The sequence below is a fragment of the Ctenopharyngodon idella genome, chromosome 8, assembly GCF_019924925.1.
Source record: "Ctenopharyngodon idella isolate HZGC_01 chromosome 8, HZGC01, whole genome shotgun sequence".
Taxonomy (NCBI): domain Eukaryota; kingdom Metazoa; phylum Chordata; class Actinopteri; order Cypriniformes; family Xenocyprididae; genus Ctenopharyngodon; species Ctenopharyngodon idella.
In genome coordinates, this window is record NC_067227.1 from 13017586 (window position 1) to 13089674 (window position 72089).

Below are 72089 nucleotides of genomic sequence, written 5' to 3' on the forward strand. Positions count from 1 at the left end.
AAGCCGTTGTAAAATAGGTTGTTTGCACATGACGTCATTGCTGCACGCGAAATGCGTCTGGAGGGCAAGGAGTTATTTTTCTATATAGGAATCCTATCACAAACTCAAAATTCCTGTTTTGCGTCGTTTATGGTTGCTCAAATCTATCAAACCGAGAAACTACAATGAGCTTTTATCGTTTACGTAACTTATATCGTTTTTTAGCTTTAAAAGTTGTCACCTTTTATAGCGTTTTGCGTCTGCTGATACTGAAATTAATATGGATACCTGCTTACCTTTTTTTGTTTTTGACTTGGTTAAATATTCACGTTCTTCATGGTAACGTTTGCAGGGAAAAGAAGTTATTATATCCCCATTGCATGATCATTTGGTGTTTTCACTTCAGTTTTGTAGAAATCCGTTCACAATGTTGATCTTACCGTGAAAACAGTGTCACGCGCTGCTGCTTCAGCCATCATGTAACTGTAGTTTTAATGTTTTCTTTGTAAATATTCATATGACCACGGAGGAGAATCGGAGGGGCATTCAGCGGACAGACACCCTTTTACGGTCTATGACACACTGTATATATATATATATATATATATATATATTTTTTTTTTTTTTTTTTTTAACAAATGACAACCAAAATCAAACCCATAGTGAACAGTTTTGAAGTAGCTGCGTGCAAGTTATGCTCATTCACAAGCCGAGTGAGAGTCATATTCGCAAATGTAATGTTAATTATTAAACCAAATAAAATACAACTTTCGAAAACACTCAAGCTATGAGATTATTTTATTGTGTGATAGGGAGTGGGTTCAATCAGTGACATTATTGTATTTGCTATACGGCGTCTTCCCGTCACCTCCTCAACCTGCTTCCCGTGTGTTACGCGTAGAAAAGGCGAAAATTGTATTACACCGTCCATTTTTCCCCTGAACGATGATGTGAGCTCCTGTTGCAATTCTCGATTCAGCATAAATGACCTACAATGGCGACATTTTTCACAATCACGACATAAAATCAAAAATACTGCCCTTAACTTCACTAGCAGAAAGGCAGCGCGATATAAACAAACCATACTACAACTTGTGACGGCAGCTTCACATTCTCTATATCTACATCCTCGATGGCAATAAGTCTTTCAATTCAGTAGAAAAATCGCTCCTCTTCATAACACAAGGTTCACGTCCAAAATATGTTGTGATTTTCTGTTTATACTTCTAAACCAGCACAGTGCGGACTTTTCTCCATCTCTTCCAGTCTAATTTTCACAGCTTGCCCTCCACATTAATTTCGCGCATCAACAGAACCACGTGATTGCAAACAACCAAAAACATACAGCTGACCGCATTACATAAGTATCGCTGTGCCACTTAATGTGTATGTTGCTGCGTCAGTCTTAGCAACCGCTCTTAGCAACGTAAACATGTTTGTTCTCCATTGATTTTGCTAATTGAAGCTGCATTATGTAGAAGAGTATTGTGAGATAGATATAGTGTATTACCTGCATTCAAATTTAGCATTTTCCTTCAGATCAGTCCTATGTTCATAATAAAAATCCGTTTGAATGTCCGCTGCAATCTTGTCCTTTTAACAGTTAATGGGTTTCCCCGTGCCCGGCTGACACTGACAGCGCTAGCAAAGAGCTATTCTTTGGCGCTAGTCAAAGCATTTGTCATTTGCGTCTTGTTCCGTGTTCACAACAAGTTTCAATATAAAAGTCTTTGCGACTGAGTGCCTCGCTCATAAAGACATCTTTGCCGCCATCTATAGGTGTAATAATGTAACTTTCGTTACTGTTCATAGTCAGGGACTATTTTTTTTCCAGCGGAAGGAAGCCTTATGATTTTTCATCATGAAAGTTGCATTGATACATATTTTGTATCATTTTGTATTTTTTTGTTTTTTGGCGTATTGTATTTGTATTGTGTGGTAACCGTTTTATAAAAGCATTAAGCCCTGTGAAGCTGTGGTATACAGTGAATTTATAACAGCTAAGGGGGTTTTAGGCACTCCGCTCCGCATTGTGCCTAACAACACCTCTTATCTGTTAAAAATTTACTGTAAACCAAGCTTCTTGGGGCTTATTGCTTTATTTGAACGCAACTCAACCAATCAGAATCAAGTACTGGAATTATCAGTTTTATAAACGTCTTTTAATGTGATTGTACAAAGTCATCATATATCAAAGTTCACATTTACAGGCACATATCAATCATAACATTCTATATTAAACATTTGTGTGGTGAAAAATTTGTTTTATACAGCCACACAACTTATACTGCATTGACTAGAAGGAATTTAACACATTCTAATCCAAAATAAAAGGAAAAATCAAACCTTAACAATGAAAACTATTGTAAATAATGACAATAAAATAAAATACATAACAGTACGGCAATTGTGCAAACTAAGCACCTGCAATAAAAATGTGCAATCTGCAACTCCCTATTCTTATGTTCATACACACAAACTCGCACGTACCCAAAGACTTTAACCCAGAAATGTGCTGCTCTCTGGCCAATACTGCTGCATAAGGGAAATCTCTCTCACTCACACACACACGCACTCATTCACTGGTGCAGAGTTCACTATGGTCAAAGGGGATATTTGGAGGAAAAACAAGGACCTAGCCTCTTAACATTTATTATATCTTCCATGTATTAATTAGCATAGCTATCAGCAATAAAATAAACGTCCTAAACACATAAGTCTATAAAGATAAACCTGTAAAGACTGAAAGACTTTATGGGATATATGGTGATTTCCTTGTTTCAGCAAATGAAAAAACACAGAGCCCTCTGCCATCTAGTGGACATTTGACGTGTTGTGCCATGGCTTCGCTACACCTACATGATGCTCTCTGGAAATATCTTATAATCAAGTAAACTATTCATAAGTAGCTCAAGAGCTGTTATTTTCTATATATACACACATAACATACACAAAATTATTCAGTTTTATGACTGAATTCCACATTATCAAGACCATTTTCCAAAATGTAACTCCCCCTATAACATCTGGTGATCAGCCAAACAGACAGATGAAGAACCTGATGGATGATTTATGAAAGACAGCAGACATTGATCTGTTGATGACTATGTAAAACTGTGAAACAGAAGCATCTACTTCCCTCAAAACGATCCCTCAATTAGTGTGCGTTAAGACTAAACAGTTCATAAGGGTGCTGATACATAGCAGGAGAAGATCTGACCTAAGGTCAGTAACTCAGAATTTCTGGCAGACAGGAGGACGTCTCGTCCAGGTCAGCACGTAAGAGTCCTCTGTTCACGAGCCTTCAAACTTGTTCTTTTTTTCCTCCTAACAGAGACAATGAGACAAAACAAACATTTGTTATTAAAATACTATGTATTTATATTAATACTTATTTGTATTTACAGTGAATCCAAAACTGATTTACTTTAATACAATTCTTTTTTTTTTTTTTTTTTTTTTTATTATATCAGTATAACATCTTGAATGAAAAGTTGAACTGAAAAATTATCATGAATTTCAAATTGTCAAAATTTGATTTGACTCCCTTTTTTAATGAGAACAACAAAGTTTTTGAATGAATGTCACATTCATTTGATGTTATGTTTATTTGTTTTACTTTTGATCCACACAAACTGCAGAACAAAATAAAATGCAACAAAAACACAAAACAAAACATTACACTTGCACCATTGTGAAAGGCCGCCCTCCCCCCCTGAACAGGAGGGTTCTGCACGCGGCCTATGAGCAGCCGCGCCGTCCTCCCCCGAGTGGAGCGAGACCCGTGTGTAGAAAGCCTGCGCGTCAATGTTCTCCGTCCTTCGGCTACCGTGTTGGTGCGTATAAACCATATGCTTGTCTCATTAAATCTCATTAAATCAGGCAAGGCAGCTCGGCCCTGCCGGGGCTCCTCGAGGGCCCTGGCTGAGCTCCGCAAAGACGATCCGGCATGCCTCGGGCACTCCCAAATACTATATGCTTGTCGGATGGATCGCCCAGCAGTTTTTGAATGAAAATGTCACATTCATTTGATGTTATAACGTTTATTTGTTTCACTTTTGAACCCCACAAACTGCAAAACAAAATAAAACCAAATGCAACAAAAACACAACAAAACGTAACAAAACACAGTATTGCACATGCACCATTGTGAAAGGTTTGTTTGGTTCATACATTATCGGTCGGGGCACTTTTGGACCCCACAATATGCAAAACAAAACAAAAGACAAAATAAAATGCTAAACAAAATGCAACAAAACAAAACAAAACAAAACAAAAAAAAGTAAAATTCTAAACAAAATACAGCATTGCACTTGCACCTTGTGAAGGGTCCGTGTATATTTTGGTCACTCGTTTTTTTTTTTTTTTTTTTAATTTAATATAGAAATCGGAAAAATGAAAACGGAACCTTCGTTTTTCTTTTTTTTTTTCAAACAAAACGAAATTCGGCTTGATTTTTCGTTTATCGTTCAGGGGTAGAAAATGAATAGACAACTTGAATATTTGATCTCTACATGTGGGCGGGAATGAAACACCCCTTTCCGCTGATTGGTCAACCAGACATTAAACCGTGCTGTCTTCAGTTCTTCCACAATTTCGCGCAGCAGAATAATAGTCCTCCACTGCGATGGATTCTTAACGCATTTATTGCAACTACATTTAATCTCTTTCTCATCAAACAGCCAGACTAACGAATGGCTTGACACATACCGCACCGAGGCAGAGCAACAAGGCTTTCTTCTGTGTGTCCATAAATTCGGCAACCTACGCGTGTTTATCTCAGAAATAGTATTATTATACTAGTTTATCTCAGAAATAATAATTTACTTCCCACCTGCACTCACAACTACCCAATAGCCACCTATCAAAACCTGTGTGGCAATGCTGCACGACTCACTGGACAGAGATATGGTAGTGAAGCCCAGACCAGTATCAATTTAAGTCATCATACACAGAAGTCATAACTTTTGTTTTAGGCAATACCTTCCTTAACACAATGACTTACCGCCAACTAGTGGCGATATTACTTTCATAATCCAAGTATCATTTAATTTTGTCATTTCATATTTCTGTATTAAAAATGTTGTTTAAAATATTAATCTCGTTATATTATACAGTTGTAATTGCTGTGTAAATGTAATTTCTGTAAGTACATCTGAGAGCAACTTCATGCAGTTGGTTGATATTGATTTAATTGGTAACAGCATAGTATCATTTTATTCTAATTTATTTGACTAAATGTAACAATTTAACATTAAAGATGCATATTTAATAAGATTAGGAAAGAAATTCTATATAAAAAGGTAAAAAAAAAACAACAACCTGAAAATCATTTGTTTCATATGGAAAAGTTAATTTCTGACACTGGTAGATGGCATTAAAAATGAAAACCCTTCATCTCTGGTTTATTGTTCAAAGTCTTATTTCAGAGTTCTATTAATCTCAGCATATTGCCTAAAACAAAAGTTATGACTTCTGTGTATGATGACTTAAATTGATACTGGTCCGGGCTTCACTACCATATCTCTGTGCTGTCCCGTGAGTCACGCAGCATTGCCACACAGATTTTGATAGGTGGTCAATAATAATAAAACAGGCAGTGTGCCAAAGGTGTTGGCTATTGGGTTATTGTGAGTGCAGGTGTGAAGTAAATTATTATTTCTGAGATAAACTGGTATAATAATAATATTTCTGAGATAAGCACGCATAGGTTGCCGAATTTATGGACACACAGAAGAAAGCCTTGTCTAGGCTCTGCCTCGGTGCGGTATGTGTCAAGCCATTCGTTAGTCTGGCTGTTTGATGAGAAAGAGATTAAATGTAGTTGCAATAAACGTTAAGAATCCATCACAGTGGAGGACTATTATTCTGCTGCGCGAAACTGCGGAAGAACTGAAGACGGCACGGTTTAATGTTTGGTTGACCAATCAGTGGTAAGGGGTGTTTCATTCCTGCCCACATGTAGAGATCAAATATTCAAGTTGTTTATCATTTTTTTACCCCTGAACAAAAAAACGAAAAATCAAGCCGCATTCTTGTTTTTTGTCTTGTTACGAAAAAGGTGCCGTTTTTCATTTTTCCGATTTCTATATTAAATAAAAAAACAAATGACCAAAAGATACACAGACCATGAAGGGTTTGTTTGGTTCATTCCTTTTTGGTTGCAAACATATGCAAACAATATGCAAAACAAAACAAAAAAGTAGAATGCTAAATAAATTGCAACAAAACACATCATTGTACTTGCACCTTGTGAAAGGTTTGTTTTATCCATTCCTTTTCGGTTGCAAAAATATGCAAAACAAAACAAAAAGTAAAACGCTAAACAAAACAAAAAAGTAGAATGCTAAACAAAATGCTAAACAAAGCAAAACACAAAATGCTAAACAAAGCAAAACACAAAATGCTAAACAAAATGCAAGTAAACAAAACAAAAAATAAAACGCTAAACAAAAAGCAAGAAAAAACAACAAAACAAAAAAGTAAAATGCTAAATAAAATGCAACAAAACAAAAATTAAAAAAGTAAAGCGCTAAACAAGAAGCAACAAAAACACAACACAAAGAAGTAAAATGCTAAACAAAATGCAACAAAACATCATTGCACTTGCACCTTGTGAAGGGTTTGTTTGATTCATTCCTTTTCGGTTGCAAAAATATGCAAACAATATGTAAAACAAAGCAAAAAAGTAGAACGCTAAACAAAATGCTAAACAAAACAAAACAAAAAACTAAATGCTAAACAAAATGCAACTAACCAAAACAAATGAAAACAAAGTAAAACGCTAAACAAAAAGCAAGAAAAAAAAAAAAAAAAAAAAAAAAAAGAAAAGTAAAATGCTAAACAAAATGCAACAAAACATCAAAACACAGCACTTTCACCTTGTGAAGGGTTTGTTTGGTTCATTTCTTTTCGGTTGCAAAAAAAATATGCAAAACAAAACATTTTAATGCTAAATAAAATGCTAAACAAAACAAAACAACAAAATGCTAAACAAAGTGCAACTCTACAAAACAAATGAAAACAAAAAGTAAAATGCTAAACAAAAAGCAAAACAAAACAAAAACAAAACACAGCATTTCACTTGCACCTTGTTTAAGGTTTGTTTGATTCATACCTATTCGGTTGCAAAATCGACATACAAACAATATGTGAAACAAAACAAAAGTAAAATGCTTAACAAAATGCAAGAAAACATAACAAAACAAAACACAGCTTTGCACTTGCAACTTGTGAAAGATTTGTCTGGTTCATACCTTTTCGGTTGCGTAACCATGCATTTCCAAAGAACAGCATAGAGGGCTAACAGAAAGCCTATGAACACTGCTGCAGCAATCGCACCTGCAAACACACCAAACACCTGTTACACCGCTGTCTGTAGTCTTGAAAACATTTGTCTAAAGAGGCACATAATCTGTATCTTCTACACAGAGATGAGATAACACTGATACACAGCGTGACAGAATGAGAGGTCGCAGTTTCATTGTCTGCAATCCAAAATCACTGGTCTTTCTAGTGAAAAATGCAACTTGCACATGTTGGTACTGTTAGTAAAAATCTCCATATCATTTAGTCAGTTTATGAAACATCCCAGCTGCTTTATATACTGATCTTAGGCCTGTAAAGGGTCAAAGGTCTCACTAAATGGGAAAGAACAGTCAGTGCTTTTCATTTCAAAATCAAGACATTTAAAGACATAAACTCTGTGTGTTTAAAGAGATATATGAGGAAGCGGGGGGGGGGAGGAAAATTCCAGTGATGACATGGAAACCTGTTTAAGCCTGTGAGTGGAGAAGCTAAGAAAGGAAAATCAGCCCTGAGCAATGATTTAACACTACATATTCACTTTCTTTTCCACACCCTGATTTTTAAATTTAAAAAGTATTTCCTGAAAACAAAGAAAATCTAATTTTATAATATATATCTTGACTTTTTTTTTTTTTTTGGCCGGGCAGTGTATAACTACATATGCTTTTACTCTGCTAGAACACCTGAACTCACTTCATTTATGTCTACACATTACACCAGCCCCATTGACACCAGCTGGTAAACAGAAAACTCAGAAGTCATAGTAGTTCTAGAAAAGCTCTAGCAACATTTCCATCCAGCTTAGTTGAATTAATATCTTTTATGCAATGCAATGAAATATAGAAATGTTTAAGTCTGACTTAGGAGTATGTGTATGTGTAGTCAATTAATGATATTTTCATAAACATTTTGCAAACAAATGAGGTTATATCCTCATTTCAAATGATCAGCTTAGCCTCTGACACTCTGCCCTTATCCAGAAATTCCAAGTGTTCTCTAGAATGCTCTGTATACATTCAGTATGGTGTTTTTTGAGAATTTATTGAGTTTGATATTTCTACACAAGAAAATAACCCCTTGTTATATCTTCCAGGCAAAAAGTCACACAAGTTTTGATATCAAATTATTAATTTCATACTCGATTTCCACTCTTCAGAACATGACGAGAAAAACAAAAACGTCATCTACAGGAAAAACAGCACTTAGAAAGGTGAGATCACAGATTAATCATGTTCCCAAAGTTTTCGTTTTGACAGGACTTGTTTTGGAGGCATAAGCCATATGATAGTCACACACAAAACACAGGTTTAAGTCATAAAAACCAGTTTCATCAGAGTGATTATTGTCTAATTTAAAGGAAAGACATTACAAAGACAAATTCATAAATTTAGTACTTAAATTTGTAAACAAACAGATAATGAACAAGGGAGGACTGATGAGAACTGGCTAAAGACTGACTGAATGAGAGTGAGGAAGACAACAGCCATAAAAGAGGAAGAGCAGGTCAATTTCAACTGGACAAGCTCTCAGCATGTCATTTTTTTCTGTATGTTGTGATGTTGTGGTTCATCTCAGAGCTGGATAGTTTGGTTCATGGCATAAAATGTTTCATTAAGCATTTTTGTAAATGCCAATGGAGAAAATGAATGGAGCAACGGAATTAAAGGGTTAGTTCACAAAACAGAAAGGGGCACAAAACTCTCATTTTTCATTAAAAATATCTTAATTTGTGTTCTGAAGATGAACGAAGGTCTTACGGGTGTGGAACGACATGAGGATGAGTAATTAATGACATTTTTTTTCATTTTTGGGTAAACTATCCCTTTAACACTGCCATTCAAAGGCTTGAGGTAGATAAGATTTATGTTTTTGAAAGAAGTCTCTTATGCTCACCAAGTCTGCATTTATGTGATTAAAAAAATACAGTGAAAATAGTAACACTGAGATATACTATTACAATTTAACAGTGTTGGGGAAAGTTACTTTTAAAAGTAATGTGTTACAATATTGCGTTACTCCCTAAAAAGTAACTAATTGCGTTACTTAGTTACTTTTTATGGAAAGTAATGTGTTACATTAGCGTTACTTTTTGTCACCTGAGCTGGGCTTGCATGTTTTTTTAATAACAAAAAATAAAAAATAAAAGTTCTATTTTTGGTAAAACGAAAGGCCCTTTCACAGCAAAAGTGAAATGAACAAACCTCAGGCTGAAGAAAATGCAAATTCACCTGTACAGTAGAGGGCACAACAATAAAAACAAAAATGAAACAAATGTGATGTTCAGCTAAAGTCATTTTTGCTTATTGGTGTGGTTGATTAGATCATTGAAGGTCAGCAGCAAAGACATTGGTTAATAAAGTGAGATTAAATACATAAAGTATATTTGTGTAATTTAACATATTTAATTAATTACTGCAGGTTTGCGGAATATTCTGAGATTGCATTTCACTGCTTTTATTCATTTTGAGGAATACTGAATCTGTTCTGGTGAGATGAATAAATGCATGCTCACATTTAGTCTAGAACTACAATAACCATCATGTTCACACACAACACCTCTGCACTTACTCCTGATTTCTCTCAACATGGGTACAGGAGAGCTGTCAATCAATACATGGGAAAACAAAGTAACTTGCATTACTTATTTGAAAAGTAACTCATATATTTTGTTGTAAAACGTATATATTTTGTATTTAAAAGTAATGCGTTACTTTAATAGTTACTTGAAAAAAGTAATTTGATTATGTAACTTGCATTATGCGTTACCCTTAACACTGCAATTTAACTGTTTTCTATTTGAATATATTTCAAAATTTAATTTATTCCTGTGATGGCAAAGCTGAATTTTCAGCATCATTACTCCAATCTTCAATGTCACATGACCCTTCAGAAATCATTCTAATATGCTGATTTGCTGCTCAAGAAACATTTCTTATTATTATCAAGGTTGAAAACAGCGTGCTGCTTAATATTTTTGTTGAAACAGTGATACTTTTTTTTCTCCAGGATTCTTCAATGTATCAGGAAAAAAAAAACAACAACATTATTTTTTTTGTAACATTAAAAATGTCTTTTGATCAATTTGATGTATCCTTGCAAAATAAAAAAAGTAAAAAAAAAACTGACTCCAAAACATTTTGAATGGTAGCTGAAAAGGCAGTCACTTTTGCACTCTATTGTGACCAAAAGAAATCAGAGTGAAACTACCTGGTATGATTCCACTCTCTCTATTCATGGGGGTCTCAGCAAGAGGGGGTGGACTGGCAGTTACTGAGCCTTTAGAGACAATGAAGATTATGTTAAAGCATGAATGTACTAACCATCATTAGCATGATATCATTAATGCTGTTTAATATATTACCATTTCTATCAGAGCTGGAGGGGAGCCAGGAAGACACTGGGGAAACTATCTGGAGAGAGGAAACAGCAGGTTATTCAGTGAGAAAATAATGGGTGGGGCTTGATTTTATCTTTCAAGAATTGGCTGAATTGAGAAAAGTGGTGTTAAATACCATAACAGAAAAATGGGTTAAATAAATAAGCATAAGGTGACATTACATTGAAAAAGAAAGTTGTTTTGACACCTATCTATGTGGTTGCAGCATCACACCAAGCAGGTTTTCAAATAAAGATGCCACTGTCGATATTACCTACTCACAAGTATATTTCTCAGCCATAATTAATTTATTCTGTAAGAGAAAGTGTCTGGTAATAGAGATAACGCGTGTAGTATTTGGCTAATCATGTTATTCCACAGTGGCAGCTCCCATGAGGGTGGACCTGTCCCATGTAGTATAAAACGGTTTTTTCTAGGACACTGATATAGCTGGAGTATTCATCAAAGACAAGTGTACATCATTTTAAACATACTTGTCAAAAGTAACTTCAGAGCCTATCCAAGCACTGATATGTGCTTAAAGTCAGCATGAAACAGAAGTTATGATAGCCTTTTCTTCCCTATTGCAATGTATCCGAGTGAAAGGGCTTTTCGAACAAGAAAAAAAAACGTAGGATGGGACTTGATTTTGTCCATCAGGAATTGAATGGATTATTAGTTATGTTTCCATCCACCTATTTTTATGTGCATTATTTTGGGATATCGCATTAAAAAAAAATATGCTGGATGGAAATGCCAATATGCGCATAAATTCTAAAAATGTGCATAAAAAAACGTATGTGCTCAACTGAGTCACATATTTTTTTATGCGATACAAAAACAAGCGCATAATCTACAATGGAAACACTTTTACCGAATAAATTCCTTGATGCTCATCAAAAAAGACATGCAACTTTTTGCGACGGGACGGCTTAACTGGACCAACCAACCGACTGACCGATCTTGCCGTTTTGGTTGTTCTGTAATGCCTGAGCAAAGTCTGACTTTAAAATGGTTCGTTGCGTTCACAAACACCAGGCATCTGTATGTAAGATTTTTGCATTTCAGCGTTTTTTGCGTTTCGTCTGCATGCTCTGAGGTGCAAGTCATTTATTAGATACGAAAATTATTATATACAGTGGCTTCTAGTCTCAAGTCTACTTTATTTATAGAGCCCTTTCCACTACAAAGTAGACCAAAGGACTGTACAGCAACACAACAAACAAAAACAAAAGTTTACAATAACAGAAAAACATTTAAAACAATATACATCATCCAAAAGTCAACAGTTAAAAGCCATAGAAAACAGGTATGTTTTCACATGAAATTTAAAAACATCAACTGAGGGTGCAGATCTGATGTCAGGTGGAAGGATATTCCAGAGCCTTGGGCCGGCAACCGAAAATGCACGACCCCCTTTTGTTTTTTTTTTAGACGAGTTTTCGGAACTGAGAGCAATAAATGATCTTTGAGATCTACCAGAGTTCATATGAATCAGGCCCGAAATATATTCTGGGGCCATCTCATGGACAGCTTTAAAAACGTACTGCAACAACCTCCATTTTTCTTAGTTATATTTAGCACCAGTTTATCAGGAAGTGACAATTTTGTTCTCATTGACTGACTGGATAAAAAACAGTGCTTTATTCGCAAATGTTTTATGTGATATTCCAAATTTGTGCACATTAGAATCTTTGGATGGAAACATAGCTATTTTCATTTGCCATTGCTGCAATCTCAGTGACAGGTTGTCCCACCCTTGCACTGAAAACGCATAATCAGAGATGTCATTCCATTTGGGAGCAGGGAAGTTATTTTGGGTAAATATAACAAGGGCATGTGAATTTAAAAAAAAAAAAAAAAAAAAAAAGTGCATGGACAAATTATTTATAATTTGCAAATACTGCAACATTCTGAAGAAAGAAAAAAAAAAAAAAGAAGAAGAAGTAGTTTTTTTCCCCATTTTGATTTCATGGTGACTTTAAACGACAAGGGGGGAGGGGGCATGTCCCAGCACTGTTTAACAAAGATAAGAACTATGCCATGACTGAAAGTTTCCAAAACATGCTGGAAGACAGGAAATGAAAGAGAGAGAGGGAGCAAGAGAGATTTACTGTTTCCCAAGAAGTACTCTTGCTCCTCAAAACAACAGTTGATCTGTGCTGTAAACGCAGTAGGCTAATCTGTCTTGCAAAATGTAACTTTTTTATTTTACTGAATAGTAACAAAAAAGAAACAAAGTGCTATTCTGATACATTGACCTATTTTGTATATTTTCAATAAAACAGTACTTTCCTCATCTTAAAAAGATCCTGTCTTTACAAAGCCTTTAAACAGGTGGAGCATTTATAACAGAGGTAGGCTATTGCAAAAAAAGAGTTTAGTATTGCATTGCATTGTTTCTCATGCGTTTGCTTGTACCTGTGTGAGATTGTGGTCCTGTGGTTCTTCATGAAGAGAGCTGTTGTTGTTTTTCACTTTCGTCCACATGTTTCAGGGTGTGTTTGTGTGTCTTCCTGTGATCATCACGAGGCGCCCAGTGTGAAGAGAGCGAATGAGACTCAAAAAAAAACAATGTAAAACACCTCTTAGTTTGCTCTTAAAGTGGCCGGGGTATGTAATTCTAGTGGGCGGGGCAACAATCCGCCTCTACAGTTAAAACTCATCTATAGTCTCCACCTTATTTTGCAACGCGAAGCTATCATCTGTGAATGTCTGATTCATTAGCCGCTATAGGCAACTAAAAGAATAAGAAAATGCAGTAAACTGTAAAACTGTTTGCTCTATAAACCAGTGTGTTTATGACTATGAAAATAAATGAAAATGATATGATCACAAACACCAGTTTGCAATATCAAGAAGCCTAACGGACTGTTTATATATATATATATATATATATATATATATATATATATATATATACACACAGCGAAAATAACTTAAAAATAACTTGAAGCGTCGACGCCGGAAACCTCGCACATTAAAGTTACAAAATGGCCGAACCCGCTGTTACTTTGAAAAATATGGTGGGTAATTAGGGCCGTTTCTTGTTTAAAGAAACTTTTTCATAATACTTTTCAGAATATGTCTTGGCAGATGTAAGCTGTAGATAAATAGGCTAAATAAATACATTTGAAAAACGAATATGTGGAACAAAGAATGACATTTGAAAGGTGCTGTTCATCACAAAAATCTATTTTGTGGTTTTTGTTATGACTTTTTTTAACCTTGTTTTGGGCTTGACAGACATGGTTTCTGAACTAATACTGAACTGCATGAAAAGTCTTAAATTCCTCTTTTGTGTTCTAAAGAATGACATGAGGGTGCACAAGTATATAATGGCAGACTTTTCTATTCCCGAAAGCACAGTAAATACTCTGTGATACAATTATAATGGTTTATATGTGTTACACTGCCATCTAGTATCAGGAACCCTCTGTTGCATATTGTAAAAATCTGTTGTACTTAGCTCTTTAATAAAAAAATAAAAAAATCTATAGCCAAAGCTAACATTAAATGCTACAGTTATTAACAAAATATTGATATATTAAATAAATATATTATAAATAATTTATGATAGATTACAAAGCCATTGATGTACAGAGGCATATTACATTTTATTTCATTTTATATAGGCTATTATAATGTAGAGGGACAATGAAACAATTACCTGTAATTTAACTTACATTTTTTTGTTTAATACTTTCTCCCCATAATAATTAGTTTGAGATAAACAAATAAACAATAATTAACCCCCTGCAGTATGAGTATGGACCCCCTTCTGATTTTTTTTTTTTCTTTTTTTTTTTCCTTGACACTATAACATCATTTTGATTCTGCAATTTGATACAAAAATGATTCATAGGGACCTCAAACAAATTATTATGACACACTGTCTACACCATCATGCAGAGGATGATTTATTTTTGCAAGTGGCCCATTACATCAATTTACTTCATAATCACAGTTCTGCTTTTGATGGTCTGACATCAGAGAAAAGCAGAAATGGAAGAGTGAGCAACGGCCCATGGCCACAGGCTTTCCACTTTCAGTAGCGTAATTATGCACATATAGCAATGTTATGTAAAGTCAAAATTACCGGTTCTCCCTGCTGAAGATTGCAATTTGCATTGATAAATGAAGAGCAGCCTGCCTGCACTTGTATGTCTTGGGCAACAAGCATGTTAACATGGAAGCTTCTTTTCCCATTTGTTCAGATGTTAAGCACTGTATCATAAAAATGAAAGAAGTGGTTAAAGCTCACAAAATGTACAGAGTAATGCACAGTGAGATGGTAAGTGTATGTGCCAGAGGAATGTTTCTGAATGGGTCGATATTTTAAAATCTGGAACAACTAGTCTGAAGCTTGAACAGGCGTCCATCAATCACATCTGTTGATTGTGTCTCTTCTCTAGCAAAAGAAGTGCAGTGGAATAGTGTTTTTACCATGGCTGATATGATTTTCATAATATAGTTCTGCCTTTTCAGCAGTAGATGACAACCTAGAATAAAATAAAATTATATAGCTTCACTTGTTCCAAAACATTTTAAGTAATTACAATACATTCACAAGATGTGAAGCAATACCACCAATACTGCCTTTGTCTCATAGCTTGCTTTAACTTTTGGTAGGTCATAGCCACATCCTCTATGAGCAGTTGCCTGCTGTGACCACAAAACCAAGCCTACCATCTTGTACATATTTAAATATTATAAAAAGAAAAACACAATTGTGTAAGACAAGATTTTTGTCAAACCTGATTTTTTTAAGCAAATGCTTATTTCTTGTATGAAAACAAATATTACACGTAAGAAGCACCAGGTGGCAGTAACACATCACTTCTCATGTCATCCACTTGCCATAAAGTCATAATGTCAGGATGCAAGACTTTTTTGCTTTTATCATAAACATATGTATATAATAAGATTTTATGCTGCTTTTTTGACAGTGTAACGTGTTTATTTTGTTTTAGTTTAGTTTAGTTTAGTTTGAACTGTTTCCTGTTCTGGTTCGCCTGTGTTCATTGTTCCCTTTGCTAATTAGTTTCTATGGTTCTAAATTAGTAAACACTTGTTTCTTCTCCTGTTAAGGTCTGTGTATTTAAACTCTAAGTTCTCTCTGTTCATGGTTCTATGTCGTCAGTGTTTATTGTGGTTGTGTTTGATTATTCTCCTGTGTTTTATGTTATTTCTAAAGAATGTTATTAAAGACTGTTGTTTGATTATCTCCTTCGTCGTGCGCATTATTATAGCCACAGTGATTTGTGACATAACACGGAACCCTCAATACGAGTAAAGTATTTAAAATATAGACTTGCCGGTCGCTCAGCTGCTCTGCCTCGAGCAGAAGGACCGTTCACTGGAGGACCACACTAAGGAATTTTTAGATCTAGTGTGCCTAACCCAATATCTGGACCGCTTGCTCTGTGTTTTTTTACGGCCAAGGCATGCCTACCAGTGAATGGTCCTCGAGGAGGCCATCAGCAGCCCCACTCCAGACCCAAAGCCCAGCCAGCCACCTCCCCCACTCTGCACAGAGCGAACGCCTGAGCCTAACGCAGACGGAGATCCCGAGCCCAGCCTACACTACTGCCACTGAGTGTGAGCTGCAGCAGGCCTCTGCAGAAGTTTATTATGAATTGGAAGAGGATATTTACCTGAATCTCCCATCCCCACTGGTTCCACCCAAGTCTCCTGTGTCTCTGCTGGTCCCACCCAGCTCCAAGTCTCCATCCTCCCTCTCCCACCTTCTCTTCCAAATCCAGCCAGTCCATCTGCCCCGCCTCTGCTGGTTCCCTTCAGCTCCTCAGCTCCTCCTTTGTCTACTCCACTATGCTGCGTGGATGCACCCCAGATCTTCCAGTCACCAGCTCAGCCTAGTCAAGAGGATCCCCTGGCTCCGCCTCCAGCCACAAGCCCATCACTCCACCTCGGCTCGTGAAGTCGGCTGCGCCTTGGCTCCTCCCTCCCTTGGCTACACTGGGACCATCATCCTAATGGCTCCACCAGACTCACTCGTCCCTCCGGCTCCATCTTGGTGAGATGTTGCTCTGCCTGTGCCACGGACTTACAGGCCTTCAGCTACACTTTGTCCCTACAGCTCCATCGGGTACGGCCTTCCCTTCGACTCCGCTTGGTCCTCAGTCACACCGGCTTCACCTCAGTCAAGTCAAGTCACCTTTATTTATATAGCGCTTTTTACAATGCAGATTGTGTCAAAGCAGCCTTACAGTGATAACTCGTATATAATTTTGGCTGCACAGCAGCTCTTAAAGAAAATGGTGTCATTATCCATCTTAAGTAAATTCAGTATTGATTCATTCCATGTAAGAATCAATAGTTATTAATTTAGTTAATTTATCTTTATCAGCACTGGAGTAAACAGTGATGTCATCATCCAGCTCAGTTCAGTTCGCATACAATGGTGTCAATGCAGGCAGATCAAAGATTGTTCCAGAGTTAAGTGAAAAAATAGGAGAAGGATCTACCGCCTGCGATTGATTTTGATATTCTAGGTATTATCAACTGGCCTGAATTCGTGAAGTACTATAATGCGTGACGTGAAGGACTATAATGCATTAAGAGCTCGCTCAGGCACTGGGGAGCTAAACCATTTAGTGCTTTGTAAGTAATTAGCAAGATTTTAAAATCTATACGATGTTTAACAGGAAGCCAATGCAGTGTTGACAGAACTGGGCTAATATGGTCATACTTCCTAGTTCTAGTAAGAACTCTAGCTGCTGCATTTTGTACGAGCTGTAGTTTATTTATCAAGCGAGCTGTACAACCACCCAGTAGAGCGTTACAGTAATCTAGCCTTGAGGTCATGAACGCATGAACTAACTGTTCTGCATTTGTCATTGAGAGCATATGTCGTAGTTTAGATATATTTTTAAGATGGAAGAATGCGGTTTTACTGATGCTAGAAACATGGCTTTCAAATGAAAGATTGGTATCAAAGAGCACACCCAGGTTCCTAACTGACGATGAAGACTTAACAGAGCAGCCATCAAATGTTAGACAGTATTCTAGGTTATTACGTGTACGTGAAGAAGATTTTGGTCCAAAAAATAGAATCTCTGTTTTTTTCTGAATTTAGTAGTAGGAAATTACTGGTCATCCAATTTTTTATATCAGCTATGCATTCCGTTAATTTTGTGAATTGGTAAGTTTCATCAGGGCGTATCATCAGCGTAACAGTGAAAACTAATGCCATGTTTCCTAATGATATCTCCCAAGGGTAGCATGTACAGAGTGAAAAGCAGCGGTCCTAGTACTGAGCCTTGCGGTACTCCATATTGAACTTGTGATCGATATGACATCTCTTCGTTTACTACTACAAACTGATAACGGTCAGATAAGTATGATTTGAACCATGACAATGCAATTCCACTAATGGCAACATAATTTTCGAGTCTATTTAAAAGAATGTTGTGATCGATAGTGTCAAATGCAGCACTAAGATCCAGTAACACTAATAGAGAGATACAACCACGATCTGATGATAAGAGCAAATCATTAGTAACTCTAATGAGAGCAGTCTCAGTACTATGGTACAGTCTAAATCCTGAATGGAAATCCTTACAGATACCATTTCTTTCTAAAAAAGGAACATAGTTGTGATGATACTGCCTTTTCTAGTATTTTTGACAGAAAAGGAAGATTTGAGATCGGCCTGTAATTGACTAATTCTCTAGGATCAAGTTGTGGTTTTTTAATAAGAGGTTTAATAATAGCCAGCTTAAAAGTTTTTGGTACGTATCCTAGTGATAAAGATGAATTAACGATATTTAGAAGAGGATCTATGAGCTCTGGAAGCATCTCTTTCAATAGCTTAGTCGGTATAGGGTCTAACATACATGTTGTTGATTTTGGTGATTTAACAAGTTTAGACAATTCTTCCTCTCCTAAAGCAGCGAATGAATTGAATTTTTGCTGCTCCCTTAAGGGCCCGAGTGTGCTCGTTGTACCACGGAGTTGGATTAATTTCCTTAATCTTTTTTAAGCACAAAGGAGCAACTGAGTCTAATGTGCTGGAAAAGACAGAGTCAATATTTTCTGTTGCAACATCAAGGTCTTCTAAGCTGTCTGGTATGCTAAGGCGATGAAACTGATCAGGAAGATTATTTATAAAGCAATCTTTAGTGGTAGAAGTGATGGTTCTACCATATTTGTGACTAAATGTAGTATAGACTAGATAATGATCTGAGATGTCATCACTCTGCTGCAGAATTTCAACGGCATCAATATCGATTCCATGTGACAATATTAGATCTAAAGTATGATTACGACGATGAGTGGGTCCTGACACGTGTTGTCTAACTCCAATAGAGTTTAGAATGTCTGTAAATGCCAATCCCAATGCGTCTTTTTCATTATCTACATGGATATTAAAATCACCAACAACAAGGACTTTATCTGCAGCTAGTACTAACTCCGATAGAAAATCAGCAAATTCTTTGATAAAGTCCGTATGGTGCCTCAGTCCACTGGCACCCTGGCTCCACCTTGGATGCTCGTCGCTGCGGCTCCACCTAGGTCTCCAGAGCCATCGGTGATGCTTGGTCCCAACGGCTCTTCGACTCCGCCTGGGTCTCCACCTCCATCAGCTCCATCTCCATCTGTCGTCCCCCTGGTTAAACCTGTCAAACCTGCAAGTTTCCACCATGGCTCCTCCCTCCGTCAACTCCTCCGTGGGCCTTGGTACTAGCTGTGGTCTGGGTCCCCGCCTGGCACTTCCTGCTTCTGGCTCCTCCCACTGTCATCACCGCCTTGGTTTCTCCCACCTTCATCTCATCCTGTTTGTCACCCTTCATCAGCCCCTCGTCCTCAAACAGAGCCCCCTCCCTCCCTCCTTGGTTGGACTTTGATACAGCTCGGGGATGCACCTTCCGGGAGGGGGGACTAATGTAACGTGCATGTTCTGTTTTGGTTTAGTTTTCACTGTTTCATGTTCTGGTTTGCCTGTGTTCATTGTTCCCTTTGCTTATTAGTTCCATGGTTCTAAATGAGTAAACACCTGTTTCTGTTCCTGTTAATTATACAGTCTGTGTATTTAAACCCTGTGTTCTTCTGTTATTTCTAAAGAGTCTTATCAAAGACAGTTGTTAGATTATCTCCTTCGTCGTGCGAATCTTTACAGCTACAGCAATTTGTGACAGACAGCAGTTTTATCAAACATAATCAGCCAGCAGATATTATGATTAGTGTAATTTAATTAACTATTGATAAATAGTTAACAAGGCTTTAGCCTTGTTGTACCCTATAAAGGGCTGGAACCGGGCTGTATAATTTTATCCATTGAGATAAATATTTTTAATTTATTTTTTAACTATTTGTCTTTGCATGTAATGTTCATGTAAGCTTCAGTGGGATCACAGACCCTTTAAAAAACAACAATTCAAGCGTATCAGTCAATAGTACAACAACTTTATTTACAATAATTAATCATTTTCACATGTACAAAGTATATTCAAGTCCTTCATTAAATAATTTAACAGTTCTGATTACAACTGAATATAAACATAATTTAAAAGTTAATAAATAAAACAAGAAATAAACAGTGCACAATTACCTTGCTGAACCTGAACAGTTCATTTATATACAATCACATCTAGTTCCCACCACTTCTCTTCTAACCTCCAAACAGCCATGAAGGTGCAAGTATATGTAACATTACTTGAATGTGCTCAGGACAATAGCAATAATAAATGATATATGTTGTGTCTAAAAGCACATTTAACTGGAAATATCTGGCTTAAAATGACACATAGCCTATGTTAAATATTTCAATGGCCTGTATGCATGTGGTTAATAGATGTTGCCAAACAACCCTGTAACCGCCCACTTCACATACGCAATGCAATGTTCAAAAGGAGAAAAGCACTTTCACCATAAGGAAGGCTTTTCAAGACCGCTCTAACTTTGCGGGTCAGTGGTGATTCTAAAGTTCCAGCTCACAAAGATGAATCATGTGGTTTATCATGGTGTCAGCATGCAGGCGGCCATCTTGCACGCCACAGCAGAAATGAGAGCCGCGCCCCGACCGCTCCCTTCTTCTGATTGGATGAAGGTAATTTCGCAGTGAGGAGTCATTTCCCGCACAAGCTTATGGAACCTCTCCTTGAAACTGAATGAGAGAATTTGAAGGTCAAAGCAGGAAACACACATTTTAATTGTGTTTATATCACATTGTGTTATATCCCTTGCTCATCTATCAAACACCATCTTCAGTTTCCTCTTAATTTCCCCCCTCATTTCTCTTTGTTTGCCTTGCCTCTCTCTCCTCTTGTATACTCACCGAGGGTGTAGTTTGTAGACAGAGCCATCGACTCCCACAGTGATCTTCAGTTCCTCTTGGCAACGGCGCTCCCTCATTTGGTTGATGACGCCAGCGAGTCCAGCCCCGCACATGTGAGCGGCTCGCGTAGACACACTCTCACATGCCAGACGCACAATGTCACAGTCCAGCTCGGACGGCAAGATTCCCAGTGAACTTAAGATGTTATAGATCTGCTTTCTGTCCCCTGTGTCACTGAAATGAAGAAAAAAAGCATTTGTATTAAGGTACAAACATAAGTTTTTATATAAATTCTGATTCTCTTATCCTTGCACACATACTTAATATGATCTTTTCATTGTCTTTCGCATTTCCCCATGTGAAAGAGAAGTATCTTTTACAGTTGAGTATACTTAAGTGTGAACTTAATATCATTTTGTTTCTCAGCTAAATGTTTCTTGATTTAGGAATGCTTAAATATTAAAATCACTCTTTTATAATCAGCAATTTAGTCCTACCTCTCAATCTGGGAGACAAAGCGAGTTTCAAACGCTCCACGTGTTTTCAGCAGGTCTGAGGCTTCGCCGTTAAACAGCAGATCTTCATTCACTAGTTTTAGCAGCACAAGACGCACAAGCTCCCCCATATACTTCCCACCAATCAGTTTCTCATACCTAGAGTCGTGAGAGAAAAATATGTACATATTAGATCAAAGTCTTTCTCGACTAAAACAATGACAACCGTCATCGCTTTCAAGTGGCTCAATTTCCGCAGCAAAAAGAAAAAATTAAATGATAGTAGAAGCCTGAGGATAATTATGAAATATAAATGGCCTAAAGTGACATGGACATAGGAGCGGCCCATTGAGCTCTTCTGTATCTTCTAGCATACACTGTAAATACCCATTAAGCAGGCAGCTTCACTAATGACCTCCTTTCCTGGCCATTAATCCAGCCGTGTGTATTCCAGCACTGACGTGGCTACCGTCAGTATCTCCACATGTACAGAAAAACAACCCTTGTCACCTGGAGACCACATAAGAGCTCCAGGCTGCTGATCTAACTAACCTCCTCTTGAACTTGGAAGCATGTAAGAACATTTCAGATTCAGCCACTGATCAAACTGCTGCTCAAAATGTGTGTCTAATCTATAGTTACAAAATGATATCTGAGGAAACTGAGCATGTATCTTTGAATATAACAGAGTTGTTTGATATATATGTGAAATCATAACATAGATGTCTTGTCAAATATCATGCAATAAATATTTCTTTCATAGATGAGCTCAAATAACATGTTCGTGCGATTGTTTTAGATTGCATCACAAATCCTAAAATATCAAACCGTTTAAAGTATGTTTAAATGAAACTTAATTGTTAGTTGTTGACATTTTAGTTTACTGAAGATATAGAGCTGATCCAAAATTCTGAGATCACTAAAAATGCTTCTATTATGTCATTATATCATGTTCTAAAGAGCATCTTGTGCTTCAATGGAAGCAATAAATTGTGCAAAAATATTTTAAAAATATTTCTTATTCAATTTACCTCATCACCTATCTTTGTTTTTAATTTTTTAAATGGTAAAACTTTGTTTATTTCATGTTTTAAATATGAATTTGAATCCCAGAATATCAAAGTGGTCTCAGTGGTTACTACATTTTTATAATTTTCTATAACATATTATATCATTATATCATGTTGTAAAGAGCAATGTGTGCTTCAATGGAAGCAATAAATAGTACAGAAATATTTAAGAAATTTGAATTTGAATATATATATATATATTATATATATATATATATATAATTTATTTCTAATTAACATTGTTTATTTCCAGATTTAAATATGAATAATTATCAAAGTGCTCTCAGTGGCTTCTATTTTACATTTTTATAATATTGTAAAAAATATATATATTTTTATCTCATGTTCTATAGAGCTTCTTGTACTTCAATCGAAGCAATAAATAGTGCAGATATATATAAGAAATATTTTTTTATTTGTTTTATCTTATAACCTTTGTTTTTAATTTTTTTTTTAACCTACTTTGTTTTTAACTGTAAAAAAAAAAAAATTAACTTTGTTTATTTCCCGATTTAAATATGCATTTGAATGTCAGATTATCAAAGTGCTCTCAGTGGATTCTATTTTTTTTATATTTTTATAATTTAGTAAAAATTATGACATATTATATAGCATGTTCTAAGAGCAACTTGTGCTTCAATGGAAGCAATAAATTGTACAGAAATATTTAAAAAAAAAAATTTCTTATTCCTTTGACCTCAGCACTCCTTTATTTATTATTATTATTATTATCATTATTATTTTGTTGTTGTTGTTGTTGTTAATTTCCAGATTTAAATATGAATTTGACCAGAATTGTTTAGCATCACTCACAGCTGATGTCCAGGGTTCAGTGACGTCTCATCAACAACACGATCGTATTCCAGGCGGAAGTCCTCCAGTTCACCGTTGTCCCCAAACGCTCCCCACTCCGTGTTCACACACATCCTCCCCTCCTCTCCTTCAACCAGCTCCACCTTACGCATCTCCTCCATATAACACGCATTACAGCCTGTACCTGAGAAACGATGAAAAAATTAAAGAGAAATAGAGACAGAGACAACAAAAACATTAAACTAAAAGCCTCAGGCATAATGCTTTATAGCCATGCTGTTTTTTTCCTAAATGGTTGTTAAAATATCCCATCTTCCTGTTATAAAGTTTATTTCTGAGCTCTAATTATATTTACATGGGTCTAAGTGTGTGTGGTCACTCTCTTACCTACTATCATGCCAACTTCACAGCTGCGGTCTTCATAGTAGCATGAAATCATGGTGGCTACTGTGTCATTCACCATGGCAACCACATCCATTTCAAAGTCCTGAAAAAAGAATTAATCAATTGCTTTTATAGGACAGCCGTTTAAACCTTTTATTATAAGCTTTTAAGATGTCTAATGTACTTTTAGTTTGAGAGCAGCTTTCCATTACCAGTTAGACAAGATCCCAGAGCAGAATTTGTGCTGGAAATTTTTAGTATGAAAGGTAAATCATGCATACTAACCCCTCTCCTTTTAATGGCATCTCTCAGAAGACCCACAACGTTATTGCCTTCAGCGCCAGACGCCTTGAAGCCTTTAGTCCAGTTAAGCAGAATGCCCTATCACAATTTAAACATAAAATAATCTGTTAGACAACACTGAAAAAAGCACATCTGCTACAGCATCAATGTGAGCATTAAACCTTAAAGTCACCATGAAATCAAAATGGACGATTCGTGAATATAATTCATGTGTGTTTTAATTAAAATAACTTCCCCTCCCTCGTCTATCTCTTCTCTTCTCTGATGACATGTTCATCAGCTTGAGGGCGGGGCAACCTGTCACTCACATGACATCATAGCAATAGCAAACCACAACCATCCAATCAATTCCCAATGGACAAAATCAAGCCCCGCCCTACATTTGTTCTTGTTTGAGAAGTCGTTTCACTCAGGTATATGTCGCAATAGTTAAGAAAAGACTATCGCAACTTCCATTTCATGCTGACTTTAAGTGGCTCATGTTTACTTGAATGCAGACACTAACCTTATCCAAATCCTCATGACGGACTGGAAAAGAGAAGGTGAATCCCAGTGGAAGCTTCTTATGTTTCAGATTATGTTTGTCCAGGAAGTCAGATATGCACCCGGCAATGTAGTCAAACAACTATATGGAGAGAAAAGGGGGTACAATGAGATGGAGGAAACTAAAATGTCAGAATATGTGTATGTATATATTGCATATAGGCTACAGAGTGTTTGACCTTTTTAATATCTCACCATTTCAGCTGTGCCGGTCATTGCGTCTTCAGGGATGGAGTACATGTGATGCTTTGTCTCCACCTTCCAGCCTCGCTCTTCATCCTCACCCACTTTCACCAGCATCACTCGAAAGTTCGTCCCTCCAAGATCCAGTGCCAGGAAATCACCCACCTCTGAGATGAGTCACATGAATCAACATCAGCAACAATGTGAGTCAGGTTCCAGGAAAAGACAACGTATTTAGACTTTTTGTCAATGTACCCATTCTGTTATTACATAAACTAACCTGAAATAATTAAACACATAGCAAATTACAATTTATTTACTTTATTTACACTTACAGGGATAGTTCACCCAAAAATGAAAATTCTGTCATCATTTGTTCATCCTTATGGGGCCCAAACCTATAAGTTGATGGTATGTTTATTCCTTACTATGGAAGTCAATGGGGCCCATTAACTGTTTGGTTACCCATAATAAAAAAAAAATCATACAGGTTTGGAATAACTTGAGGATGAGTAAATGATGACATAATTTTCATTTTTGGGTGAACTATCCCTTAAAAAAAAAAAAAAAAAATTCATTTACTCATCCTTCACGTCCAAACCTAAATATCTGCATAACCAAAAGAAGATGTTTTGAAAAATGTCTGCTTTTGTCAAAGTGGCAATGGGGTCCAATGTTTATAATGGGGTCCAATGTTTATTCACAGAAGAAAGAAAGCCATAAAGATTTGGAAATGATGACAGAATTAATAGATGACAAACTGTCCCTTACAGATGACTATGGATAACAGCATCAGATGTCTGATGCAACATAAAAAAAATCACATAAAATATCAAAAATCCTAAACAAAACTTTTTGATAAAATATATTTTTTTAAATACAGTAGTCAATATTTGAAGTGGATCAAAACCTTTCATCAAAGTTGTCCTAAAACCTTCTTCTTAGGACAACTTTGATGAACTTCAAATGTTGACTACAATATTATAAAATGCAGCATATAAGTTATACCACTCAACCACACCACTGTTTTTTTTTTTATTGAACTATTTAGTATTTTCCCAGTATGAGAACTCTTACCAGATCCTTCAGGAGTGGAGCGCACATAAGTGGGCAGCATTTTGACACAGGCTTCATCATGTGTCTCCACACGCAGTCCCCTCTCCATCTCTCTCCGCATTCTCCTCATCACTTCCTCTAGCTCTTCTTTACTCAGCAGAAATTCAGACAGAATTTGGTCCACCTGTAAAATATGTCAGAGAGAGATTCAAATAAGTGAATAGTTTTAAACAATCATAATTTGAAATTAACATTTGATTAAGATGATCTCAAATGTTTTAAAATCACAGATTAGTCAAAAAGCATATATAATGATTCATTCCCATTATATGTGCACCCTTAAAGTCAGTCTACAAGTAGATATAACTAGTTTAATTACTTTGTCTCTTACCATGAGTATTCTCTCCAGTACTGACTCAAAGTCACTCGGTATCCTCTGCCTACGAGCTGAAGTAAGACACGGCATCTTTGCAAGTCTTTCCAAACAAGTGTTAGATGAGCGTTGATTTGCTAAAGTTTGAATGTGTGTGAAGTGCATGGAGATGCTCAGCTGTTTTTATGCTCCAGTGAAGGAGGTGGAGAGGTGTGGTCAAAGAGATCATTGCCCTCTGTGTACACACACACACACACACACTCCTGATCAAACACACACATATACACATTTAATCTCACCCATCACCTTGGTAACCAGCTGTCAAGGCCATTCAGTGTGATCACGCGCTTCACAGAGAACATGACCTGACCTTTGCCTCGCTGAGAAATTCAAATTGTGATTGACACAATTAATGTGATGTCTCCAGTTTAAATAATATGACATAAAAATGAAAATATTATATTAATATTTTTATAAATGTATTTATTTATTTTATTATAATTTTCTTTATTATTATTTATTTATTTATTTATTTATTTTTTCGGGGGTATGAGAGACAATCAAAGGAAATGATATACTGGAATGCAAAGCAGGCATGTGGGTTTCTTCTTTGTATGTGTGCTATAACAGATGTTTGTGCTTGCTACTAATATTTTGCCTTATATATTGTATAATTATATTATATTATTCTGATTTATCGTATGTAGTGTACTTTCAGGAATTTGATGGGATATTTTATGGCATTTAGGTTAAATTTAAAAATAGCTACTGAACTTAAACCCTTGCTAAATATAGATGGCTTAGTTTGCAAAGGGCAAACATTTTTCCTGAAATAGTTCTGCAGGAATGTGATGTGAGCGAAAGTCCAAAATCTAAAAGTTTATTGCACTCTGAGTTACCTAAGTGGTCAGACAGGGCAAAAAAAAAAAAAAAAAAAGATAAATACAATATGTTCAAGTCTGTTAAAAATAGAGACCTAAAAGAACCTAAATTACCCTGAAAGCCTAAAACATTTAAAATATAACATTCAAAAAATAATAATAATAAAAACATTTTGACATTTCATCAATGCTAAGTTTATTTTGAACTCGATGGAAGTTCAAAAAAGCCAAGAGAAAAATATAATTTTAGTGCAGAGGCTTCAATATCAAGCATAAGTTTGTTTTATAGAATTACAGTTTAGAAAATTGGTCTCTGCAGCCCTGGTGAGTCTTGTGCTGAATGCTGATAACATGAAGGTGTTGATTGTGTACAATAAATAGCCCACATTTCTTATTATAAAGAACTATGTGCATACTTCCATGTTTCAACTTTGTTACCACAGTTTTATGGAAAGCCCTTTTTCCCTTTTCTTTCCAGCGTGACAAGTATATGAAGTGTATGTTAGATAACAGTCATATTTGGGTTAGTTACATAAAGTAACAAAAACTCATGTAACTAATTTCCTTAGGGCCGTTTTCAATATATGATGTATGAATGTATCTGTGAATGTATGGATGTATGTGTGCACATTTTTATATAATGTAAAATTTAGATTTGTATACATATATACACACACACACACACAAACAAAAATTGTATAATATATAAAAAATGTGCTATACATATTTAAACAATTATGTGTGTCAAGACCTTAAAAAGACATGTGTACTCTAGGGTCAGAAAGGTGGTCAAACACCCCCTGAACTCCCACGCCAAGTTACGGGTCACAATACTCTAACATTGCGAAAGGTACTTATCAGCGCAAACATAACTTTATTTTTGGACACATTTATCATCTATTCTTGGGTTCAAATGCTTTAAATAGTTTAGCTAAAGGACTTTGAATCATATTTTAGAATACCGTAGAAATACTCCACACAATAATCTTTATCATAATAATCGTATGCATTTGAATCACAACATAATATAACACTACAGTTGCACAACTGATTGCAAGGCAAATAATTGAATCATCACCATAGGAGCAGGATTTGTGTTGTGAAATGTACATTGCAAGTTTAGACTGCATTACTATAAGCAAACCTGTCCTGAGTCTAAAGTAGTCAAGACAGACAGCTATCAGCATAATAATATTTTTACAGCTGTGGCTTCTGTATGTTGTATAGGCTTATTCCAGAAAAAAATGTATGTTAAATTTTAATCATTTTATGAGAGAACATGATAACTGTAGTTAGAGTTAATCATTAATCAGTTTTTGTATGGTTTATGGTTTATGGTTTATGTTTCGTTGGCATTCCATTTTATGACATAATAATGCATTGAATAAAACCCAGTGAGTTAAGGTAACTCATTTGAGGAAACAGATTGCCTTAACCATTTAAGTTTAAATGCTAATATTTATGAGTACTGTGAACTTATACTATTTGAGTCCTCATAATATTAAATTAAACTACAATTCCACTTTGTGGAGCTGAAACTAAAGAGCTGTTTACACAACACTGTTTTCAACCAAAATCTGAAAACTTTTTATGGGTCTTGGTCGTGCATTTACACAACAACGACATTTTGGGGGCGTGAAGACGTAAACTTTTGAGAACATTTTTCAAAGTGCAAGTTTTTGAAAACGGTACTATTATCATCTCCATGTAAACTACAAACTCGCAAATTTGTGAAAAATTGTCATGCACATGCGTATTACATGTTCAGTCTATAGGCACGTAGTGTTTCATTACAGCGATATCGCCAACTACTGGCCTGGCATGCAGAATACAGCATTTTTAGTCTCTTTTTTTTTTCATTTTTTTAGTTGTGTAAACAGGGATTGTTTTGACAATGTTGTTGTCTGTATGTGAAAAACACGAAGGAAAAACCTTTCAGTTTTTAGTTCATTGCTGTTGTGTAAATGTACCCCTTAATTGCGTTAAACCATTAAAACCAGAATCTTTAAATAAACTCCAATCTTTTACAGTTAACTGCTAATTAGCAATAGCACAAGCACACATGCATGTACTAAAATAGTTAGCAAAGAGACTATCACCTGTGCTGAAGTGCACATAGCCATTGCTTTTTAAACAAAGCAACATGTAGTATTAATGTTACTTAGCCAGTTCTCAAACTAACCACTTACTCTACTCAACCCCTGAAAAACAGACATACCAGAAGAAACCCTTTTAATTTCCAACGTAACAGAACATTAAACACTAACAGATTACCCCCTATATTAATCTTAAACAAAAACACATAAAATAACACTTAATTTTAACATTCAAGGTACGTTTACACCAACATGTTCTCCAACCAATACGCCTATATAGGTCGTTTGTCACTTCCCTGAAATACGACCCAGAGGAGTGTTTACTAAAGTTGTGCCCCTATCGACAACAGGACACTTTCATTTTAATTCATGAAATACGACCCATAGAAGCGTTTGCTAAAGTTGTGCCCCTATCGACAACAGGACACTTTCATCTTAATGCATTGTTCTCTTTTATCTGCGTCATATTTCGGGTTTTGCGTAGCTCAATTGGCAGAGCATTGCAATATATAACAATATGCAATCATGTGATCGTGGGTTCGATCCCAGGGAGCGCATGTGCTCAAAAAGTGTATATGCACTATAAATCACTAAGGGTAGGTGTAGTCGTTAATAAAAAAAAAAGAGCTTTGCTAAATGGAAATAGGACAAATGGTGTAAAAAAAAAAAGTCCACACATTGCATTTAAATGAACACGAATTTTAATTGGTAACGACAGTCATACGTCATTTCATGACGACAGATGTAACACGACACTGTCATTATTTTTACGCCAGCTAGAGGGCACATGACTTTAAAACGTAAATATAGGTTGTAATAAGGTGCTTGAAAAATGACCTATAGGGTCGGGGGTTTTTTTGGAGGATAGTCTGGTTTACACAACAAGGTACTAAAAACAGAAAAGATTTTTCATTTTTTGCGTATAGACTACAACGCTGGCAAAATGATCCTCGTTCACACGGATCTGCGAAAATGACTAAAAATGCTATATTATTTATGCCAGGCCAGTAGTTGGCGATGGTACTTTGTAATGAAACACTACACGCCTATAAACTGAACATGTAATACACACGTGCATGACATCACCGGTTTCACAAATTTGCATTTTTGTAGTTTACATGGAGACAATAATGGTATCATTTTCAAAAAGTTGCACTTTGAAACCCATTTGCAAAAGTTTGCATTTTCACGCCCCCAAAAAGCCATTGTGTAAATGAATGGCCAAAACACATAAAACGTTTTTAGTTGAAAACGGTGTTGTGTAAACAACCCCTTACTCTCCTTTAACAGTCAGAAGCAAAGAATGCTGGGAAAAAGAAATCTGCTGTAACTCATTCCGTTTGAGTTCTGCATGATATAATCAGTTATTGAGTTCACATAATTATTTTCTATTAAGTGCAATGAACTTTAACTAATATCTGAATAAAATGAACTCCTTTCATTTAGTAAATCTGACTGAAAAGTTTTACAGGGATGGACTTAAACACATAATTGTGCAATTGTGCCATCTCTGTACTGAAGATGAAGCCAGATGACACAAATCACACATGGAGTTCGTCCCAGGTCATGAGACATTGACAGTCATATGAGCAATCTCGCAGCCAAGAAATCTACTGTGGCGTGAGGGGGAGGATGAAAGGCAAGCTGGACATTGCAGCATATGTTGATAAACGTTGCATTCCAGGCAATGTCTGGACAGAAACCAGGTGCAATTACAGTAAGTGTAGATAAAAATTGAAAATTTAATCTGATTTTAATCTGATTTAAGAAAGTAATCTTGACACTACTTTGTATATAAATAAATATCCACCTAATGATGGTGAAAATTCACTGAATCTGTATATATAGATATAAAAATGGTATACTATATACACCTACTTGTATGATTTATTTTTTGGTTAAGGGTATTTTGAGTAAAGCATAATAACTATATCAATGATAAGTCCAATTAGACAAAAAAAAAAAAAAGATAGAGAGAATAAAACATTTTTAAAAATGCATTTTAAGAATATACTTTACCTTGTCCATGGTATGAAGGTCCATGGTGTGTCTTCCTCATGGGTGCATCATTTCAAAGAGAAATGTGTGTATGGTGCAGGTTTTCCTCGGGTTTTTCCCAGCTCAATGCAAATGGCTCAAAAATGGAAAAAAAAAAAATATATGTAAACTGTCGATCAGCTTATCCAACATTCTTCATGGTCAACTGTGGATATTCCAATAGTCAGTCACACTGGATGGTCCTTTGTGTGGTCCATTTTTAATCATCTGAGTGTCCCAACACCAAAATCCAAATATTTTTGTAGCCTGGATGCGTTGTTCAGTATTTTCATTCCAGTTTACTAATTCCTTGTCTGGCGTTAGAGGTGTACCATGAAAATGATGCTCAACCAGCTTACCTTGCACCACTGACCCAATGATAAAAACAAAACAAAAGAGTTGACTTACAGTATCATGACTGCATTATGCCTTTTAACTTAAATAATCTGAGTATTGCGATCCTTTGAAACACTCTATTGAGGAAAAGGGGTTTCATTCATAACTTTCCCCCTCCCGACTCCCTGTAACTAAGGCAACAAAAGGACTGTTTCCTCCTGTTTTGTAGAAAAATACCCACACCTGTCTCCTTCTACGCCAATTCAGACCGCAGGCCCTTCTTGTTGCCGTGGCAAACTCGTCACCTTGGATATCTGTGAAGACCACACACTACTGATATGGAAAATACTTTGCTTGCCCTGGGTTAAGTGCCCAAGGGAAATTGTTAAATGAGGCAAAATTACTTAGGAAAACATTGGAGGAGTATGAGTGTTGTTTGGTGAAAATGAGTGAGAGTCTATCTAGTGTTCGCTTAACACTAACCATCATAGACAGTAGGATATTTTATATTGTAATATGGAATTAAAGAGAAAATGCAATTGGTGCAATACTATATCGGCCAAAGATAATAAAAACAAAAGATATGGAGTCTGATATTTAATGTTGAATAGTGGGCCAAGCATGTGAGCTCCTTTTATAGCCAAGAACAAAAGGATTCATAGTTCACTACAACAACTTCTTATCAAACTTCTTATCAAATCAACTTTTAAAGATAATACAGACAGTAAAAGACAGAATCTCTCTCTTATATAAGGCCTGTACCATGTGACAACTGGTCCTGCTCCATATTTCACCGTATAGGCAAACATTACTAAGTATTGTTGTGTAGCATTAATATAAATGTACATTAATTTGGCATTAAACGTACATAATTGGGCTTCAATCGTCCCTAAAATATTTAATCTAAACAGTAATTTATAATGACGGTGACTCTACTCTGACTGTATCGAATTATTACTTATGCCATATTTTCCATAAAAGTCTTGTGTTTTTGTAAAATGCTCTTTTAATAAATCTTCATTTTTTTTGCAATATTTTAGTAAATCTGCAGTCTGTAATTTTTTTTGGTTAAAAATTATCTAAAATCAATCAATTAACTACAATCTGTGATTCTGAAGTACAGTATCCACACCGGTGCAGTGATTGACAGCAAACATTAGATTCATCCGCGCTGAGGAGCCGTATCGAGGCACAACCCACGTAAAGATGATAATTCCACAAATAACTGCAATTGCAAATTTCAAACGGAGATGGCGACAAAGAGGCAAAAACTTACGGACTACAGCTTTAAGTAATATTTTAAGGTGTGGTCACATTGGCAAAATTTTGGTGAAATTTCCCAGGCAAAAAAAGGTTCATTGTCAATAGTGTAGTCATGTATGAAACACAGAGCACACAGAAGTCACTTTCAAATCAAGCAGTTTAATTTTGGTCAATGAGGCGAATGCGTGACGAGCTTGAAACAGTTGACAATTGTGTGTGGGGAAATGTTTTGCCCTAAAACCAAATTCGTGATCATGTGGATTTCTATTGAAATGGCTGGATTTTGCCTGTGAAAATTTTGCAGAACAACAGTAAATGTGATCGCACCCTAATTCCTAAATACATGGATTCCTGTTGAAATGACTGAATTTAGCCCATGAAAATTCGCTAAACAATGGTAGATGTGTATGCACATTTAGAGTTGTTCACACACAACACATTTTTCCACTGTTTTTCTATATATATATATATATATATATACATATACACACCAATCAGGCATAACATTTTGACCACTGACAGGTGAAGAGAATAACACTGATTTTCTTTTCATCACAGCACATGTTAGTGGGTGGGATATATTAGGCAGCAAGTGAAAATTTTGTCAAGGTGATGTGTTAGAGGAAAAATGGGCAAGCGTAAGGACTTGAGCGAGTTTGACAAGGGCCAAATTGTGATGGCTAGACAACTGGGTCAGAGCATCTCCAAAACTGCAGCTCTTGTGGGGTGTTCCCAGCCTGCAGTGGTCAGTATCTATCAAAAGTGGTCCACGGAAGGAACAGTGGTGAACCGGCGACAGGGTCATGGTGCGGCCAAGGCTCATTGATGCACATGGGGAGCGAAGGCTGGCCCGTGTGGTCTGATCCAACAGACGAGCTACTGTAGCTCAAATTGCTCAAGAAGTTAATGCTGGTTCTGATAGAAAGGTGTCAGAATACACAGCAGTTTGTTGTGTATGGGGCTGCATAGCTGCAGACCAGTTAGGGTACCCATGCTGACCCCTGTCCACCGCCGAAAGTGCCAACAGTGGCCATGTGAGCATCAGAACTGGACCATGGAGTAATGAAAGAAGGTGGCCTGGTCTGATGAATCATTGAATCATGTTTTCTTTTACATCACATGGATGGCTGGATGTGTGTGCGTCGCTTACCTGGGGAACACATGACACCAGGATGCACTATGGGAAGAAGGCAAGCCGGCGGAGGCGGTGTGATGCTTTGGGCAATGTTCTGCTGGGAAACCTTGGGTCCTGCCATCCATGTGGATGTTACTTTGACACGTACCCCCTACCTTAGCATTGTTGCAGACCATGTACACCCTTTAATGGAAACAATATTCCCTGGTGGCTGTGGCCTCTTTCAGCAGGATAATGCGCCCTGCCACAATGCAAAAATGGTTCAGGAATGGTTTGAGGAGCACAACAACGAGTTTGAGGTGTTGACTTGGCCTACAAATTCCCCAGATCTCAATCCAATCGTTAGATAGATGGACTTGTTTGACTGTCACATCTCATGTTTTTTACAGCATCTTGTGCAAGACACCACAGTCAACATTTCATGGTGGGGCTCGATATGGGCTTAAGGTATCGACCCTACATGGGTTTATCCATGGGTTCCATTGCTGCCCTATCTGAATTAACCCCATATGGGCTATTGGAACCAAAAATGAAGTTCTCCAGTTAAAAGAAGTTCATCTTTTAAAAACAAATCTTTTTTTCCACTGCCATATGTCTTGTGTATTTTAAGGCAAAAACGTGTTCTGTGTGAATGGACCCTAAGAAATGGTAGCTTTCCCCCAAACGCTAGCTATAATTCTAACATGGGACTTTATAAAAGATAGTATAACAAAAATAGTACAGTTTTTAAAAATGACATGCACAGTGCTGTGTCAAATAATCTATAAAAAGTTTTCCTCACACACTATCCAATTCAACATTTCACAGTCACAGGGACTGTGTTTCCCAGAGCTTTGCTCAAGGACACTATGTTGATATGAGACTTTTGTAGTTCTCCAGGTCATGGGCTGCTCTATTTTGGTTTGAATATGTAACATTTGTGCTGCTACTCAGACTCACATACTACCACTGTCTCAGGCCCTTGATCCTTCCATTCACATTCACTCAGTTTCATTGCATCCATCCGTCCATCATTTTCATCCCTTAAAATCTCTCCCCTCCCCGTCCACACACTTTATCTCATTTTCCACCCTGCTGGAATCTAAGTACTTGTGCAGTTATCAGGGCTCCTGTATTTAGGAGGCTTTGGGTGCCCATGTAGGGGACTAACAGAAGCACTGCAGACCTTTATAGAGGGACGAGTGATAAGAGTCCTCATACATAAAGACTCCATGAACAACACCACTGACCCAGGAGCAGATACACAGAGCAAAGCAGACAGTGAACATGGTGAGTGGACACAGCTTCTTATTTATGGTTAAATTAAAATAGGAATGATTTATAGTGCATATAGAACCACTACAACTAATTCTTCTTGTAATATTGTTAGTTAATATGAGGAAACTTACCTAATAAAAGTGTAAACATTTTCTTAAACATTTTTTCCTGTGACAATAGTCTCAAAAAAGCAATTTTAATGAGCCGCAGTGTATATATTTATTGCTTCGGATTAAATGATATAGGCTGCCTACCGGGTGCTTCCTATTGTTATTTTTTTTATATTTTTCTGTCTTTCTTACTCACAGGCTAGTAAGAAAGCTGCATCTAAGAGGGGGAAAACTGCTCAAAGGGGCTCTTCCAATGTCTTCTCCATGTTTGAGCAATCACAAATACAGGAGTTTAAAGAGGTTAGTCTTTATATTATACGAAAACCAAACTGAACAAAACCTTACAGGTTTCATAACTCTCAAAGTCACACCAACTTTACTAAAATCACGTAAAGCAATATGTAACCCTGGACCAAAAAACTAGTCATAAGGATCAATTTTTGTTAGGATAGGACAATATTTGGCCGAGATACAACTATTTGAAAATCTGGAATCTGAGGGTGCAAAAATACCTAAATATTGAGAAAATCGCCTTTAAAGTTGTCCAAATGAAGTCCTTAGCAATGCATATCCACTCACAAAAATACATTTTTGATATATTTACCGTAGGAAATTGACAAAATATCTTCATGGAACATGATCTTTACTTAAAGGATTAGTTCACTTTCAAATAAAAATTTCCTGATAATTTATTCACCCCCATGTCATCCAAGATGTCCATGTCCTTCTTTCTTCAGTCAAAAAGAAATGAAGGTTTTTGATGAAAACATTCCAGGATTATTCTCCTTATAGTGGACTTCAATTGGCCCCAAACGGTTGAAGGTCAAAATCAGTGCATCTTCAAAAGCCTTTAAACGATACCAGACGAGGAATAAGGGTCTTATCTAGCGAAACGATTGATCATTTTCTAAAAAAAAAATAAAAAATGATATACGCTTTAACCATAGACGCTCCTCTTGAACTAGCACTCTTTTTCTTCTTCTCTATTATAATTCTGGCAGTGTAGACGCTGTTAAGTGTATTACTGCCCTCCACAGGTCAAAGTTTGAACTAAATTGTCATATACAATATGCTAGTGCAAGTATATAAAAATTAGTTCAAACTTTGACCTGTGGAGGGCAGTAATACACTTAGCAGAATTCTAATAGAGAAGAAGAAGAAGAGAGCTAGTTCAAGACGAGCGTCTATGGCCCTGTCCCAAATGGCACACTTCATTTGCACTTTCGGTCTTGTGGACTTAACGGACATGCGCACACAGCGGCCATTGTAAGTCCACAAGACCGAAAGTGCAAATGAAGTGTGCCATTTGGGACAGGGCCATAGACGCTCGTCTTGAACTAGCTCTCTTCTTCTTCTTCTCTATTAGAATTCTGCTAAGTGTATGGGTGTCCCATTCATCATTTAAGCTTAAAGAAGGGTGCTTGTGAGCGCCCCCTTTGCGGCTGCTATGCGCCCTCGTTGCGCACTTCTGCTGAGCCCGCAAGACTGTGAGCTACGCAGAGGACTTTACCCGTCAAAGCGGCATTACGTTGTGAAAGTGCGGACTCAGAGGAAGACCGTGAGGGTTTAGGGTGCCATTTGGGACAGGGCCTCTGGTTAAAACGTATAGAATTTAATTTATTTTTATTTTAGAAAATGACCGATCGTTTCGCTAGATAAGACCCTTATTCCTCGTCTGGTATCGTTTAAAGCCCTTTGAAGCTGCACTGAAACTGTAATTTTGACCTTCAACCTCAATTGAAGTCCACTATAAGGAGAATAATCCTGGAATGTTTTCATCAAAAACCTTAATTTATTTTCTACTGAAGAAAGAAGGACATGGACATCTTGGATGACATGGGGGTGAATGAATTATCAGGAAATTTTTATTTGAAAGTGAACTAATCCTTTAATATCCTAATGATTTTTGGCATAAAAGAAAAATCAATAATTTTGACCCATACAATGTATTGTTGGCTATTGCTACAAATATACCCATGCGACTTATGACTGGTTTTGTTGTGCAGGGTCACATATATATCAAACTTCTGCTCTGTGATTGTTTATATTGTCACAAAATGTAAACTATATACTTATATATCCAACTTATAATGCATAATTAGTTAACATCTTTGCGACAATAAATTTTCATGTACTTAGTCATAAATTTACATGTACTCATGTAAAATTATATATTCTACAACAAATCTCAACTGCTTGATTGTTATATCATTGCTAAATGTAATTATATTATTCCCAGCTCTAAATGTAACTATAAGGCATGAAGGTATTAAGATATTATAAACATTAACATCGTGATTTTTCTGTAAAGTTGCTTTGAAACAGTGTGTACTGTGAAAAAAACGTGATAAGATAAAAAGCTACATAAGGCACAAGCAGAAGTTGATATCAGGAGGATTGCTTCAATGTAATACATAATCTAGTACAAATGTAACTTACGTCATGTGCTTCTTTTAGGCATTTGGCTGCATAGATCAGAACCGGGATGGAGTTATAAACAAATCTGACCTGAAGGAAACTTATGCACAACTGGGTATAAAATGCATTTGCTGTAGAGTTTCAGAACACTTTTATCATACATCTGATATATAAAACATCATATAAGTTTATCTTTTAAGATAAACATTGAGTTCTGTGTTTGCGCAGGGAAGCTGAATGTGAGTGATGAAGAGCTGGAGTCTATGCTAGCAGAGGGAAAAGGGCCCATCAACTTCACTGTCTTTCTTACTCTCTTCGGAGAAAAGCTCAATGGTATGACAGCTAAACTTTCAAGATCTTTCAAGGCCTTGCTGAATAACAAAATATAAGTTTTAAAGAATGGAGGATTTATTATAATTTTGTAATATTCTTATCTCCAAACAGGCACAGACCCAGAGGAAACCATCCTTGCTGCTTTTAAACTCTTCGACCCAAATGCTACAGGAGTCGTCAATAAGGATGAGTAAGTGTACAAAACAAAACACAAAAATATTACCGTATTGTTTATTAAAAGAGCAATTGACGTATTTGATGTCATTGTGTTTCAGGTTTAAGAGGCTGCTAATGAACCAAGCTGATAAATTCACAGCAGAAGAGGTTAATATTTGCATTTAAAAATACTAATGGCATCTAAAACAAATATTTAGCCACATAAAATGCCTAAAAAATCAATAGATACCCATAATGTTTCCCATATACTGCTATCACAAACAACAGGCTTTTAGCCTATATTATCAGACACTGTGATAAAAAAGCATGTTCTTTTAAAATAATTTCTTCTAATCTACTTGATTCTGTTTCAGGTTGACCAGGCTTTTGCAGTCGCTCCAATAGATGTGGCTGGGAATATTGACTATAAATCACTTTGTTATATTATCACGCATGGTGATGAAAAAGAGGAGTCTTGAATAAAGACGAGGCTTCCATTTCATTTGAACGTTGTCATTTCAGTTCTGTCTGCTATTGTGTTTGTGTCAACCCTCTGGTATATCAGCTTTCATTATTAAAACATTTGTTTTGCACTTTAAAACAAGATTTATAGTTCTGATAGTGCTAGATATAATAAAGACAATGCGTACTTCAAATCTGTTTCACATGTAATTTGTAATGCGCAGTACACTGCAAGATAACATAGTAGGCTAATGGATTCATAACACAAAACAGCATCTTGTATGTATTTAACTAAAAAAAGATAGCCTATGACATGAAGCTAGCTCATTTATATCAGTTTTATAAAATTACATACACTCAATATGCAGAATAGATACATATTATTATCATATATTATTGCTGAACAACTGAACATTAGAAAAGACCACAAGGGTAGAATATTTTGTCACTCGTAAATTCTGTCTGTAATTGCTGCCCCCCGCAGACAGTTAGTTGAACTGCATTTAGTACCTGAAACTTTTCTTGGACTAATGACGCATTTTCGTAAACCTCTAATAAACTTCTCAGTTGCTAATGCTTTGTTTAATTCTTTTAGTTTCAGAATAATGCATTATGCGCTATATAAACTATATTTAGGATAAAGAAACTTTTTCAGAAATGTTAAAGAAAGTGAAAATTTTGTCATTTTGTCCCTCATGCCAATCTAAACCAGTGTGACTTTTTGAACAAAAGATACCTTGAAGAAATGTCTGTTTTAGTGGAGTTCAATGTTGATTGACCCGAATGTTCTTCAAAATATCCGCTTTTGTGTTCAGAAAGAAATGCACAAAGGCATGGAACGACATGAGTTAATAACGAATAATGAATACCTACTAAAATTAATTGTTTAAAAGACTGATAATTTGTAAAAACAGCCTGGTGTGTATTACTACCAATATATGTCATGCGATAGAATAAATATCTATTTATATTATTATTATTATTATTATTATTATTATAAACGTCTTATAGCCTACTTCCATTGATTTTTCCCGCGTCTGTCACATAAACTTACATTCATTCAAATTAAACCTCGAGAAACGTTTTTTTTTTTAAATTTCTTTGGTTATTCGCATCTTAAAAACGAACATATTCTGAAATATTAAAATAAAATCAAGATTTTAATATAAACTATTAATTTATTATTATTATTATGGCCTATTATTATTAACTACTATGACACATTAAACAGACCTCTATTCATTTTCCCTCGTCTCTCACATAAAGATAACAATAATTCAAATTAAACCTCGACAAACTTTCCATATCCATCCCATTGAAATACGACATGCAAATAACCTGTGGATTCCGGAAGTGACACAGACGCGCATGTGCAGAACTGTCAAACGCAACAGCGAAAGAATGGAAACTCAGCGCTAATGTGATCATCGCCACCCTAACACTAAAAATACGGGTCGACTGGTGTGACATTTACTTTATTATTTACCTCTCAACCATGGGACCTCGACTTAAACTAAGAAAACAACTCTGTTGGAGCATCTTGACTGGGAATCTGCTCTCTTTTCACCCTCAAACATCGGCGTGCTGAATGAAAACAGTCCGCTGGACTCTGAGCGCGAGACCTGACAATCCGTGGACTGGAAAAATGTGATTCAGGAAATTCATGCGTAGTTTCGCTCGTCCGGTTGTTTACACGTTTTTCGGGCGGTTTTTCTGCATATGTAAAGTGCATTTTTAATCGTCCTTGTTTTGGGATTAAACTAACTGTGGGTTAGATAGTGACACGTCGCGCGCTAAGCTAATTTAGCATTTAACTCGGGTGATTTAAACGCACAGTAATCCGTTTATAAGGCGTTGTAGCTTTAATAGACGCACAAAATCTACAAACAACGTGGGAACTAAAGTTAATGTTAACTTGAGTGATTTACCAAAGTCTTGGTGGGTCTGTGTAGTTTTTATTGGCCTGATTTAGAAACAATTAAAGGTGAAGCATCACATTAATTTGACTTTTTCTCGTGGGATGCCTATAGATGGGTGCAGGTGATGTCCTGTAAGTGAACTTCTCAGCAGAGTGTGTTTGTAGAGGATCATGATGGCTCAGCTGGAGAATGGGCGTCTGTCGTCTGATGACACTATGAGTGTGATGACTATGGGCAGTCAGTTTGACGAGGAGAGCTCCTTCGGATCGGACTCTGAAATCAACGGATTCACCAGCTCGAGAAAAATTGACAAGTATGGATTCATCGGAGGAGCCCAGAAGTATTCAGAGGAATCGTAAGTACACTGCTTTACAAGGCGGTTTAGTTGATCCCATCAAATCCTGTTTGTGTTGGTTGAGCTGGGTAAGGCAAGGTCACGTGGTAAAGCATGACACAGAAATATCGCAGATATCGCATGCTTGGACTTTAATGGGTGTGTGAGTAGTAGGAAAAAGTTTGAAAGTAACATAGTTTACATTCTTGCCACAGTTAAACAGAGGGATTCAAAACAAAGGAATCTGTGTGAATGAATTACTGTTGCTTAACTTTAAACATTTGTGTGTGTGTGTGTGTGTGTGTGTGTGTGTGAGAATGTATATTAATAACTGTGTAGCCCAACGAGGGGGAAAATAACCGCATGCCTTTTCTAAAAGTTAGTTTAAAGTATATTTTATTTCTGATAACAGATGTAGCCTGTCAATTAAACCCTTTGAAGTTATAATAATTATAATAAATTAATAAAAGACAATACAATTATAACAGTTATATTTGTGTGTGTGTACTGTGTGTATGTATGTGTGTGTGTGTATATATATATATATATATATATATATATATAATCATGTATCTTGAACTCATGATTAACCAATCTTTTTGAAGGTTTAGTGAATCTGTTTCGTGTAACTTGTTGAACCAGTTTTGATGGATGTATGAAACAAATGTTCTTTTCATTGGAAGTAGGCATAAAAAAGTTTCTCATTAGTTGTCACTGATGTGGTTTGAATGGAGTCAGTGTCAGGGTGTTTCATCCTCACTTGCTTTGCAGCCCGTTGCAGACTTGTTAAAGCTTCCTGTCTTTTATCAGCAAGACATCTGCCCCAGGTTGGTGTCTGTTGACTGCAGAGTCTTTAATAAAGAGGACAACACATTCATGTCATCTACAGAGCCGCCTGGATTTGGGATCGTCACCACTTCATTATTAAGCATTAACGGTTTTAAACAGTAGCCTGAGACGGCGGCAGGCTGCTGTGTTCATTGTGGATTGTTAAATAGAATGGAATAGATGAGTAAGTGATAGTTGTCCCTCTGTACTGAGTGTACAGCCGCTTTCCGTTTCCTGTGTTTTATGGGAGTGCTGGTGCCCTGAGGTCTGTGCCAGCTACCGGAGAGAGACCGGCCCCAAACCTAACTCTCATGAAATCTGTTCTAGGTTCCTCCAATTTTTTTTTTTTTTTTTTTTTTTTTCACAATTACTCTGAAAAATGAAAAGGAAGTAAAACCTAAGTTGTAGCTTAATAGGTAAAATATTGATAGAAACATTGCTTTCAGATCAAATTTCTAGTGGTTAAGATAGGTGTCTAAGGGGAAGCTAGCTAGTGCTTGGTGTGCTGCCAAACTGATATTTTAAAGTCTAGGCCACAAGCTAAATGGTTTAAATTTGACTAGGGGAAACACAGGAGCAAATATAACAGGTCTGTTCCATCACTAGTGTGGCCTTAGACAAAGTAGTTACCCACAGGTTGATCCCAGGAAGATTCTCCCTGAAAATAGTCAGAATGAAGTGTCTAGTCATCTACTGAATGTCTATTTTTAGTTCTTACGTTAGTATTGAAATTGTTTCAGCTTTATTCTGTCGTAAATTAAAGGGTTAGTTCACATAAAAATTAAAATAATGTCATTTGTTACTCACCCTCACGTCGTTCCACACCTGTAAGACCTTCGTTCATCTTCAGAACACAAATTAAGATATTTTTGATGAAATCTGATGGCTAAGTGAGGCCACTATAGCCAGCAAGATAATTTACACTTTCAGTGCCCAGAAAGCTACTAAAAACATATTTAAAACAGTTCATGTGAGTTCATTGGTTCTACCTTAATATTATAAAGCGACGAGAATACTTTTTGTGCGGCAAAAAACAAACAAAATAACGACTTTCAACAATATCTAGTGATGGCCGATTTCAAAACACTGCTTTATGAAGCTTCGAAACTTTACAAATCTTTTGTTTTGAATCAGTGGTTCGGTTCGCGTGTCAAACTGCCAAACTGCTGAAACCACGTGACTTGGCACTTCGAATCACTGATTCGAAACAAACGACGGGTGTAGAACGACATGAGGGTAAGTAATAAATGACATTATTTTTGGGTGAACTAACCCTTTAAATTTCTAATAATTAAGCTTGTTTGCACCACTTGTTTTTCTCGTTCATAAATTTGTGGTCTGTAAGATTTTTTTAATGTTTTTGAAAGTCTCTTATGCTCACCATTGATCAAAATACAGTAAAAACAGCAATATTATGAAAAATTATTAACATTTAAAATAACTGCTATTGGAATCTATTTTAAAATGTAATTTATTCCTGTGATGGCAAAGCTGGATTTTCAGCATCATTACTCCAGTCTTCAATGTCACATGACCCTTCAGAAATCATTCTAATATAATGATTTGATGCTGAAGGACATTTCTTTTTATTACTAATGTTGAAAACAGTTGTGCTGCTTAATACTTTTGTGGAAACCTTGGTAAAAAAAAAAAAGACAAATAGAAAGTTCAAAAGAACTGAAACGGAAATCTTTTGTAACATTATAAATATATTTTCTGTCACTTTTGATCAATTTAATGCATCTTTGCTGAACAATAGTTTTAATTTTATCCAAATAAATAAATAAATAAATCTGACCCCAAACATTTGAATGGCAGTGGATAAAAACAGCTCACAATTTGTTATGCCGCCCTCTCTCATTATGACTCATAATAAAATTCAGGTGTAAATGGGGAACTCATATTGAAGCTTATATTAGATAACATGATATAAACTTCCTTGCATTGTTTATATTTTGCATACGTTTTTATCAGCTACTGTAAAATATACCATATAAAATATGTGGTAAGCTAGAAAAATGTAGCAGCTTTGTAAGTAAGAATCTTATTTTAGTAAGAAATCTTAACTAATGTTGTCTGAATAATGTTTTTTAATGATATACTATGATATGAAGGAAATAAATGTGACAAGTGACATATGTTTGAGGTTTTGTTGAAGTTGAAGAGACAATTTTAGTCATTGGTTTAGTGGTTGCACAGTTTTTCCTGCGAATAGTTCACTCTTTCTGTTGTAGCCTAGTATGTTTTTACAGATTAAATGAATAGTTCAGCAAAAAATACAAATTCTGTCATTATTTTCTTCCCCTCATCTCATTCCAAACCCTTGATGACTAAATTTCTTTCTTTCATGGAACACTAAAAGAGAAGTTAAGTAGAATGTTATATATACAGTCATCATACCCTGAAATAGGACAAAAGTATTATAAAAGTAGCAGTAATTTGTATTCACTCGCATCTCATTTGCAGTTCCGCATTTTTAAACTTGAGGTGGTGTGATCGGTTATGAGAACTGTGAAAACCAATATAGCATTTCCTTTGATAAGCAAATTTGGGGTTCTTATTCTTCCTTTCTCTCTCTCTCTCAAACTAATCACACAGGGCTCAAGACGTGCCTCTGGAAGTGTTAAGGCACAGGGAAGTCAAATGGTTGGATATGCTGAACCACTGGGACAGATGGGTCAGTAAAAGGTTCAAGAAGGTAGGAGCTGCCATCGACATTCACTATATTCTTCAGTCAATTGTTCATTTTAATTGCTGTGTCCATTTCTAACCCAGAAACAATTCAATAATGTCAGATGTTTGCCAGTGCCTTACATGTACACACTAGAAATAAAGAGAGAAGGTATACCAAACTGTGAAAATATGAGGAAATCATCTCTGTATGAGGGCTTGGGGCTTTAAATGGTCACTGTTATCTTCTCTTTTATTTCCCTTCTTCTCGTGTTTCCCCATATTGACTTGCTCAGACAGTCCCACTGCTGCTTGGATTAATTAAAAACTTCAGCAGAATGTCACCATGACACAGTCGTTTCAACAAGGCCCTGTCTGGACAAGCCTTATATCGCATCAGCTCTCCTTATATGGTCTTCAGTGATTTGTTTATCTATTAGTCTAAGTGTTCACCTCTGTTTTTCTCTCAAGCTTTATAAAGCTTTCACTGGGAGTGAGGCGTCTTCAGGTAAAGACGACGGAAGAGTTTTGCCAGAGGCTGCCCTAACAGTCTTTGTTGGCCTTTTATGTTTGCATGCCTGTTTTACTGTGTGTGCTCGTCTTTGTGTCACACAGAGATTGAAAGCAAAAAGACACAATTCTAGGGTTGGGAATTGAGAACTGGTTCTACTGAAACCAGATGAATTTCATGACATTTTCATGGCGAGCCAAGAATAACGTTACCTGTTGAGTTTGTCCATCATGTTGCAGATTAAAGTAATTAAATTTGATATACTTTCTTACTGTAGTTTTTCATTTCAAAGCATTTAAATTAATTTAAATTCTTATTGTGAATCATAAGGTCATCATAAGCTCACACTATTCTAAAAAATTTAATAAAAAAAAACAAAAAAAAAAACATTCTTTTTAAAATCTAAAAAGGGATGCAAAATATATCTGTATTATTTCGATTACTGTATAAGAGGCCAGTATTAGGGATTTATTTTTTTTTTAATTGGTATCTTTTCCTATTTTTACATTAACATTACCATTGCTGCTATCTAACGCTCACTTGAAGTTATTCTAGAAAATTAAATAACGCTATTAAATGCAATCTTTAGAAAATCTTATGTTATGTTGTTTAAAGTGCCCCATTATGCCTTTTCACATTTTACCGTTCATGCAGTATATCTGTCTGTGAATGTTAAAGGTCTGTCAAGTTTTAAAGATCAAACAGCACGACAAATAAAGTTATTGTGTCCTAAAAGAAAGTCGTCAGCGATTCCAGTCACTTCCTGTTACAAACCTACAGGTGCTGGTCATATAATTAGAATATCATCAAAAAGTTGATTTATTTCACTAATTCCATTCAAAAAGTGAAACTTGTATATTATATTCATTCATTACACACAGACTGATATATTTCAAATGTTTATTTCTTTTAATTTTGATGATTTTGCGTATTGGGAATATTGATGATAAACGTATTGGGAAACTAGAATGCATATCTATTGACTGAAACATACATTAGCCGAATCCGTTTGTCTGTTTTGCACATTATTTTCAACAAACCATATTATAGATGCGTCGTCAGATTGGATGAGGATTCGTGCTGGAATTAATATGGTAAAACTGATATATGGTAAAATTGATATGGCCATCGTTACAATTCGTATCACTGTGTGTACAAGTGCTGAGGAAGCTTCCGGAGCTGAAATTCAGATATGGTAATTGGCATTTCATTTCTGACAGACTTGTATTGCACAACAGGCTGGGCCATCTGACCAATCAGAGCAGAGTAGCTCCCGGAAAGTGTTTTTTGACCTTTGATGCATATAAATCTACTGTAGGAGACCTCCAAAACAAAATTAGGAACATTTAAAGGGGTCATATAATGCCACTTTTATAAGATGTAAAATAAGTCTCTGATGTCCCGATGAGTGTATGTGAAGTTTTAGCTCCGTTTTTGTGTGTGTCCCTTTAAATGCAAATGAGCTGCTGCTCTCAATAAGAGGGCAGAGTTTCAGGAGCTCATGTTAGCAGCTCTGATTACCTCACGCAGACTCACTGAAAATGTCAGAAAATGTTCAGCATTTTATGCTCAAATCGAAGTCGGACAATGATGAAGAGACTCAAGAAGAAGTGACAACATGTAGAATGCAACAGGACGTTTCTGAATGGTTAGGTGATGAATTTATGTAGCTGATGTTGAGTTAACTATCTTAAAGTTATTGATTGCATATTCTGTTATAATCTGTAAATCGCTCGTGTGGGAACTGTTGTAAGATGCCTACAGAGCCAGAGAATATATGCTGCATGAAGATAGAACAGATATAGTTTAGTTTAATTACGGTTATAACTTGTCATGTTGTCATCTTGCTTTTATGACATACTATTGCATTTGTGTTATGTACTGTATTGCAGTAACATGGCCTCACCCCTTTGTTGCTTGTTCTCGGGGGCAGGGTTTATGTAAATTTTAGGGTTAGTGATGTCACTAACCCGGGAAGAAGCTTGTTGTAGTCCCTACCAGCCGTTTGTTGTAGTCCTTAAACAGAGAATTCTTTAAAAGAAAATATCTCCCTTTGCTTTGAACTTTGAGCGTCGTAACTTTGCCGATGTTGTTTATGCTCTAACAGCAACATTACACACTAACTAAAGTTAAAAAAGTGAAATCATAATCAACCACCCCTTTAAATAGCATAATATGGGCACTTTAAACTCACTTGTAGCATTTAAAACAATTGATTTTATTTTTTAGTGTTTTATTTTTTAATTACTTTAGACAAAATAGTATACAATTTTACTGACTAATGACTAGAATCTAAATACCGGTGCATCCTCAGAAATAATACAAAGACAATAAACAGACAGTATATTGTTCTGTTGGATTGACCTCTAATTGTATGTAATTACAAAACTTATAGTGCAGCTAGTGTTGTTCGACAAGAACCTTTAGGGAAACTGAATAATCAAGTATAATCAGTGCCAACATGGGTAAATTCTATGATTCCCATCCCTACTAAATACATATTTTATCATTGCTGTTTGCTGATGCCAGCAGAGATTAGGCTGTTTTATAATCATAAAGATTTATCCAGTGGCTTCTGTGTTGAAGAGACTGACATATTTGTGTCAAATAACCTTTTAAAATGACATCTGATTGCAGTTTGTAATCACTGTGAACGCATGCTGGTCTCTGCTTATCTGAATATTACTGCGTCAGCGTGTGACGTTCAGACATTTGTACCCACAGGTGCGACTGCGATGTCAGAAAGGAATCCCGCCGTCATTGCGAGGCAGGGCCTGGCTGTACCTGTCAGGTGGAAAAGTGAAGAGAGAGCAAAACAGTGGGAAGTTCGAGGTGAGTCAGTCAGGTCTACACATACTTGATTGCAGTTGATTTCTAGTGCTTACGCTAGACGTGTCATTTTGCATTTCTTACAGTAGAGCTTCTCAACCTTGGTGTTGCAACCCCACTGTGTTTAAATGTGTTAAACATATGCAGCTTTTCTTGTCCTTAAACTATTGTATGACATTAGGCTTCAAAATCACAAGATTATAGGTTGCAGGCCAAGAAATATTGAGCTCTGTATTACTGTTTATTTGGTTTGTGTCGTTGGTGAGTAGGAGTTGGATAGGATGGCTGGAGACCCTAAGTGGGTTGATGTGATAGAGAGAGATCTACACAGACAGTTCCCCTTCCATGAGATGTTTGTGTCCCGAGGAGGTCATGGGTTAGTCTTCATAATCTTGTATTCATATTTTTATATAATATATATAGTATTCACACACATATATAAACCAACAAACCAATAAATATTTATTATGTGCATGTATTTATTATATTATATTTATGTATTTTTGTTTTATATATTTTTAAGAAATTAATATTTCTATTCAGCAAGTTAATGTGTTTGATGAAAAATTACAGTGAAGGCATTTATAATGTAAATAAAATAACATTTTGAATAAATACTGTTCTTTTGAAATTTCGATTACTACGATCAAAGTAGTACACCAGTTTCAATGTGCTTCTGTGTGTTTTTGGGCAGACAACAGGACTTGTTCCGGGTGTTGAAGGCTTACACCCTGTACAGACCAGATGAGGGTTACTGCCAGGCTCAGGCTCCTATAGCAGCGGTGCTTCTGATGCACATGCCTGCTGAGGTAAAAATGCATAACAATGTTTTTGCAGCGCATATTCAAGTGCACATTCTTATTAGAATCAGTTGTAATACTTAAGTAATGATTGAAATGATAAATCATGTTTGTTTAATTTGTGTATTCAGGATGCATTTTGGGGTCTAGTTCAGATTTGTGAGAAGTACCTCCCTGGATACTACAGCGCAGGCCTGGTAAGACCTGTTTCTTGATATATTAGTAATAAATATTACTAATAAAATCTAATCCATAAAGGGGATACAGGAAGTGCTTATTGGATGAGAACAAAATTTAAACTTGATAATGAGACTAACTTTGCAACTTCAACACTTTTTATTGAACTGAATTGATAATAAATAAATAGAGCTCAGCTCAATTCAGCTCAAATCAGTTCAATGTTGATTATTGAACTGATTTGAGCTGAATTGAGCTGAGCTCTATTTATTCATGAAATAAAAAATAATCACTGTCAGGTCCAGTGTTGGGGGTAACGCATTACAATTAACGTGAGTTACGTAATCAGATTACTTTCCCAAGTAACCAGTAAAGTAATGTGTTTTATTTGTTGTTATAAGTTGTTATACCACATCTACATAATATTTTTATACATTTAAAATATAAAATGTATGTTTTTATTTGCAACAGTTAAGCTAAAAAGAAAAAAGAATTATGCCGTTAAAACAGCGACATCTGCTAACGGACACTGTGCTGCGTCGTCACAGGAACATCCCAGCTGAAGATAATGAGGAAATTACGCTGCTCCCTTTGCCAAGTGCATTCCAAACAGCTACATACAGATACATACAGTGCGTGCCCTGCTCACATAGGGATGATCACATAGGGCATAGGGATGATCACTTCCCTTTGGAATTTGCCTCGTGAACCGTTCGGTACGAATATGCGTACCGTTACACCCCTAGTGTGCAGTAAGGGGTTATTAAAAACAAGCAAACCACCGCCAGATTAGAAAAAGTAATGCAAAAGTAACATAACACATTACTATTCATAAAAAGTAACGCTATATTGTAATGCATTACTTTTAAAAGTAACTTTCCCCAACACTGCTTAGAACTATTTTATATTTAAAAATCTTTAAATTTATATGTAAAAAAAAAAAAGTGACTGATTTTAAAATAAACAACAAAGCATCACATTACATAGAAAAAGTGGCAGGTCTATTATTTTGCATTTACATTCCAAGACTTGATGCACAGATTATTTGCCATACAGTATCAGATTGTTTTTTTCTGTTCATTGCTATGGTTATCAGTGGCAAACAGATTCATTCGCGCATTTAAATGCGTTTGTCAGTCCAGAAACTTTATGTGTAGTTAGCAGCATGAAAAATATATATTATATACAGAAAGCAAGCAAAGATTGCTGCCATTATAATCACTGAAGCTGTCAATCACAACATGAGGTACACAACGCTGCACTCTTTAGAAAACGTCTGTTATAATCAATGAAGCTGTCTGCGCTGTGCAGTGAATCGTGTGTATACTTTGTTGGTTATAATGAAAGGATTCGGGAGCGTGCAGAACTTGTGCAGAACCTGTTTTGAGCGGTGTCAGATTCTGACTAACTTAAACAAATCTGATTGGCTACATTGCTCAACGCTGCAAAAACACATTGTAAATAGAAACCTTTGATGCACTTCACAGTTTGCTTACACAAACACTCACAGGAGTGTTTTTAAAGCAGTCGGCTATCAGCGGGTACCGGTACTGCAGAACGGCAGGTATTGTCACATGAAATGATCAAAAAAAATCTTCCGTTTACCATATCTGATGTGTGTGTTGATGAATGTTTATATGTGAATAAAAGCCTAAATTCAGTCTGTTCATCATGCGATCAAGTCTCTTTGGAAAATGTGGACAAAACTGCTCAATTCATATGGATTAGTTTTGCGATCTCTTTATGAACTTTATGAAGCGTCAAAATGGTAGTTGTGTAGCTGTCTATGGAAGGACAGAAATGTCTGATTTCATTAAAGATCTTCATTTGAATATCAAAGATGAACGAAAATCTTACAGGTTTGGAACGGTATGAGGGTGAGTAATTAATGACAATCAATGATAAATTTTTGGGTGAATTAACACTTTCACAGTTATTGTCCTGTTTATTAGCTGCTTTGAAACAATCTGTATTATTATATAAAACACTATATAAATAAATGTGACTTGACTTGTGAGATCCACCTGACATTGTGTGTAAAAGTTATCTATTGCCTATATGATAGAAGATCTAATGACAGTTGCACATTATGAAGTTCCTACATTTTACAACCACTGACCAAAACATTTTAGTGACGAGCATTGTGGACGAAGACTAAGTATTATGAACTTCATAGTTTTAGGTAATAGAAACCTTGTCTGGGTTCATAGTTTGCATTCTACTCATAGCATTCATATCTAAAGTCTTGTTTTCAATCTTCAAACACTGAATCGTGTTTCTGAGACAAAATGTGCCGTAAATGCCTGTAAAAACATAACAAAGCTTCTTTTGTTCTTCGCTCAAAGGTGAAGTAAGCAGCACAAATGTAGAGTAGTAAATAAAATACCTGTGGTATTTAATTTTAATGTAATCTATGATTGCCCTATGCCTGTAAATGTAGAATTGCTGCTGTAAATAACTGTCTGACAGATGAGTGAGTTGTATAATCTGAAAAAAAAAAAAAGGCACTATTACTTCCAAGACAACGAAAAAACCTCACCGTCTTAATTCTGTTGTTTTTTTATGTGTTGTAGGAGGCCATACAGTTGGATGGACAGATCTTAAATGCGTTATTAAAGCGTGTGAGTCCTCCGGCGTATCGGCACCTTGAGAAACACAAGATAGAGCCCATCCTCTACATGACGGAGTGGTTCATGTGTGCGTTTTCCAGAACTCTACCCTGGGCATCTGTGCTCAGAGTGTGGGACATGTTCCTGTGTGACGGTCAGATTCCTTTACACATATTACCACACAGGCAGGTTTGTCATCACCTTTCTGACTTTATTTTTATTTGTCCTTTCAATAGGAGTGAAGATAATATTCCGTGTTGGGCTGGTGTTGCTGAAATGCATGCTGGGAACTCGTGAGAAACTGAAGGCTTGTCCTGGTCAGTATGAGACTATGGAGCTTCTTAGAGCCCTGGAGCCACGATACATGCAGGAGGGCTTTCTCATCCATCAGGTAGCAAATGCACGCACTCTCACGCTGTTGTACTGCATTTGGGTTTTGAGTGGATATGATTTTTTTTTTAACACTTTATTAAGTGATACATATATATATACCAATTATTGTTGCATTTATGTGTAACTGATATGCAGAACCAATATTTAATAATTGTTTTATTAATGTTTACTTTGTACAGTAGTAACTAAGTACAATTAAACTACAGCAATAAAAAAAAAACAAATAATCATCGCTCACTATTAATATACTCATTTGAAATTTTAGGGCTGCATTTATTCATACTGTAAAATGGTAATATTGTGAAATATGTTTGCAATTTAAGATTGTAAAATAGTTTTTTTTATAACTTGTTCCTGTGATGCAAAGCTGAATTTTCAGCAGCCATTACACTAGTCTTCAGTGTCACATGATCCTTAAGAAATCATTCTTCAAGAAATATTTTTATTATTAATGTCAATGTTGAAAACATATTTTGTGGAAACTATGATACATTTCAGGTTTCTATGATGAATAGAAAGAAAGTTCAATAGAACAGCATTTATTTACATAGTAATTTTATTCTGCAAGAATGCATAAATTGTTCAAAATGGACAGTAAGTACATTTATAATGTTAATTAATTAATAAAACAAAACTTTTGAACAGTAGTGTGTTATAATATTAAATCGCAAATCAAAGTAACGCTTTAGTTTAGGTCCAGTTCTCATTATTAACTAGTTGCTTATTAGCATGCATATTACTAGATTACTAGGATATTGGCTGTTCATTAGTAATTATAAAGCACATATTAATGTTTTATTCTGCATGACCATATTCATGACCATATTTACTTAACTGCCAGATTCAAACTGTGCTTTCGCACTTTGGCTGTGAGACGGACACGCTCAGCGCTTGTCATATATCACAACTGTGCAGTGTTTTCAGCCACATAATGTTTTTTTTTTTTTTTTTTTTTTTTTAAGGTTTCAGACATTTAAATACACACAAGCACCAGTAAAACGATACATTTAGAGTTTATAAAATACACACTGATGTCAGACATCAGTGGAAGCAGCAATAACAGTCCATTCAAATATAATTCGCTGACTTTTATTCATATCAGACACACATAAAGGGCTTAAGTAACTATAAAGTTTACTCTATTATTCTTCCAGTTCACCAGTTGTATTTCGGGAAAAACTGATGAGTTCATGTGCTGTAAATCCGACTGACAGGGCTCTGCGAACTGTGGCGCAAACTAAGATAGCGGCGCCCATCTCACGTTATAAATCAAGATAAAGATCATTTATAAATGTTTTTAAACAACAAAACACACTCACTTACACATATTTGAGAATCGGAATATCAGATAGTTGATGACATGGTAAGCAAGTTTGTGAATATTTTAAATAAAAAAAGGAAAAACGAAATAATAGCGATCCATCTGTCATTCAGTGTTATTGTGGCTGCGGTGTGTTACGTGACACGCATTATGCATCGCTATGGAAACAATAAGGGGAAACATTCTAAAATAACGGTTGCCTTAAAAAATACTCACTCTGGGTGGTCAGAATATGTCAAACTCACGCTTGAAAGGGTTAATGTTAAACTAAAGGTTTAAGTTTTATAAATCTAAAGCTCACTAGTTCACTAAATAACCAAATATTTTGTTTGTAACAAGCCTGAATATCCCTAAACTCTGAATGGCTGGGTTAAGACACTAATATAATAGGCAACAAAGAATTTAAGCTAACTGTTTGGTTTTAAATTAAACACTTCAAATATGTCAAAAATTGCTTCAACATAAATGTGTTAATTACATAATATTATTCATATGAAGAATGCATTAAATAAGTGAGTTACTTGCTTGTGAAAGCTGCTGTTAAAGGGATAGTTCACCCACAAACGATAATGATCCCATGGTTTACTCACCCTCAAGCCATCCTATGTGTATATGACTATCTTCTTTCAGACAAACGCAATCAGAGATATATTTAAAAATATCCTGGCTCTTCCAAGCTTTATAATGGGACCAGATTTTGAAGCCCAAAAAGTTCATCCATCCATTATAAAAAATAATCCATACGGCTCCAGTGGGTTAATAAAGGCCTTCTGAAGCAAAGCGATGGTTTTTTGTAAGAAAAATATTCATATTTAAAACTTTATAAATTCAAATAACTAGCTTCCGGCGGATGACCGTACACATACTGCACAAGTTGATTTGCGTCAAATGCAGGATGTAGGAGTAGCGTAAGCTTGGACGACTTTTGCGGTTTAAACAAATAGGGCTGTGCAACAAACTCAAGCTCCTCTTCTCTTATATTGAAATCCTCTGACATTTCTCTTTAAAAATTATCGTTTTAGACTTCTAATCAGTGACCGGTGTTTTGTTTTGCTCTATCCACTGTGCTTCCGCGTTCGTCAATACGGCATGCGTCGGGTCAGAGGTTACTCTTCCGCCGCAAATTGAGGCGTACGGCCACCTGCCAGATGCTAGTTATTATAGTTCAGGGGTGCCCATTTTCATTTCGATCATCGATAGGTTTCAAAAACGAGTAATTGAGTACTCGGGGGCGTGTGCAGGGGGCGGGGGGAGCACTATTGTAATTTTTTTTTTTTTTATTCTAATATTTCAGCAATATTTTGGATTCAATTTGCACTTTCTGATCAATCAAAATGTTATTTTACAGTATGAAAATCACTGATTATCACTAAATTAATTATAAATAGAATTTGAAGGATGTTTTCAGCGCAAGATAAAAGCTTGGCGCTGCACAGCTTGCAATGAACTGTATTTTCATCTATCTTGTCAAAGTGAAGCCAGACATCTCTACGTGACTTTGAGGCCATTCTCTGTCACGTCTTTTGACGCATGCTGTGGTAAGCTAAACAATCAGAGCTCAGGGCGCCTCCCAAAGTGCTGCTAACCAATCAGGAGAAAAAAAAACAACAAAAAAAACATTTCGATTATCGTTTACATGATCAATCGTCGCTGTCACGGTCAAGTACTCGATCACTGTTGCACATCCCTATGCCCAACCCTGTTCCTGGAGATCTACCTTCCTGCAGAGTTCAGCTCCAGCCCTGCTCAACACACCTGTCTGTAATTATCAAGTGCTCCTGAAGATCTTAATCAGCTGATTCAGGTGTGTTTTATCAGGGTTGGAGCTAAACTTTGCAGGTAGGTAGATCTCCAGGAACAGGGTTGGGCAACCCTGTTATAGTTAATAAAGTTTTAAATATGGATATTTTTCTTACAATAACCCATCGCTTCATTTCAGAAGGCCTTTATTAACCCACTGGAGCCTTATGGATTACTTTTATGATGGATGCATTTTTATATTGTTCTACCAGATATTAAATTGATAACTGATAATAAACAAGTTTTTTTGTCAGGTAGGAACTTTAACTCATTGATGCAGTTTATTTGCGTCATGTAAAAACTTTTATGAACATGACATTGGTGTTTGGATGTAGAGGTCAAAAAAACAAGGCTGTACAATGGTGATGATGAAACTTCTCTTCTGCACATGCAGGTGTTAGAGCTGCCCATATCTGCTCGAGATGTTGAACGAGAGCACCGCGTGCAGCTGAAGCGCTGGCGGAAAGTTCATGGCGAACTCAGCTACAAGTCCCCTCCCAGACTGCACGGCGCTCAGGCCATCATGTCTGCTGAGCCACACTCCCGCCAAGACCTCCGTCAGAACCCCACCATCATCGTTGAGTATCCCCAGCCCTCAGACACTAAATCTGAATTCACTCGCATCAAGAAAAGAAGCACCATCCGAAAAGCCCCCATTCCTTTGGACGTCCCCAATCCGTATGCTTTACCAACAGACCACAAACCAGACCCTCTTAATAATCAAGCACAAGACACAGCCTCAAACAATCAGTCCAGCCATCCTCCTCCATCACTACAGCAATCCCTCCTCACTACACCTGAGAAGATGCCAGCCGGGAAGGCAAAACCTTCCTCTGATCCACCAACCTCTGTCATCCCAACCCCAGATGCATCTCCAAATCTTTCTCGCACCCCGCCACCTCCCCAAACCTCACCGGTCCCCATTCCCACATACCCGACCGAGCTTCCTCTCTCCTCCAACCCGGCAATCACTGCCGAACCACTTCCTATCACTAAAAACTCAGGCAACACCAACAACTCAGCCCACCTTAAAGATCCTCCACCCACTACAGACTCCACTCCGCTTCTTCCAGACGACGCACCTGTGAATGGAAACTCGGCCGCTGCTCCCAGAGTTCCCGGTTTACGCAACTCATGTGAGAGCGTGGGATCAGAGGACACGTACCTGTAGCTCTCACGTCAACATTTAGGGAGAATGCAGTATTGGGAAACCAGCAACCACTTTATGCATGAGAGCAAGATGGGAGGAAAAAACTATGAATGTATTTTTGTGCAAGAGTGAGAGTTTTGGAGGCGATCGATACAGTCCTAAGAATCTTTGCCATCAGTATCTTTACTTCAAGACTTCAGGAATATATAAAGCTTAACGACAAGAAGGATCAAATGACATAAAGACGTCCGCGACTTCATTTTGGTGTCACCATGCACACAAACCTCTTTATTTTTCTGTGCTAGTCCATAGTGGACTCCACAGCCTTTGTATTAAAAGCTCAAAAAGATATGGATATTAGTTCTTCCATTATTCCTCAATCATAAGCAGAACAGACGTTATAATCAAATATGTTTGGCTAGTTATTGTGTTACTCGCTGCTTAACAATATTAGGTTACATTGCAAGAGATTATAAAATGTGACTTTCCAGTCTAACAGTTTTACATTTATAACCGCTCTTTTGACCACTATTATAAGAGTTTGTATTCTTTTTCAGCCTCACTAAACTATTTTAACATGTGCAGCTGTCATAATATTGAGAGCAAAGGAGCATTTCTTGTTTCAACATCATGTCTGTTACCAGTAGCTGCACACAATTATAATTGAACTGAAAACTTCTTAAAAACTATTTAAGTTAAGGTGTCCTTTAACTTTTTTTTTTTTTTTTTTTTCCTGCAAAACTTGTACCTTTATGGGTACAAAAGCTTGTCACTGGCACTGTACCTTTAAAAAAAAAAAAAAACACTTACCTGTACATTATATACCCCTAAAAGATGAATATTAGTACCTTAGAGTAGTAATATGTACCCTTAAGGTACTGCTATGAACCATGTAGAGGTAAGTAAGGTACAAATTTGTCCCTGTGATTAAAAAAATAAAAAAGGAAGAACATTTTGGACACTTTCTTGTGACATTTTATAAAACGACAACAACAAAAAAAGCTCAGGAAAAAAAAATCCATCCTTATTGTGTGTTAAAAATGTAATAGATGTGATGTTGAAATGATGTTGGAGTGTCTCTTTAACACGTGATGTATTTATTTTGTTGCTAATGTGAGAGAAACTGAAGACTGTAAACCTATTTCATCTCAAGCCACCAGATGGCGCACGTTCCTTACAAATGATTTCACTTGCTGAAATGTCAAGACCTTAACCTGTTACATTGGGAATTTATTTAGATTCATAGTTACTTGTACAGTCATCATCTGTGAAGAGAGTTATGTTACAAAACAGCTAAAACGTGCTGGGTTTTTTTGGTCACGGACATGTGATTAAACGTCATAGGGAGTCATTTTTATTTACGTTACATTTTAATAACAGCTGAAATTTTCACTATTCTCTTTCAGCTGCATCTTATAATATTTTCCTTTCTGAAATTATGAGAGCACTGTTTAATTTTTTTATGCTTAATTACTCTGGCAAAAACTTTGATTTGTGTGTCTAATATTTAATCACTTCTCAACAACTGACTGTCAACTCTATGTAGATTTTGTACAAATAAAAGCACTTATAATAAGACCATGTGTTTTATGTGGAGGACGAAGGCGCCATTTCCCACTGGGTCACAGGACGTGTCTGTTTTCTGTCACTGCTGCGCTTCAATTACCGTAAGCAAAGCCATCAAAGAGGCCGCTGTAAACTGAAACCTTAATGCTTTGGGTCATCTGCGATGGCCTGTGCTAAGTAGCAAATTAGAGAGTACCTTTCTTTTTTTCTGTCGGAGGTCTAAACCTATGTCTCTGGTCACAAATTACCAGTGACAACTGCTTGCCTGAGGTCAAACTGGAGCTTTACACAAACTGCTGCTATAATGCTGACCATCATATTCACTTTCATGAGTGTTAACTTTCTGCAGAAACCTGTTTCTTATTTCTGCTAAAGAGATGTTATTCTGTCAGAGTTTAGCTTGATTTAAGCAATAAACTACACACAAGAGTGGTAGTGCTGTAGTGGAAATATAACCATGCCTGCTTCTTCTACAAACCTTCCTTAAATTTAGAAAATAAAAATTGTAAAATGTTTGAAAATGTACACTCTGTCGTTCACTCTCAGAAAAAAAAAGTACAAAAGCTGTCACTGGGATGGTACCCTTTAAAAAGGTTCTAAAATGTACCGTTTAAGTACCAATATGTACCTTTTAAGGTATAAATATCCACTCCTTAGGTACAAAGGTGTATCTTTTGAAAGTGTACCGCCTCAGTGACAGCTTTTGTACCTTTTATTTTTTTCTGAGAGTGTTCAAAAGTTTTTCTTATGCTCATCAAGGCTGCATTTATTTGTTCAAAAATACAGTAAAATGACTACAATAGAGAAATATAATTACTTTTTAAAATATCTGTTTTCTATTTGAATTAATTTTAAAATTGAATTTATTCCTGTGATGCAAAGCTGAATTTTCAGCATGATTACTCCAGTCTTCAGTGTCACATGATCCTTCAGAAATCATTTTAATATGATGATTTGCTGCTCAAGAAATATTTCTTACTATTATTAATGTTGAAATCAGTTGCTTAACTGCTTAATAATTTTGTGTAAACCGTGATACATTTTTTTTTTTTTTTTTTTCAGGATTCTTTGATTAATAGACTGCATTTATTTGAAATAGAAATCTTTTGTAACATTATAAATGTCTTTACTGTCATTTTGTTCAATATCCTTACTGTATAATGAAAAACATAATGACCCGAACTTTTGAACGGTAGTGTAGATGGTTTAAATGACTCATATTATTTTCTGATTTTGTGTTCTATAAAATAATAACCTTAATATTTGCCAGGTTATCTTGCGTGCTTCTGAGAAACAGAAATTTTTAAGCTATGTATCATGGTATCACTTTTACTTCACCCCAAGGTGCTACAGGTTCCTACCTGTGAAAATAGACAGACATGCCTCAGGATAAAACCACATATTTCTTTGGGTCTGACTTTATCAATTGGTTCTCATTCGCAGAGGCGCCTAACAGCTCCATTCTTTATTATTGGACTTTGGCCTGTAGACAGAGAGAAGAGCAGACAAGAGCAGCTGTAAGGCACTAAGGGAACACATTCAGAATAACAGAAAAAAATAATTATTTCTGGCAATCTCTGCATACAACTTCCACACGTCATGGAAGAATTGCAGATGTCAACATGACTAACTATGATGAACATTTCGAAGAGAATTTCACTGGAAAACATAACTCTCAATATTCACATTTTAAGCTTAATGAACTCAGTTTGAAAAAATCGTTGTTTGAAATAAAATGATAGATAGATAGATAGAATTAGAATGGACACTTGGCTTTCTTAAGCCAACATAAATTAATAAAAAGAAAAACTAATAGTATCTCAATTATACAAAAATAACACTGCACAGCAAGAGCCGCAGAGTTAAATCAACTCTGCTCAGAGAACATATGGTCCCTCCCTACATAGAGTTAAAATAACACTGAAGCAGAGTTAAAGTAAATAAGATATGCCGTTTGTGGAGTTGTTTAATCAGATCTTGAGAGATTTAATGTCTTTTATCTTTAGTTGATTTCATCTAAGGCTGTGGCTGGAATTCATTTGTAGTTATTGTTTCTCTTCAGTGATTGTTAACAGCAGGTGTTCATCACTAATTCTCAATCATAACTTAATTAATCTCATTAACTTTAACTCTGCTTCAGTGTTACTTTAACACTACAGGTGCTGGTCATATAATTAGAATATCATCAAAAAGTTGATTTATTTCACTAATTCCATTCAAAAAGTGAAACTTGTATATTATATTCATTCATTACACACAGACTGATATATTTCAAATGTTTATTTCTTTTAATTTTGATGATTATAACTGACAACTAAGGAAAATCCCAAATTCAGTATCTCAGAAAATTAGAATATTACTTAAGACCAATACAAAGAAAGGATTTTTAGAAATCTTGGCCAACTGAAAAGTATAAACATGAAAAGTATGAGCATGTACAGCACTCAATACTTAGTTGGGGCTCCTTTTGCCTGAATTACTGCAGCAATGCGGCGTGGCATGGATTCGATCAGTCTGTGGCACTGCTCAGGTGTTATAAGAGCCCAGGTTGCTCTGATAGTGGCCTTCAGCTCTTCTGCATTGTTGGGTCTGGCATATCGCATCTTCCTCTTCACAATACCCCATGGATTTTCTATGAGGTTAAGGTCAGGCGAGTTTGCTGGCCAATTAAGAACTGGAATACCATGGTCCTTAAACCTGGTACTGGTAGCTTTGGCACTGTGTGCAGGTGCCAAGTCCTGTTGGAAAATGAAATCTGCATCTCCATAAAGTTGGTCAGCAGCAGGAAGCATGAAGTGCTCTAAAACTTCCTGGTATACGGCTGCGTTGACCTTGGACCTCAGAAAACACAGTGGACCAACACCAGCAGATGACATGGCACCCCAAACCATCACTGACTGTGGAAACTTTACACTGGACCTCAAGCAACGTGGATTGTGTGCCTCTCCTCTCTTCCTCTAGACTCTGGGACCCTGATTTCCAAAGGAAATGCTAAATTTACTTTCATCAGAGAACATAACTTTGGACCACTCAGCAGCAGTCCAGTCCTTTTTGTCTTTAGCCCAGGCGAGACGCTTCTGACGCTGTCTGTTGTTCAAGAGTGGCTTGACACAAGGAATGCGACAGCTGAAACCCATGTATTGCATACGTCTGTGCGTAGTGGTTCTTGAAGCACTGACTCCAGCTGCAGTCCACTCTTTGTGAAGCTCCCCCACATTTTTGAATGGGTTTTGTTTCACAATCCTCTCCAGGGTGCGGTTATCCCTATTGCTTGTACACTTTTTTCTACCACATCTTTTCCTTCCCTTCGCCTCTCTATTAATGTTCTTGGACACAGAGCTCTGTGAACAGCCAGCCTCTTTTGCAATGACCTTTTGTGTCTTGCCCTCCTTGTGCAAGGTGTCAATGGTCGTCTTTTGGACAACTGTCAAGTCAGCAGTCTTCCCCATGATTGTGTAGCCTACAGAACTAGACTGAGAGATCATTTAAAGGCCTTTGCAGGTGTTTTGAGTTAATTAGCTGATTAGAGTGTGGCACCAGGTGTCTTCAATATTGAACCTTTTCACAATATTCTAATTTTCTGAGATACTGAATTTGGGATTTTCCTTAGTTGTCAGTTATAATCATCAAAATTAAAAGAAATAAACATTTGAAATATATCAGTCTGTGTGTAATGAATGAATATAATATACAAGTTTCACTTTTTGAATGGAATTAGTGAAATAAATCAACTTTTTGATGATATTCTAATTATATGACCAGCACCTGTATATAGAGAGGGACCATATGAACTCTGAGCAGAGTTGATTTTACTCTGGGGATTTTGCTAGGAAGACTATCTGATAATCCTCTGGAAATCACTGTAAAGTAACATCAAAATAAAGTTATATTTTCTGTTGTACACTGTGGCTATAAAAATCTGAAAAAGAGGCAGGATCATTCACTCGGCTCACATAAAACACTGAACTCTCCTAATAAATCCCATCAGGTGTCTGTCAATCAAAAATCAAGAGCAGTTCTGCTGGACAGAAAAGGATTCCTGAGTGACTTCGCCAGTAAACCTTTATATATGGAGTTGGTGACTGAAGCAATTCACAGTGTAGCAATCAAAATCAATCCGGGATTGAGAAGACTGAGGAACATAGATGAGGCATAGATACGAAACTGAAAAGAGAGATATTTCAGTTATTTCTTTCTTGTCATGGGTGAGTTTTTTTTTTTTCTGAGATCACAAGAATTATGTAATAACTGAGATACGGTCAGAATATAAAGTTAATATCTTTATCTCTCGGAGAAGGGGTGGTCTGTCCTCCGCAGGAGGGGGGGGATTGAGGGGCAGCAGTTTTTGGCTTTATCCCCACACAAACACACCTGATCCAACTAATCAAACTCCTGCAGAGAAGAGGATAAGCACAATCAGACGCAAGAAACCAGCTAGAGAGCTAAACTGATGAGTCTTCAGGAATCTATGGAATTTCTTGATTGTGTTTTCTAACTACTTGCACCATCATAGTTATTGTATGAATGTTTAAGTGATTTAATCAATTTTATGAAAGTTAATGTAAATGTATTAAAGAGATAACAATATAATACTACTACTAATAATAATAAGGATTAGTTAGTTTAGGGTTAGTTTCTTGTAATTATGCATAATTTACTGTTATTACTATAGTAAGTACATGTAAGATGTATAACAGGGATACTGTAAAATAGTGTTTCCAAACAAATGTATGATGTCAGTTATGTTAATTTGGTTTATACCGCTCTGATAATAAGTGTACACTTTTATTAAGGCCACAAATTGAAAACCTTTGATTTTAGATTTTTTTTTTTTAGTGTTGGATTTTAAACTGTGTTTCACAAGAATGTTGTTTTGAGTAGAACATCCAAAGTCTACGAGACAGTACTGAGACTTTCCTTTCAGCAAAATGTGACTTGTATTTGACTGACTTTGAAACTAAAAAATTAATCTTCATTCATAAAGAGCAGAGCTCAAACCTTGGCAAAGGATTTTTCTAAAAACATGACTGCTTCAAATGTTAACATGATGCTTGATGGTTGAGTTGTCACAGCATGGCTCTGACATCATGTCTGTCTGTCCCAGATAAGAGAACTGATAAACAGAGGAAAACTCCTGAATAAAGCAATTAATCAGCTCCATGGGCTTTCAAACCTGTGCTGACATCTGACAGAGGCCTTAGGCTAGTTATTTAAAGTTATAAGTCAAAGTAATGCCTGGAAATTAATTGATTTTTGCTTCAGAGCTTCACGTCCAGTTGCTTTTTAGCATGTGTGTTAGTGTGCAAGTATGCATGTGAGGGTGTGTGCTTGTTGTGCTTGTATGTACTCTATAAGGTGATGAGTAACACACATATGGTAGATATCAGTGACACGAGGAGGAGCAGACACCCCGATGTGTACTCACACACCCTGTCTCCCCATCCTGTCTCCATGGTCCCTGAAGGGACTCCATGCAGTAACTCTATCCTGTACATGTGAGTACTCAAAGGTGCTGTGCTGGTGGGGGTGTTTGTGTCTGTTTTTCTGCAAATGTGTGTTTTCATATACAGGGCTGTAAAACAGCACTAACATTTATGGGGGACATATTAGAATAGTGGTCCTATATTTAAAACATGCACTACTGTTCAAAAGTCTGAGTTCAGAAATAAGTTTTGTTTTTCTTTCTTATTTTTTTCAAATAAATTAATATACTTTTATTCAGCGAGGAAACATTCAATTTATTAAAAGTGACTGTAAAGACATTTATAATGTTACAAAACAAATCTGTTTCAAATAAATGTCATTCAGTCATGACAACTCTTGGCATAGTTTATAAAACATTTTATTAATGTAAATGGAATGTTCATAGGTTTGGTCTTGCTGGACTAGCTCTGCTACACTGTAAACCTGAATAAGTTGGCAAAACTCAAAAAAAAAAAATAAAAAAAATTAAAAAAAATAGGCAGTCGGTTACATCAAAATTTTTAAGTTAAGAAATTCAAAGTTGAAGTAAGCAGAACTTTTATTTTGTACCCAAACATTTTAATTGTTCTTAAATTGAAATATTTGATTAAACTAAACTAATTCATACATTTAATTTAAAATTATCATGTTATCTCAGCGTAAACATTTTTATTAGAAACTAAAAGTAGATGCTAAGTATAACAGAAACAGAAAATGCAGAACAGAATTGCTCATTTGCTAACGTTAGCAATAGCATGGTATAGCACTTGCTTAATGAGTCTAGCAATATAAAACATTTAACATACTTGCTCTCAAACCAAGCCACATGCACCACCTTGTCACCATGATGGTAACTCTCCAAAGACCATATTAACAGAAACTCTTCTAAACTAGCATAACACCCACTTAACATTAACCTTGCACAAAAAAAACAAAAACAAAAACAAAAAAACATTATAAAACACAAATTTTAGCATTTACTTTCCCTATCAAGTGCCATGGGCTGGGAAACAGAAATCCCGGCCCAGTTTCAGTTAAACTCAAGTTTGTGTAAATTAAAAGAAATAAGTTCATAAAACTCAAAACAATGAAACAGTTCAGTTTACTTAAAATATATCAGTTCTATGAACTTGAAAGAAAAAGAAAGTGCTAAATACTCATAAAAGTTCATTTGAACTAATTTGTTTAATTTAAGTTTGTCCTACTCAAAACAATTAATTATTTTTAACTTTAGGGTTTACAGCGCTGCAGAGCAAGTACGACTTGCTTCTGCTAAAAGCTCAGAACATAAAATTTAGGGAAACATGCTGCTTCTGCTATAGAGAGGGAAACCCCCATAGCAGATCTAGGCAGGTGGTGCTGGGGAGGTGGAGGGCTAGAATAAGAATTTGCATAGTGTGCATAGTTAGTGTATTTGTTTGGATGTGTCATGGTTATAAAGGGAAGTATTAATGTATGCATGAAATTGATTGGCTATGGAGGTTACATTGAAACAAACAATCAGAATGTGAATAGAGTTTCATGGCTTGTTGATAATAAGAAATGTTTTTTGAGCATCAAATCAGCATATTATAGAATGGTTTCTGAAGGATCATGTGACACTGAAGACTGGAGTAATGATGCTGAAAATTCAGCTTTGACATCAATCATATTTTAAAATAAATTAAAATAGAAAATAGTTATTTTAATATTTTATTTATTTATTCCTATAATGTTTTATATTTTAATGTCTCAATTATTACTGTTTTTACTAATCAAATACTGATTAAATAAAAACAGCTTTAGTGTACATAGGATACTTCTTTCAAAAACATTAAAAAATAAAGTTTTGAATGGCAGTGTGTATGTATAATGTAATAATTTACAAGTATTAAAATGTATGTATGAATATATAATATCATATAAAATCTTTAATATAGTTTCATACAAGTTTTACATTCATTGGCTTGAATGTACACCAGCGTTATAACTTTATATATATATATATATATATATATATATATATATACAGTCAAACCAAAATTTATTCAGACACCTTGAACATTTCATTCATTAATACGGTTTATTCACTATAGTTTAAAAAAAATGGTAATAAAATATGACAAGTTCTCAGAGCTAAACTGTTTCAGAAAAAAATTAATCTTAATTATGTCAGATAACACTTAAGCAAAACATGGTCAGGTCAAAGTGTCTGAATAATTTTTGGTTCCAAATTTTTATCAATTTTACTGGTAGTCCACTGTATGAAGAATTTTTTGGGTACAATATGTCACAGTTTACTTTATTTTGCTATCCTCACTTACATAAATGAACTATAGTGTCCTGCACCCACTAGTAAAAATATATCAAAAAATCTAAAAAATGTCTGAATAATTTTTGGTTTGACTGTATATATACATTTTTTTCAAATAAAATATTTCCTGTATCATAAATCAATGAACTTTTGCCTAAAAACAATTCAAAAAGGCCATAATTCCTTTTTTAAGTTTTAAAAAAAGGTCACCCCAGATAAAAATTGGAACAACCATGTAACAAACGTTACTGCTTATAAGTAAGTAGCACTTCCTAAAACTTTATAGAACAATTTTATTATTAAGAAAAAAATCATCGATTTATGATACGGGAAATCTTTTATTTGAAAAATAGCCAAAAAGTTATAACCCCAATGTACACCTTTCAGTCTTATATACAGGTGCTGGTCATATAATTAGAATATCATCAAAAAGTTGATTTATTTCACTAATTTCATTCAAAAAGTGAAACTTGTGTATTATATTCATTCATTACACACAGACTGATATATTTCAAATGTTTATTTCTTTTAATTTTGATGATTATAACTGACAACTAAGGAAAATCCCAAATTCAGTATCTCAGAAAATTAGAATATTACTTAAGACCAATACAAAGAAAGGATTTTAGAAATCTTGGCCAACTGAAAAGTATGAACATGAAAAGTATGAGCATGTACAGCACTCAATACTTAGTTGGGGCTCCTTTTGCCTGAATTACTTCAGCAATGCGGCGTGGCATGGAGTCGATCAGTCTGTGGCACTGCTCAAGTGTTATAAGAGCCCAGGTTGCTCTGATAGTGGCCTTCAGCTCTTCTGCATTGTTGGGTCTGGCATATCGCATCTTCCTCTTCACAATACCCCATAGATTTTCTATGGGGTTAAGGTCAGGCGAGTTTGCTGGCCAATTAAGAACAGAGATACCATGGTCCTTAAACCTGGTACTGGTAGCTTTGGCACTGTGTGCAGGTGCCAAGTCCTGTTGGAAAATGAAATCTGCATCTCCATAAAGTTGGTCGGCAGCAGGAAGCATGAAGTGCTCTAAAACTTCCTGGTATACGGCTGCGTTGACCTTGGACCTCAGAAAACATAGTGGACCAACACCAGCAGATGACATGGCACCCCAAACCATCACTGACTGTGGAAACTTTACACTGGACCTCAAGCAACGTGGATTGTGTGCCTCTCCTCTCTTCCTCCAGACTCTGGGACCCTGATTTCCAAAGGAAATGCAAAATTTACTTTCAGCAGTCCAGTCCTTTTTGTCTTTAGCCCAGGCGAGACGCTTCTGACGCTGTCTATTGTTCAAGAGTGGCTTGACACAAGGAATGCGACAGCTGAAACCCATGTCTTGCATACGTTTGTGCGTAGTGGTTCTTGAAGCACTGACTCCAGCTGCAGTCCACTCTTTGTGAATCTCCCCCACATTTTTGAATGGGTTTTGTTTCACAATCCTCTCCAGGGTGCGGTTATCCCTATTGCTTGTACACTTTTTTCTACCACATCTTTTCCCTCCCTTCGCCTCTCTATTAATGTGCTTGGACACAGAGCTCTGTGAACAGCCAGCCTCTTTTGCAATGACCTTTTGTGTCTTGCCCTCCTTGTGCAAGGTGTCAATGGTCGTCTTTTGGACAACTGTCAAGTCAGCAGTCTTCCCCATGATTGTGTAGCCTACAGAACTAGACTGAGAGACCATTTAAAGGCCTTTGCAGGTGTTTTGAGTTAATTAGCTGATTAGAGTGTGACACCAGGTGTCTTCGATATTGAACCTTTTCACAATATTCTAATTTTCTGAGATACTGAATTTGGGATTTTCCTTAGTTGTCAGTTATAATCATCAAAATTAAAAGAAATAAACATTTGAAATATATCAGTCTGTGTGTAATGAATGAATATAATATACAAGTTTCACTTTTTGAATGGAATTAGTGAAATAAATCAACTTTTTGATGATATTCTAATTATATGACCAGCACCTGTATTCCTTAATTTAAAGAATTATTCCATAAAAGAAAAAAAAAAAAAAAAAGCCAGCTAGGGTTTTCCCAGACTTCCTTTTATTCTCTTTCCATTCTCCAATTTCCTATTTTTGACTACTGTTTGTCTTTTTTTTTGTTTTTAATGACTACTTACTGATTCAGAGTGAATATCCTTCAAATGGGATCTGCTATACAAATGTGTGTGCATGTATATGAATTTGTCAGGGTGCAGTGAAAGTGCAAAAGCTTTACACACAAAAGCTGTATCCTGTAGGATACAAAGAAAAAAAAAATCTTTTCCTATTTTGAACTTTTACTAGTATGGCACAAATTGTACCCCTTTGTCCTGTGTGTGTGTGTGTGTGTGTGTGTGTGTGTGTGAAGTGTAGGAAGCTCCAAGTCTCCTGTGTGAAAACAAGCTGGCAGAGAGATGTCCTCTGGTCACATCAAAGTAAACACACACACAACAGAGGAAGTAAGCTCAGACCCACCAGGGTCGAAGGTCACCACAGTGGCATTGTTGGGAAGGAAGAGCAGATACTGAGTGGACTGTGACACGTCCAGAGAAGCTCTTGAGTGTGTGTGTGCACATGTATTAATAAATACAGTGACCCGTGAGAATAGGAAATGCACTATACTCTAAATGCAGAAGCACTAAATCTGACTACTGCTATTGACAACCAGCCAAAGTGCCTCATCCAAACTGGCTCCTCTTCTTAAAGATGTTTTTGTTTTAAAAAATGGCCCGCAAATCAATGAAACATCCTGTGATTGTGTGTTTTGGGGAAGGTGTGTTGTGCATTTGATATGGGTTGGTTAACTGTAGAGGATACATCTAAATGAACATCTGAGATTCCCAAAGACAGTCATGATACATTGTTCAAAGTTCCTGTTTTTTGCAAAGAGTTTTGGTTTTTTTGCAAAGTATCATCAAGTATTATGTTGATGCACATGCAATGTTGGGTGTAACGCGTTACAGTAATTAAATTACTTATCCACTGAAAAAGTAAAGTAATTTAATTACAGTTACTTATAATGTACTTGCGTTACATACCGTAAATTAGTTCAACAGTTCTGTTTAAATCAATATTGAATTTAAAATCTAAATTTGTCGTCTAAAGGTAAAAGTGAACGCTGCCTCTTTAAAATCGTTAGCTGTAGTGCAGTTGTGCGCAACAGTTGGCTGTGTTGTCGCTGTCTGAAGATGTCGGCAGAAGCGAGTGGCTGTTTTGCAGAATGGAAATATTCCCATTACTTCACTTTTGACACAGGTAGGCAAGAACATTACGGTAAAATGTAAACTATGTCCTAGGGAGAAAAAACTGCGCGCGCTCTCTGAGAGACGTCTTCAGTCAGCCAAAGCGCACACACATAGCCGCCTCTCGCGAGTGTCAATTTTCGCGGTTTATTACACATAAACGTTCAAATACACACACAGTTATGTCAAAATGCCCGTTTTGGCGTATATTCGCGTTGGTTATGTGAATGTGAACAGCATGTAACAGCATTGTCTCCGTCCATTAGTGACAGCAGTCTTTAAAACATGCTACTGTCTACTACTGGCTGTCTGTATTATAAATGATAATCAAACAACAAAAGAAAAACTTTAATAAGGATTAAACTATATTTAATTTATACAGTTATGATTATGCAGAGTTATTTTATATTTGATTATTCAATTTCTGTGGTATTTTTACTTACTATTAGACCTACCTGGAAAAAAATAGCCTATATAGCATTGTTTTATTTGTATTTTTATATATTTTTACCGTGGTATCGAGTATTGTGCACTTTTGGTGGTATCGGTACCGACTACTAGATTTTTGGTATAGCAACATCCCTATTTGTTACTAAAAAATTGAATTATTATAAAGTAAATAAAAGTAGACCTATTATATGTTTTAATAAAGTTAAAATGTTTTAAAAAGCTATAAAAGTCTAAACTATTCCATGTTTGACTAAATTATTAAAAGAATTTCCTTTCTATTGTCTATTCGGTCAAGGTTTATAGGGATTTTAAAGAGTAATTAGTAAGTTACTGTCGCAGAGTCAGTTCCCACCACCAACACTCAGCACACATTGTCACCGGATCTCCACGCTCCGCCCACTCGTTCACAATCACCAGAGTACTGATCAGCGGCACCTGCACCTCATCACACCAGCACTATAAGAACACTCACTTCCCACACATCAGTGTCTGGTCTTGTTTGTACATACCTGGACTCCTTACCTCTCCTCCGATGTCTCCGTGCTTCCACTCCTTTGTCAAGTCTTGTCTTCCTTCCCTTCCCTTGTCATTCCCTCTGCAAAAGAGAAAGGACTCTGTGATTATTCAGCTAAGTGACTATACTCAATGTGCTCATATCTGCAAACTACTCACCTGTGTTGTTCCTGTGTTCGTGCCTCTGTCTCTGAATAAATTACCTGTTGAACACTTACCCTCTTGTTCCCACCTACAATGTTTCCTAGGATTTGCAAACTTCTACAGACGTTTCATTCACAACTACAGCCTTTTCAGTGCACCCCTCACTTCTCTCCTCAAGGGCCGGTCCAAGTCTCTGTCCTAGAATCCATCTGCCTGAGAAGCCTTCCATCAGCTCCAAGAAGCTTTCCCCACCTCTCCGATCCTGGTCCATCCGAACCCGGAACTCCCTTTCATCGTGGAGGTGAACGCCTCATCCGACGGGGTCGGAGCGGTGTTGTCCCAGCGGCAGGGTGAACCACCACGACTCCATCCATGTGCCTTTTTCTCAAAGAAGCTATACCCGGCGGAACAGAACTATGACATCGGTAACAGAGAACTGCTCGCCATAAAGTTAGCCTTAGAGGAATGGAAACACTGGCTGGAGGGAGCACTTCACCCGTTTGAAGTCATCACTGACCACCGCAACCCTGAGTACCTCAGAGAAGCACGAAGACTCAATCATCGCCAAGCCCGCTGGGCCTTATTCTTCACGAGGTTCAACTTCACAGTTACCTACCGTCCAGGAAGCAAAAATGGTAAAGCTGATGCTCTCTCCCTTCTGTTCCAGCCTGATCCTGAGAACACGGACCCTGAAACCATCCTCCCTCCAGCCATGATCATAAGCCCCATCCAATGGACCATCAACCAGCAGATCTCCGAGGCTAACTCCGCCGAATCCGCTCCGCTGGGAGGTCCTGAGGGGCTTCTCTACGTTCCCCCGGCACATCCTCAGCCCCTCATGGACTTAGCTCACTCCTCTCCAGGCTCTGGACACCCAGGTAGTTCACGTACCCTCTCGCTTCTGCAGCAACAGTACTGGTGGCCATCCATGCCCCAGGATGTCTCCCGACACATCAAGGGATGCTCAGTCTGTGCTGTTGCTGACACTCCTAGGAAGCTCCCAGTGGGTAAACTCCTTCCACTACCCATACCACAAAGACCCTGGACTCATCTAGGAGTAGATTTTATGATGGACCTCCCACCTTCCAACAATTTCACCTGCGTCTTCGTGATTGTGGACCGATTCTCCAAATCATGCAAACTCATTCCCCTCAAGGGTTTGCCCACAGCGCTAGAGGCCGCGGAGGCCCTATTCCACCATGTGTTTCATCATTTTGGAATCCCTGAAGATATTGTCTCGGATCGTGACCCTCAGTTCATATCTCGTGTCTGGAAGGCGTTCTTCAAGCTCCTAGGAGTGTCAGTCAGCCTGTCCTCTGGATACCACCCGCAGACCAACGGCCAGACTAAGCGGAAGATCCGGGAGATCGGGAGATACCTGCGGGTATATTGCCACTGGAACCAGGACAGCTGGAGCCAGTTCCTGCCATGGGCGGCGTAGGCCCAGAATTCCCTCCGACAAACCACCACAGGGCTCACCCCGTTTCAGTGCATCCTGGGCTTCCAACCTCCACTCTTCCCGTGGTCGGGTGAGTCCTCCGAGGTTCCAGCTGTCCACCACTGGTTCCAGCAGAGCGAGGAGAGTGTGGGACTCGGCTCATGTACATCTCCAACAGGCAGTTCGGAGACACAAAATGCAAGCGGATGCCAGAAGAGGCCCAACTCCACAGTACCAAACTGGCCAGAAGGTATGGCTCTCTACCCGGGACATCCGTCTCTGACTGCCTTGTCTTAAGCTGAGTCCCCGGTACATAGGTCCATTCACCATCCAGAGGCAGTTCAACGAAGTCACCTACTGGCTCAACTTACCACCTCAGTATCGTATATCACCTTCATTCCATGTTTCACTACTCAAACCGCACACTGAACCCTTGTCTCCTCCCTCCACAGGGGCGGAGGGGGCGTTGGGGGTGGTACTGTCACGGAGTCAGTTCCCACCACCAACACTCAGAACACATCGTCACCGGATCTCCACGCTCCGCCCACTCGTTCACAATCACCAGAGTACTGATCAGCGGCACCTGTACCTCATCACACCAGCACTATAAGAACACTCACTTCCCACTTCCCAAAGGACTCTGTGATTATTCAGCTAAGTGACTATACTCAACGTGCTCATATCTGCAAACTACTCACCTGTGTTGTTCCTGTGTTCGTGCCTCTGTCTCTGAATAAATTACCTGTTGAATACTTACCCTCTTGTTCCCGACTGTGTCTGACAGTTACTTATTGAGTAATTAATTACTTTTCAGACAGAGTAATTAGAAAAGTATTTTAAATACAATATTGATGATGTAATTGGTAATTAGTAATTAATTACTTTTTTTAAGTAACTTACCCAACACTGTGCACAAGTACTATATGTGTGTTGGTGAACAACATGAAGGGAGCGGGAGTGTGTGTGTGTGTGTGTGTATA

The 72089-nt window shown here is 36.6% G+C and overlaps 3 protein-coding genes and 1 long non-coding RNA gene across 6 annotated transcripts; 2 read left to right on the top strand and 2 right to left on the bottom strand.

The window, feature by feature from the left end:
* Positions 1-2119: 2119 nt before the first annotated feature.
* LOC127517509 (uncharacterized) lies at positions 2120-13324 on the bottom strand. Its single transcript, XR_007931258.1, has 5 exons — positions 13085-13324; positions 10649-10697; positions 10495-10563; positions 7236-7320; positions 2120-3306 (listed from the first exon to the last, which is right to left on the bottom strand). It is a non-coding gene; the product is annotated as an uncharacterized LOC127517509 (long non-coding RNA).
* Positions 13325-20072: 6748 nt separating this feature from the next.
* Positions 20073-26364, bottom strand: gck (glucokinase (hexokinase 4)). Its single transcript, XM_051904311.1, has 10 exons — positions 26201-26364; positions 25831-25993; positions 24766-24920; positions 24533-24652; positions 24010-24105; positions 23728-23827; positions 23341-23524; positions 21461-21616; positions 20964-21197; positions 20073-20792 (listed from the first exon to the last, which is right to left on the bottom strand). The coding sequence occupies exons 1-10, from the start codon at positions 26345-26347 to the stop codon at positions 20645-20647; spliced, it is 1503 nt and encodes a 500-aa protein (XP_051760271.1). The 5' UTR covers positions 26348-26364; the 3' UTR covers positions 20073-20644.
* An 8705-nt stretch (positions 26365-35069) lies between these two features.
* myl7 (myosin, light chain 7, regulatory) lies at positions 35070-38706 on the top strand. Its single transcript, XM_051904420.1, has 7 exons — positions 35070-35199; positions 35496-35597; positions 37755-37830; positions 37944-38048; positions 38160-38238; positions 38324-38372; positions 38579-38706. The coding sequence occupies exons 1-7, from the start codon at positions 35197-35199 to the stop codon at positions 38681-38683; spliced, it is 519 nt and encodes a 172-aa protein (XP_051760380.1). The 5' UTR covers positions 35070-35196; the 3' UTR covers positions 38684-38706.
* Positions 38707-40029: 1323 nt separating this feature from the next.
* tbc1d10aa (TBC1 domain family, member 10Aa) lies at positions 40030-57585 on the top strand. Of its 3 annotated transcripts, XM_051902818.1 has the most exons (10): positions 40030-40604; positions 40697-40940; positions 44346-44445; positions 47653-47760; positions 48027-48133; positions 48452-48566; positions 48689-48754; positions 51308-51497; positions 51580-51734; positions 55252-57585. In XM_051902818.1, the coding sequence occupies exons 2-10, from the start codon at positions 40756-40758 to the stop codon at positions 56026-56028; spliced, it is 1803 nt and encodes a 600-aa protein (XP_051758778.1). In that variant the 5' UTR covers positions 40030-40604; positions 40697-40755; the 3' UTR covers positions 56029-57585. The 3 variants fall into 3 exon arrangements, with proteins under 3 accessions (XP_051758778.1, XP_051758777.1, XP_051758779.1); XM_051902817.1 differs by having other exon boundaries at positions 40030-40940; XM_051902819.1 differs by lacking the exons at positions 40030-40604; positions 40697-40940 and adding an exon at positions 44889-44925 and having other exon boundaries at positions 44347-44445.
* Positions 57586-72089: the final 14504 nt, after the last annotated feature.

Bases quoted from the DNA above. Each gene is read 5' to 3' on its own strand.
- myl7 (XM_051904420.1), top strand. The intron at 35,598-37,754 runs GTTAGTCTTTAT...TGCTTCTTTTAG, and splicing joins AAATACAGGAGTTTAAAGAG to GCATTTGGCTGCATAGATCA. The intron at 38,049-38,159 runs GTATGACAGCTA...ATCTCCAAACAG, and splicing joins CTTCGGAGAAAAGCTCAATG to GCACAGACCCAGAGGAAACC.
- tbc1d10aa (XM_051902817.1), top strand. From the start codon at position 40,756: ATGATGGCTCAGCTGGAGAATGGGCGTCTGTCGTCTGATGACACTATG. The intron at 47,761-48,026 runs GTGAGTCAGTCA...GTTGGTGAGTAG, and splicing joins AAAACAGTGGGAAGTTCGAG to GAGTTGGATAGGATGGCTGG. The intron at 51,735-55,251 runs GTAGCAAATGCA...CTGCACATGCAG, and splicing joins AGGGCTTTCTCATCCATCAG to GTGTTAGAGCTGCCCATATC.
- gck (XM_051904311.1), bottom strand. From the start codon at position 26,347: ATGCACTTCACACACATTCAAACTTTAGCAAATCAACGCTCATCTAAC. The intron at 25,994-26,200 runs GTAAGAGACAAA...CATATTTTACAG, and splicing joins TACTGGAGAGAATACTCATG to GTGGACCAAATTCTGTCTGA. The intron at 21,617-23,340 runs GTGAGTGATGCT...TCACGACTCTAG, and splicing joins CTGAACCCTGGACATCAGCT to GTATGAGAAACTGATTGGTG.